This window comes from Protomyctophum parallelum (assembly GCF_964188405.1).
Source record: "Protomyctophum parallelum genome assembly, chromosome: 2".
Lineage (NCBI taxonomy): Eukaryota > Metazoa > Chordata > Actinopteri > Myctophiformes > Myctophidae > Protomyctophum > Protomyctophum parallelum.
Genome location: NC_139699.1, coordinates 33,630,289 through 33,702,377, shown reverse-complemented (window position 1 = coordinate 33,702,377; position 72,089 = coordinate 33,630,289). Strand labels below are relative to the sequence as shown.

Genomic DNA, 72,089 nt, shown 5'->3' with positions numbered 1-72,089 from the left:
AGATATCAGGGCTCTATCCCACCGATACAGAAGGCTTACAGACATGCCCATATAATAGAAGATATCAGGGCTCTATCCCACCGATACAGAAGGCTTACAGACATGCCCATATAATAGAAGATATCAGGGCTCTCCATATGGTCATAAAAAGGACGCAGGCAGACAGACATAGAGATCTCCTTATACTGTAGCTTATTGGCATAAAAGGGACATGGGGACAAAGAGATGGATAAAAAGGATCTCTGACAATAGATACAACGGCTAGGCCTACTGCACAACTGTGGGTCATGCATTTCCAACTTGCATCGTTCCTGAGTAGGCCAGTGACCGCCTTGTTATAGTAATTTTTGAGTGGTGCAACCACTCCTACAATCAGCAATGTCCGTGTTGGTCATGCACCACCTATGTGACATTAATGAGCACCAGTATGTACCATGTGGGGGCCAGTAGGGGTGCTGTAGTACTGCACTGTTGCCTGCTAATGAGAGAGAGAGGGGGGGGGGGGGGGGAGGGGGAGAGGGGGGTTGCACCACTCGGTTCACACGGGTGTGATTTTTTTAAATTCCTTCACTATAATAATGCATTATACACAGGGCTGCACACAATTATTCTGGCCTAGTTCTCAAAGGAGCACGTGGACATGCAAGTTGGTGTGCACACAGTGGGGGGGGGGGGGGGTGGGGTTACGGACGTTTCTACACTAGCACAATGTTATGCTGCCCACACGGTGACTTAACATCACATTTGAGTTCCTTTTGAATGCCATATCAGATTCTATACAGTACATAACTGTCTCAGCTGTTGGTACGCACATGCGCCTCACATGCCTTTGATCTACCGCGCAGAAAACATTTTGACGACGCATGCGCACTGGCGCACCTGCTGTGTGCAGGCCTGATTATACAGTAGTATGATTATTTAAGTACAATTTACAATTTAGGCATTTAGCAGACGCTCTTAATCCAGAGCGATTTACATTAAGCAAGAACAAAAAAAACAGTAATGACATTCCTGGAATTGTAGGCAGAAACATTTGGTATGTGTAAATTGTTCTGACTTATAGATATAATGAATAATAACATTTATGGCTACCGTACTCTTTTACAGACATGTGACAGGTCAGCAGCTGTTCTAAGTCATGAAATGAATATTCATCAGTTCCCAGATATGTCCACCGTGTCAGCGGTGTCGTCCCTGCTCTCCTAACCCAGGTAGGCTCATCTTGCGGTTGACCGTCACGCCTCAGCGCTCCGGCCCTCACAGCACATATCATTACTGAGACCCGCGGGTCAGGAACACAGCAGCATTCTGACCTGAGATCAGATTCTAAAAATGTCTTCTACATCCTGAGAGTTTCCTGAAAAAGCTACGTTTCTATGTCAGTGGTTCTTCGATTTTTCAAAAATAGCAGACCTACAAGCTATGAGCTTGTAGAAAATTGTATAAGTACAGTACTTTACACCATGCGTGCGTGTGTGCATTTGTGTGCGAGTACACTGCAGCAGCAGAGTTCTCACAACAGCCAGTGCCACAAGGGACTGTCATAAAACTTAACAGCCCTTTTCGAAAACACCATGCTCCCCCGGCCTAAGACTGCTGGAGGATGGCAGAGGAGGCGGGAGGTTAAGTAGCCTTGGAAGTAAGACTGTTATTGGAACAAATTGACCCGATAGCCTCGCAGTGGCTATAGACCGATTCACAGAGGGTTTCCTGGGTGCGGCCATTACTGAGGTGTACCATTGAGTGCAGCAGCACTGATTAGCTACACCTGGCCTACGGAGCACCTGCTCCATGGATTACACCTCAGTAATGGCCGCGCCCAGGGCACCCCTCTGTGAATCGGTCTATACAAAAGCACAGACATTTTTGCTACAATTTATATTTCAGAGATTTTGCTAACGCTCTTATCCAGAGTAAACAAGTGGGGACGAATGTTTCTTCTAAGCTGAAAAGTGAACATAGATGACCACAACATAATACAAATGTGGCCAGGGTGGGTCACATCCAATGCATGAGAACAGGTGAGATTGATTGTGGAACCTTTACACTGAAAAGGTTCCACAATCAATCTCACAGATTGAGTCTTTGAATCTCTTGGCCCACCGTACCGAACATATAAACACTGCAGCTTGTTACATAGGCCCTGTAACTAATCTCCCACCAGTTTTAAATATGCATATGTGACATTTTCTACAGGTTAGAGTTGTTAAAAGCAATTTGCTCATGATTTTTTATAAAGAAGCGATAAAGTCAAAGGGAGCTGAAAGGTCAGGGAAGATACTCTGGCCTGTCCTGTATCTTACTTTCTTGACTTTCAGATGGGCAGAAAAAGCCTCAGGCCTACTGTTCTCTTGAGAGAGGTACACGGTGTAGCTCATTATTGCCGTTAGCCTCATTACAGTTCACTCCTGGGTGCAGTAAACGCAGAGAGGACAATTAGTTTGGTGTTGAGGGCTCATTGTTTGAGTTCTCTCTGTTTATCTGTGTCTGTATCCACAGTCATTACTAGTACCATCACCCTGACCTGTTCTCTCAGCAGCCCAGGGATTTGTCACGGAACAAAATTGTAGAAACTAGACAAAATGTTCATCAGGTCGTCCTCTGAGGCTTGTCCTGGATAGACAGCATCACACACACAAAGTGAATGAATCCTTAAGCCTGACTTCTCTTAAGCAGTGTCACTTGTATAAATCTAGATCTGCAATTTTCGGCAAACACTTTTGTATGACAGAGTATAAAGGCATCAACATATGCTGTCTGAACCAGTGTTGTTTACGTCGACTAAAACTAAGACGAAAAATGTTCGTCGACTACCTTTTTTCACTAACGAAAACTAAATGGAAACTAAATTAAACTGAGCTATGATGACCAAAACTAAGACTAAATATACTGACAATTTCGTCAACAAATAAAAACTAGACTAAAATGTTAGGAAGGGACTCGTGGACAAGAGATCCAGTGTAAGTAATTTTACACTTGGCAGTAAAATCTGCCATTACGACGGCATCAAGGCCCGCCAAAAAGCATTTAAAAAAATCTCATGACATTTAGTCGACTGAAACTAGACTAACACTAAGACATTCCGGGTGACTAAAATGTGACAAAAACTAAATTAACACCCTTCCAAATACTATGACTAAAACTAAAATAGAAACTTGCTGCCAAAAACAACACTGGTATGAACAGCCGAAGTTTGTTTGGCTGGGTAGTCAATAACTATTCACAATTCACAACTTCACAGCAGGACCTCTCCAAACTTATTTTGGCTGTTCTTGCACCTCTGAGATGCTCTGCCCAACCAAAGAAAAGTCAGCCCTAGTGTGATTGGTCAGACTTTGGTCAGAAGTTCAAGGTGAGTGTGATTTATTTAGCTTTGTTTCCACTTCATTCTGCCAGCATTGAAAGTGGCATTAGTTTGGCTGAGGATGAGGTCTACTAGTCTCACGGGCCAGGAGTACAACCCTCTGTAATCCTTCCCTAGGGCCCGTGCATTAGCATTTAGCACAACCTGTCGCAAGAAATTTGCAAAACCTTCGCACCGGTTCCAATTCTGGCTAAACATATAGAGACATCTTCAGTGGCTCGAGCAACGGAGCGTGCCACGGTGTAGCTGGGCAGATAATGATTCATTGTGAGCAGATTACTGAGTGGGCGGGTTCTGGCATTCAGAACACAGGAGGTGCTCTGTGGCAGAACATCTCAAGCAACGTATATACTGTAGGATAACCGCCTCAAAGTTGCAATACTATTCATTGACAGCTCAATTCACAAAAGAGAAAAGTCCAATCTGATTGTATTAAACAATGAAAAACTCAATATTGCACCTCTAAGGACAGCTTGGGTTGTCTGTCCTCTTTTTCTGTCAAAATCCTGCATGTTTGCAAAGCCAAAACCGGTGGTACGCAGGGCGCTGACTGATTTAAAACCACTAACGCTTCCTAACTCTTTGAAAAAATAATAATTTCTACACAGAGTTTATTGACAGAACGGTGGATTTCTTTGAAAGAAAGACTTGACAAAGACAAAGAGGATCACCCAAGCTATCCATAGAGGTGCAATTGTTATGGTGCGTGTCAAAGTAGAACCCAAATGCAGGCAACACAGGCAGAGTACTTTGCAAGAGTTTTAATGAAGACCAAACTGAAGCAGGCAGGACAAAAACCATAAATCCATCCAGGCAGGTCAAAAGGTAAACAAAGAGTAAATGTATTAAAGTCCAAAAAACACGCAGAGGATCAAACCTGAGGAACACTCGGGAAAGAAGTACTGAAAAGCAGGAGTCCGGAAAACACACTAACAAATGGTTATACTCTAGCAAAGCATTAGCAGAATGAGTCCAGTCTTATGGGTGGAGCTGATAGGGGAAGTAGGCACAGGTGAGTAGTGAGAAGTGAACAAATGGGCTGATGAGGCAGTTGGAGACAGGTGTGTGTAGAAGCAAAGGGAGGGGGTAGTGGCCAAAGTGGAAAGATGGACAGGCAGGGAGCCAGACCATAACAGTACCCCCTCCTCAAGGGCGGGGGTCCAGACGTCCCACGACCTTGACCAGGAACGAGCAGGGTGGGTGGAGGATAGTCTGGAGGAGGGAGACTGTCATGGCACCAGAGCAAATGGGATCTGTGAACCTTAACCTCAGGCGGACGGCCTGGGGGGTGGACCAGGACTGAGCAGGAGACATCTGGTGGGCGGCCTGGGGGTAGAGACGAGACAGAGGAGGACAGAGGTGAGCTCCAGCGGTGACACCTCAGAGGTGAACTGCAGCGGTGAGACCTCAGAGGTGAGCTGCAGCGGTGACACCTCAGAGGAGAGCAGCAGCGGCGAAGCCCCGGAGGAGAGCTGCAGTGTAGAATCCTCAGAGGAGGAGAGCTGCAGCGGTGAGACCTCAGGGGTGAGCTGCATCGGTGAAGACTCGGAGGCGAGCTGCCGCGGCGAAGACTCGGAGGAGAGCTGCAGCGGCGAAGACTCGGAGGCGAGCTGCCGCGGCGAAGACTCGGAGGAGAGCTGCAGCGGCGAAGACTCGGAGGAGAGCTGCAGCGGAGAGACCTCGGAGGAGGAGAACTGCAGTGTAGAATCCTGGTGGTATGGGGAGCCATGGCGACCACACCTTCTCCTGGCATGGCCACAGTTCCCCACCCTGTCAGGACAGGCTGGCTGGGCTGGCTTGGTGGCCAGGCGACCCAGGGGGGCACCTCCCCGCTTGTTGAAACTACGGGGACCCCCACCTGCCAGGCGGGTGCCATAAAAAGGATTTGGGGCATGCAGTGAATCAACAGGATTGAGGCAGGCAATAGCTTGAGATGGAGGATGGGTGCTAGCAGGTTGGTTGCTAGTCAATTGGGGGCTAGCAGGCCTGGGCTCCTGATGAACAGAAACAGGGTGAGTGCGTAGCTGCTTAGGGGGCTCATGCTGAAAGGCCACAAAACCAAGCCTAAGTAACTGCCGAGCTGGCTGGGAAGTAACATGAACAGAACTAGACTGCACAAAGTCTCTGAGCCTTCCTTTGACAATATCAAGGTGGGGAACAAAATGACTCACCCAAGGTCTTTCACTGAACCACTGCTGCTGTGTTGAAATCTCTAAATTAAGTTTTGCATAATGGTCGGGGGTAGAAGACAAGAAGCTAGCAACCGCCCGATCAAACTCTGCCACCTTCTTCTGAAAAAGCTGTCGCTCTGCTGGGTTCATTCTGGCTAGAGTATACTGTTATGGTGCGTGTCAAAGTGGAACCCAAATGCAGGCAACACAGGCAGAGTACTTTGCAAGAGTTTTAATGAAGACCAAACTGAAGCAGGCAGGATAAAAACCATAAATCCATCCAGGCAGGTCAAAAGGTAAACAAAGAGTAAATGTATTAAAGTCCAAAAAACACGCAGAGGATCAAACCTGAGGAACACTCGGGAAAGAAGTACTGAAAAGCAGGAGTCCGGAAAACACACTAACAAATGGTTATACTCTAGCAATGCTGCCTTTCCCCGTGGAGAACCTGCAGGGCAGCATGCCTTTTTACGCGCGCATCGTGCCCGGCGATCGGCGCACCACCCGTGCGCCTCGCCGGTCCGGTTCCGTGGAGGGATGGCCCGACCCTCGTCCGTGAACCCCTGGGGGACCCTTGGGGGATCACGGAGGTCCGCATAGGAGCGACGAGAGTGAGTGAGTGTGTGTGTGTGTGTGTGTGTGCTTGTGCTCCTATCCGTGTGCCTCCCCCCCCCCCCCCCACCCCATGTGGACCCTTGGGGGGGGGGGGGTCCCTTTGCACTTTGTGTAGATGCTGCGTATAGCCTCATACTGAAAAAAAGACAATTTTACGCACAGCGCAAGGCAATGTGATTACAATCGTCCTTCTGGGGGGGGGGGGGGGGTCCCTGGCCAACACAATAGATAACCTACAAGGACATATGAATTTATATACACGGCTATATTAATTTAGCCGATCATCAAAGCTCACCGCGCTCGTATAGCGCATTGACTGTCTGTCTGTCTGTCTGTGTCTCAATGACTTGCCTTAGGCGGATAACATAGACTACAAGTACTTTATTAAAGTAATCGCACTCAGACAGAGTATAGGCCTAAAAGAGTGAGTTCTCGCATTGCGTTCTGTGCGTCGTAGCGCATGCAGATAGACAGATAGGGGGGGGGGGCAGTTTGACAACAGCGGCTGACACATGTTCAGAGAGAGAGAGAGAGAGAGAGAGAGAGAGAGAGAGAGAGAGAGATAAATGCACTCCGTTCATTGGCTCTATAGGCAAGGGCAGAAGGTTCCTATAACGACAGTGGGTGCCCACCTTAGAGTAGCCTATATATTTTAAGGCACCCGCCCCGCAACGTATTATTATTGGCTTATTATTTTGCCAGCGGGTGCTTCGGCTCTTGCGCACCCGCGGAGTTGACGCCGTTGTCTATAGGCCTACGTGCCAGGATGATTTTAAATAAATATGTCTCTGTCTCTGCGTCTCTAGAGCTATAACATATATACTGTAGCACACATGTGTGACACATGTGTGCACATACACACACACACACACACACACCGAGTACTAAGTATAAGTAGCCTATAGGGTACGGCTCTAAAAACATTAAATACTGCGGGAGCATTACACTAAAAAAAGTTGGATTTGTACATTGCAGAAACGTAACATAACGTAAGTGTTCTTATTATTGTCCGTCTGGGTTTTATAATGCAGCGTGAGTCCGCGATAGCCGATCTGCAAGCTCACAGCGCGTTGCGCTGATTGACAGTGCACGTGCAGCAGCTACAGTATAAAATTATATTTAAGTAGGCTACTTTTTTTATAGTGCAGCTGTGAGTGCGTAGCTGCTGCTGGTCCGTGCACCAATAGAGCGACCGCGGCAGCGGCACGCATGCTTGAAATATTAAATAAAAATATGTCGGGCTTCCGGGCCGGGCCCGGGCCGTTTCTGGACTGTACCAACGGGCTTAGGGCCGGACGGGCCTTAACTCCACGGGCCCCGGGCCGGGCACGGGCCTATATTTTAGGCCCATGCAGGGCTCTAGTGTGTGTGTGTGTGTGTGTGTGTGCGTGTGTGTGTGTTTTAAATGTGGTCATTTAAATGTAGGCCTATTATATATATATACACGCACCATACAAGCACCTATATTATATAATGTGTTATACAAATGGGCAATCAACATATAGCAGCACCCCCCACCAGCAGATGTATATAAACATGGAATTGCGCTATGATATTAAAATGGACTGAGCTGTGATTGCGCCGTACTGCGCCGGCCGGTGGCCACTGGCCTATTATGCCTATAAATGCATATCATGCCTGTTGGTGAAATATAAACATCTAAAATGGTTCAGTAATAATTAGCATAAGTTATTAACGAAAAACATCTAATACTATTTTAAATTGGTCTAATAAAGTTAGTAACTAATCAGAAGCAGCAACCATTTTGTTTCAAACAACTGAACTAGACCAATAAAATAGTAGGCTAGTATTTATGTTTTTCGTTAATAATAATACATGCTAATTATTATTGAACGCAAGTACGCTGGTATGTACGCTATGGTACACTATAAGCTTGTATATCTGTTTATTTTAAGCATGCGTCGCATTCTGTCAGAATCTCGTGTGTGTGTGTGTGTGTGTGTGTGTGTCAGTGTGTGTGTGTGTGTGTGTGCACACATGTGTCACACACATAGACTGTAAAAAATATGGACAAAGCGTTCCCCGGGTCTAACATGAACGTAAAATGAAGCCTGAAATCCCTTGCATTCTAATGCACTGTAAATCGCCATCTTTCTAGATCCGTTTTGGACCAGCTGGCCATTGGCTGGCTCCGTTTGGGTCCAGCTGGCCATTGGCTGCCCAGACAACGAGGCGGGACTTCCCCCCTTCTTCTCCGTTGGTTTTTATTTTGACTTGAGTGGGAGGAGAAGACTCTTGAGTGGGAGGGGAATCCCGATCATAGACGGTAACGGTAGCCACGCCCCTCAGAACATACGCGACTTTATGGTCATTATTTTAATTAATGGGACCATAATTTTCCAAAAAGAATATTATGACATTAGAAATGAGACTTTAAACTAGTGACTGGAAGAAGAAAGTATTCATGACCATGTTTATTAAGGTAATACAGTCTAGGTGAAGTTGGGCCAAAATACATGGGCCTCTATGGAGCTATGGGGCTTTTTGGGTCCAGTCCAGCGCCACAACAGGCCATTATATGAACTACCGATTTCAAATGAGGCTTCACAAAATATCTGGCTGACTGCCCCCCTGGTCACACATGATGTGTGCTATATATGTTATAGCTAGAGACGCAGAGGCAGAGACATATTTATTTAAAATCATCCTGGCACGTAGGCCTATAGACAACGGCGTCAACTCCGCGGGTGCGCAAGAGCCGAAGCACCCGCTGGCAAAATAATAAGCCAATAATAATAAGTTGCGGGGCGGGTGCCTTAAAATATATAGGCTACTCTAAGGTGGGCACCCACTGTCGTTATAGGAACCTTCTGCCCTTGCCTATAGAGCCAATGAACGGAGCGCATTTCTCTCTCTCTCTCTCTCTCTCTATGCGCGCTCTCTCTCTTGCTCTCTCTCTGCGCGCGCTCTCTCTCTCTCGCGCTCTCTCGCGCTCTCTCGCTATCTGCGCTCTCTCTCGCTATCTGCTCTCTCTCTCTCTCTCTCTATGCGCGCTCTCTCTCTTGCTCTCTCTCTGCGCGCGCTCTCTCTCTCGTTCTCTCTCGCTATCTGCGCTCTCTCTCTCTCTCTCTCTCTCTCTCTCTCTCTCTCTCTCTCTCTCCCCCCCATCTGCCGTGCACATGCAAAGAGCGCATATTCCATTTATCGACGATCCAACAGCACAGTAGCATATAGGCCTATTAATCATCATCAATGAACATGTGTCAGCCGCTGTTGTCAAACTGCCCCCCCCCCCCTATCTGTCTATCTGCATGCGCTACGACGCACAGAACGCAATGCGAGAACTCACTCTTTTAGGCCTATACTCTGTCTGAGTGCGATTACTTTAATAAAGTACTTGTAGTCTATATTATCCGCCTAAGGCGAGTCATTGAGACGCAGACAGACAGACAGACAGACAGACAGACAGACAGACAGACAGACAGACAGACAGACAGACAGACAGACAGACAGACAGACAGACAGACAGACAGACAGACAGACCTGTCAATGCGCTATACGAGCGCGGTGAGCTTTGATGATCGGCTAAATTAATATAGCAGTGTATATAAATTCATATGTCCTTGTAGGTTATCTATTGAAGGACGATCGTAATCACATTGCCTTGCGCTGTGCATAAAATAGTCTTTTTTTCAGTATGAGGCTATACGCAGCACCCCCCCCAAGGGTCCACATGGGGTGGGGGGGAGGCTGGCACACGGATAGGAGCACAAGCGCTCAGACTGTATAGGTGCGAGAATATAGTTGCACACATGGCTACACACACACACACACACACACACACACACACACACACACACACACACTCTCGTCGCTCCTATGCGGACCTCCGTGACCCCCCCACCCCCCCAGGGGTTCACGGACGAGGGTCGGGCCATCCCTCCACGGAACCGGACCGGCGAGGCGCACGGGTGGTGCGCCGATCGCCGGGCACGATGCACGCGTAAAAAGGCCTGCTGCCCTGCAGGTTCTCCACGGGGAAAGGCAGCATGCACCCTTTCGACGTATTAATTAATACGGCACGACAAGTTGTAATACGCCGACGAAAAAAATACCGTCGAGGCGAATTATTATCAAACCGCTGAGACCTATAATAAAATAAGTCGCGAACGCCGACGGTTTCATATATAGCCCCGACGAAATAAAGCGCTGGGGCGAATTATTAAACCGTCGGGACGAATTAATATTTAAGCCACGACCTACTCAATAATAAGCCAACAACGGAAAATAATAGGTCGGGACTTACGTCTCCGCCCCGAAAGTATTTCGCCCCACCTGGGACAGGCAGGGAGCCAGATCATAACAGCAATATTGTCATTTAATACATTAATATAATGGGACCTTTCTGTTTCATGACTGAAGCCGTCAATGGAAGGTATTGCAAAAACGATTTGTTGGGACAACATATTTACAGTTTTGAGCAGCCAAATTATATGAAATAGGCCTATGTCAATATTATTTTTCACTTTCAGTACTATGCAATACGTTTTGCATTGGAGTTGACCTATTGCTTAGTTGTTCTTTGCTGGATTTGTACTGGAGCCTGGATTCTACATGGAACATGTCTTGAAGGTACATCAAGCAGTGATTTCATGATGACATACTGTATCGGATGTGAAATGCTAACCCATGACATCAGCAGATTGTCACAGAGGCACCTGGGCTGACGTTTGATTTGGTTGCTGTGAATGTTCAAGTGTGACGTGGTGTCAGCGAGAGAGAGAGAACGGTGAAGCAAGACAGAGAGAGAGAGAGGAAAAGGGGCCGTATGGTTCTTCTAAGGCCCCTTCACTTCCACAGGGCTGGTGCCCTTCGTGCCAAAGTCAATGTTGTCTTAACGGTCCGGGCCCAATTTCAGGAGGTGAAAAATCTATCCACGCTGAAAGGATCTGGAGGGAAAAATAGAGGGTGAAACCCAGAGCTGAAATTAAAATATCACTTGGGTAAACAGAGTGAGTTTCCTGATGTGGTTAACCAGCCTCGTCACCTCTCCTCACCCTCACCTGCCTCTCAACTTTCACCTCTCAGCCCCCCCCCTTTAACCACCACCAACTGGCTTCTTCCAGCTCAGCCGTCCATGAGCCTTAGTAAGCTTTATTACATTGCATTACAAGTGTAGACCTGAGTTAAAAACATTCGCTTTGAAAGAATATATATTCAAAGATTTGCGCCACATTTTTACGATTTTTCAAAAATGCCATGAGCTTGTAGATCTGCTATTTTTCAATAGCTAAATTATAACAATGTTTAAAACACGAAAAGGGGTTCCCGCCCAAAATGGGTTAAACACTGTTGGACCTCTGTAAAAACCTAATATTGTATTCATCTCAATTAATGTATTCGTTCGGAATGCTGAGAGCTAGACTGTGTGCATGTTGTAGCCTATGGCAGACAAGAGATGGTTCTGTGGGATTAAATCCCAGTCTATCTCTCCTAGTGCTGTTATTACTGGCTGTTTTTGCAGTGTGCGTGTGTATTCACCCTTGTAAATGTGTAATCTCTAGGTGTGTGTGGGCATACATTTTTACATATGTGCATATACTCTGTTTGTTGTTTCTTCTGTGTGTGTGTGTGTGTGTGTGTGTGTGTGTGTGTGTGTGTGTGTGTGTGTGTGTGATTGCATGCATGCGTGCGTGTGCGTGGGCTTGCAGGTGTGCTGCGTGCATGCGTGTGTGTGTGTGTGTGTGCATTACGTGTGCATGCACATGTATGTATGTATGTGTGTGCGTGGCTGCGTGTGTGCTTGAGTGCACAGTGTTTGGCCGGAGGCACTGTGTGTTGATTGACAGGGAGAGCAGCTGAGTCCCAGAGGTAGCGGGGTCTCTACTGGGGGCTGACGTGCCTGCTTCGACTCCCCCATCCTCACGCAGCTCCTTTTCCACCAGGGTTGAACCGCTTCCGTTCTTTTTACTAATATTGAACCAGTTCAGAGTGTTTCCACTGAAAATGAATTGGTTCAGAACCAAAGGGTTGGTTTAGAACTGGAACCAAAAAATGGCCACCGGTTCCAATAATCTAGAATGGAAACAGTTCTAGAACCAAAGTTATTTTGAAAAGGGGCCACAGTGTTCCAACTCACCATCATCAACCAGCTCTGCTTGAAATGTACTGTAATTCTGCAAACTGTTAATAAATATTTCAATCAATCAATCAAAGCTCTCACAGTGTTCCAACTCCACCATCATCAACCAGCTCTCACAGTGTTCCAACTCCCCATCATCAACCAGCTCACACAGTGTTCCAACTCCCCCATCATCAACCAGCTCTCACAGTGTTCCAACTCCCCCATCATCAACCAGCTCTCACAGTGTTCCAACTCCCCATCATCAACCAGCTCTCACAGTGTTCCAACTCCACCATCATCAACCAGCTCTCACAGTGTTCCAACTCCACCATCATCAACCAGCTCTCACAGTGTTCCAACTCCACCATCATCAACCAGCTCTCACAGTGTTCCAACTCCACCATCATCAACCAGCTCTCACAGTGTTCCAACTCCCCATCATCAACCAGCTCTCACAGTGTTCCAACTCCCCCATCATCAACCAGCTCTCACAGTGTTCCAACTCCCCATCATCAACCAGCTCTCACAGTGTTCCAACTCCACCATCATCAACCAGCTCTCACAGTGTTCCAACTCCCCCATCATCAACCAGCTCTCACAGTGTTCCGACTCCACCATCATCAACCAGCTCTCACAGTGTTCCAACTCCCCCATCATCAACCAGCTCTCACAGTGTTCCAACTCCCCATCATCAACCAGCTCTCACAGTGTTCCAACTCCACCATCATCAACCAGCTCTCACAGTGTTCCAACTCCCCCATCATCAACCAGCTCTCACAGTGTTCCAACTTCCAACTCCACCATCATCAATCAGCTCTCACAGTGTTCCAACTCACCATCATCAACCAGCTCTCACAGTGTTCCAACTCCACCATCATCAACCAGCTCCACAGTGTTCCAACTCCACCATCATCAACCAGCTCTCACAGTGTTCCAACTCCACCATCATCAACCAGCTCTCACAGTGTTCCAACTCCCCATCATCAACCAGCTCTCACAGTGTTCCAACTCCCCATCATCAACCAGCTCTCACAGTGTTCCAACTCCCCATCATCAACCAGCTCTCACAGTGTTCCAACTCCACCATCATCAACCAGCTCTCACAGTGTTCCAACTCCCCCCATCATCAACCAGCTCTCACAGTGTTCCAACTCCACCATCATCAACCAGCTCTCACAGTGTTCCAACTCCCCCATCATCAACCAGCTCTCACAGTGTTCCAACTCCCCATCATCAACCAGCTCTCACAGTGTTCCAACTCCACCATCATCAACCAGCTCTCACAGTGTTCCAACTCCCCCATCATCAACCAGCTCTCACAGTGTTCCAACTCCACCATCATCAATCAGCTCTCACAGTGTTCCAACTCCACCATCATCAACCAGCTCTCACAGTGTTCCAACTCCACCATCATCAACCAGCTCTCACAGTGTTCCAACTCCACCATCATCAACCAGCTCTCACAGTGTTCCAACTCCACCATCATCAACCAGCTCTCACAGTGTTCCAACTCCCCATCATCAACCAGCTCTCACAGTGTTCCAACTCCCCCATCATCAACCAGCTCTCACAGTGTTCCAACTCCCCATCATCAACCAGCTCTCACAGTGTTCCAACTCCACCATCATCAACCAGCTCTCACAGTGTTCCAACTCCCCATCATCAACCAGCTCTCACAGTGTTCCAACTCCACCATCATCAACCAGCTCTCACAGTGTTCCAACTCCCCCATCATCAACCAGCTCTCACAGTGTTCCAACTCCCCATCATCAACCAGCTCTCACAGTGTTCCAACTCCACCATCATCAACCAGCTCTCACAGTGTTCCAACTCCCCCATCATCAACCAGCTCTCACAGTGTTCCAACTCCACCATCATCAATCAGCTCTCACAGTGTTCCAACTCCACCATCATCAACCAGCTCTCACAGTGTTCCAACTCAACCATCATCAACCAGCTCTCACAGTGTTCCAACTCCCCATCATCAACCAGCTCTCACAGTGTTCCAACTCCCCATCATCAACCAGCTCTCACAGTGTTCCAACTCCCCCATCATCAACCAGCTCTCACAGTGCTCATCTCTGCACAGCCATGGACCTCTCAAACACATCTCTGTTTGCTCTCTTTTCATTAAAGGGATAGTTCAGATTTTTTAAACTTAAGCTGTATGAAATACTTGCCATTAATATAGTGGTTGCAACTGTATTAATAGATTGCCCGAGTCCCGTGGTGGGAGTTCTGCTCTGGTTTGAGTCAATATTAAGTAGTTCCGGTCATTTTGTGGGGGGGGGGGGGGGGGGGGGGGGGCACGCAGTAAAAGTAAATCCACAAAACGAACGTAATTTGTATTGTTAACATATTTCTAAAATATTAGCGCGACTTTCGTTCAACTTTGACCCCTCCATCACATGGAACAATTTTTTGGGCGTAGTGATATGGACACAAAAAACATAGTTCTGTGTGATAGAGGCTCTGAGATGTAGTGTAGTAGAAGTAAAATTATTGGAAATTTGAAAGTATTTTAAATAGACAGAAAAAGATCAATAGAGGGCACGTATACCAAATTGGCACAGTGACTGAACAACTATTTCCCCTTGAGCAGTGGTTCAGACAAGCTGCAGACAAAGTTAAATACTATTTTTATTTTTAAATAGCAAAAATATTTGATCTATACAAGGTCACAACGTGCCACATTGCAACAAGGCTATCTTTCCTACAAGGAGCAAGGCGATTCAAAGTGTGTGCAACTCATGCAGACATGCAATCGCTGTATGAGTGTGCCTGTGGCTGTGCACATGAGTGAGTCAGTCCTTGTGTGTGTTTCTGTTTCTGAGTATGTACGCACGTGCGTGTATGCGCACCGTATGTGCAGTTTCCGGCAGCAACGATATCATATATTTATTGAGAGTATTGCTGTGAATACCATACAAGAAACAAGTATCATCACCTGTCTGATCCGCCCTGTCTCTCTAGGCCCTCTGGGCATTTAACCTGTACTTGCTCTGAGCAACAGTGTGAATACTGCAACAGATGTTCATTGATTTTTCTGACACTTTATGTGGAAAACAAAATACCATGTTTCTTTTTCTCACCTGTTTGAGACAGAAACCCAGAAACACCCAGGTTCTCCAGCGGAGAAGTTTCCAATCCTTCCACTCTCAACCACGGAGGAAAGGAATGCCTGGGAATACAATGAGATTTATTGTCTTCAATAACTTTGCGGCCGGAGCTTGGCGAACCTTTACATTTCAGAGTAGGGAGGAGGAGAGAGAGACTGATGGCTGATGGACTATGCCGGGGCTTCACCACATCAAATTAAGATGACTCCTCTCTCCTGATATCTGGAGTCTGGAAGCAATGGCCATCACTCAGTGTTAACCAGTTGCCATGTCCTGTCTTATTGCCAGAGACATGAACGAACACAGATGGAGCATGATTCCTCACGGTACTAACGGAGATATCATCGCAGAGTGACAGAAACGGAGGACGGGAGAGAACAAAAGAGAAATGCACACATGCACGCCGCTTGTGTGCGATCCTCAAACACAGTTGTGCATGCACGCACGCACGCACGCACACGCACACACACACACACACACACACACACACACACACACACACACACACACACACACAAATAAAATGCAACAACCACAAAAAAGATGAACAGTCACCCTGACCAGATAATTGAAAGATGAGTATGAAAGAGAGAAAACTAGAAAAAGTGCCCTTCCGGGCACAGGTCTCCACCAGGTTATCCACAGATCCGTGCAGTTAGAGGTAAAAACACTTTTCGGCCAGTTATAGCGCCACCTTGAGGCTGAGTTGAAATTGTTCATGTGGCATTTCGTCCTCGGGCTAGTGGGAATGTGGGTGCACAATTTCACGGAAATCACGCGATGTGTTCATGATTTGCAGCATTTTGTTTGAAACTGAGCACTCCTGTGAACTTTGGAAGCCAATCTTAACCAATCAGGATGGAGTCTGATAAATCTGAAAGACCCGTTTCGTTGAATGGCTCTAGAGAGACTGTGTACCAATTTGCGTGATGTTTGGACAAAATCTGTAGGTGTACTGTGCAAAAACTTGTTTTGCACAAAGCGGCCTCCTGGTGGCGCTATAACAGGCCGTTCTGGAAAGTTTGGGGCAGAGGTTCATGGTTGGCATCCAGGGAGTGTGTGTGCAAAATATGGCATCGAAAAACTTGTTTTGCACAAAGCGGCCTCCTGGTGGCGCTATAACAGGCCGTTCTGGAAAGTTTGGGGCAGAGGTTCATGGTTGGCATCCAGGGAGTGTGTGTGCAAAATATGGCATCGACCGGGTTAACGGTGGCCGAGATTAGCTGTTCACGGACACACGGACACACGGACGGACGGACGGACGGACGGACGGAGTGCAAAACATACTCTCCCCACATGCCTTCGGCCTGGTGGAGACAATGAGGGAGAGCCAGAGAGTTGGAAAGCAGGTGTAGCTAGGCGAGATCATTTGTTCAGGTCTGACAGTGGAATCCAGGCGCTGTGTGTGTGTGTGTACGGTGCAGGTGTTGCTACGTCAGGTTTGGAACATGAAGAGAACAGAATATGCTGCATTCCTCAGTTCCTCCCTTGTTAGAGGGAGGGGAACTCTGGCTACATGGATTTTAAAGCTCGATTCATCCAAGCAAAGGTCACTGAACACATTGTTAGTTACAGCACAACCCCACCAGTACACAAGAAAATACAACAGGTAGATACAGACACGGATCGTGACAATAAAAACTACATTGGATCCACTGGTTTTTTCTATTTGCTAAAAAGTAACGCATTTGGACATACAGTATACTGTACATACTGTACCTAGAGTAGATCATTCTGCCACAGTTTCCCAGCACTAAGCAGGGCTGAATGGCACAATGGCAGGGCCCGGGGTTACATGAGGAAAGGGATTGTTGATACTCGTGTTGCTTTCCTCGACACATAATGCCTCCACAGTCTGGGGATTCAAGGTAGAGACTTTACTGTCACAAGGATTCACCCTCACAGGTCTGCTCTGCCACTTCTTTTTTTGAGTGGTGCAACCACTCCTACAACCAGCAATGTCTGTGTACATGTGTTCACCTATGTGTCTATGAGCATCATATAATGAGTACCAGTAGGGGCGCTGTTGTGCCATGCAGAAACAGATAGAGAGAGACAGTGCTGACAGACTGTTGCCTGCTAATGAGAGAGAGAGAGAGAGAGAGAGAGAGAGAGAGAGAGAGAGGAGGGAGGGGGGGGGGGGGAGAGGGGAGTTGCACCACTCGGTTCACACAGGTGTGATTTTTAAAGCACCACCTGGTTTCAGAAAACGGTCACGGTCACTCAGAAATCAGAGAAGGCCTTATTGTCAAGCATTAGAGAACAATGATTCCCGAGTATTCATTTAAAGGCTGACAATGTACTGGTCCATTTAGTTTACTGAATACAGTAACAGTACAGGACACACATCAGTGCAAACATTGAGAACATACATTCAGACAGTAGACTAAACTAGGCTGCAGATGTAACACTCGAAGCTATGTATTAGGTGAACTTATTAGAATAACGCCCCCATGCCTCCACCTCTCTCTCTCTGAGCTCACCATCTTTCATCTCTTACCGTAACAAATCACCTTGACCATATCCGCATGTATGCAAATCCATCCTGCATGGGATGGTTTATGTGTGTTTCTGGTTTAGCTCTCACACACAAACACACACACACACACACACACACACACACACACACACACACACACACACACACACACACACACACACACACACACACACACACACACACCTTTTGTTTGAACTCCAGGACATATCACTCACGTGCAAATGCAATCACATACAGAACTTTACTCTTACACACACACACACACACACACACACACACACACACACACATGAACACAGATAAACTTATCGGAGAGATGTCATATGATCTCTGCATGCATACACATGCGAATGCATGCACGCATGCATGCATCACACACACGCAGACATGTGGATGACAGACAGACAGACAGACATGTGGGCATACTGAGCGTATGGTCTTGCTCTGGGAGGTGGAAGGTGAATGAAGGGGATGAGAGTTAATCATGGGGTTTATTCTCCCTGGGGTGTAGCAGCAGTCTAATGGCAGCTTTTACAACGGAACCCGAGGACTCCAATAAGAACGGCGGGGCCCCTAGAAGGCAGACGCCACGATGACATCATGGAGTTCAAGAGGACGCCAGAGCTAAAAACGGACGAGGGGCCTTTGAAGAACAACGGACTGTGCTAAAGATGATTACCTCCCTGTCACTGGTGATTTAGAGTCCAGCTTTCTCCGTCCCGATGACTCATGGTAGGAGAGCAGCAGAAGTGGAACAAGAAGGACAGCAGACAGACAGAGGCTCCTCGTGGATTTCAAGTTGTCTTCACGGCAGGTGGTCAGAATCTGGAATACAAATCCAAATCCAAAAATCACTTTAAAGGATGCATGCGAGGAATGTGCTTTATTCTACAACAGGTCGTTCCAAGGATGCAATCTGATTGGTTGAAACGGTTTCTATAGCCGTGGATCAAACCAGCACTGTTCACCACCTAATCAAAACAAAGAATTCAGCCGCTCTGTTTTCCTAGCAAACTCGGTGGCTAGGCTAGCTAGTTTCTTGGGACATTTGTGGTCGTAGTGACTACATCTGTCATCAAATAAATATATTTTTTCAGCGATTTTCTTAGTTTTAAGGGTAACTGTTATATACTGGTAATATTACACTCTAGTGATTTATATTGCAACTTCAGTGATGCTTGCGGAACTCGACTTCGTCTCATTCCTTACCGCATCACTGTCGTGGCAATAATCACGTTAAACAACACCCTCTCGTGTAATATTGCTTAAGTACAACATCCAGGGTCAAGACCTACACAAGAGTCAGAGGCCAACACACACACACACACACACACACACACACAAGCTCCCTTTGGAGATTTGCCAGCATGTTGTCAAGCCAAGATTGGGTAGGCTTTCTCCTCCTTCCTTCAGGAGTTTTAAAACATTGCTGACATACAGTACACCGTATGACTTGTACGTGTTGTTGCACAATGTGACAGGTAGAAGGTTGTATCGTGTGGGAGATATATGAGATGGCCAAAACCTTGCAGTGCGCAGCCAGACTCCAGTGTGGCTGTACCAAAACCAAATAATCGTATAACCGTGTTATTATTAACGCAGCAGGAGCTTGGGTCCACATGGTCTGCATTTCAGACAAGCCATATACATTATTGACATATTTTTGACGTGGATAAGCATAACATCCTGACAGGTTTAGGCAACAGAGCCGTGTGCTCTGCCAGTGACCAGGATATGTCTTTGAGAATCAAATATCATGGATGTCCACACAGACAGTGGACTGAACTGCTGTCCACAGACAGTGGACTGGACTGCTGTCCACAGACAGTGGACTGGACTGCTGTCCACAGACAGTGGACTGGACTGCTGTCCACACACAGTGGACTGGACTGCTGTCCACAGACAGTGGACTGGACTGCTGTCCACAGACAGTGGACTGGACTGCTGTCCACAGACAGTGGACTGGACTGCTGTCCACAGACAGTGGACTGGACTGCTGTCCACAGACAGTGGACTGGACTGCTGTCCACAGACAGTGGACTGACCCGGCATGCAGTGGTGGAAAGTAACTAAATATTTTTTTTACTGTACTTAAGTACAACTGTGAGGTATTTGTACTTTACTTGAGTATTTCCAATTTCCAATACTTTTACTTATTCTCCATTACATGTGTCGTGTATGTGTATGTGTCGCGACTCGCGTACCATGTATGATTTTTATAGATTTGAAAACTTGAAATGAGAGTACTTTTTCTTTTTTGGGATAGCAATACTTTTGTACTTTTACTCTACTTGGTACATTTTGAATTCCGGACGTTTACTTTGTAACAGAGTATTTCTATATATATATTGCAGTATACTTTTGATACTTTTACGTAAGTAAAGAAATCACACCCGTGTAAAGTGAGAGGAGCTCTTATCATCGTACATCATCATTTGCTCCTTCACATACACTAATAGCTGAATATAGGAGGGGCTATAGCGCCAGTGACGGATCAACCCCTCCAAGGGCCGTGGCGCTACACCAAACCAAAAGGCCCCATACGTGTGATTCGCACACGCGTTCACTCGCCCAGTGAATGAATGTGCGTGTGTTCAGCGCACTGCCAGCACTGTCGCCGCTGCTCCCATAGACTTATATAAGGCTGCTCCCATAGAGGCTGCTCCCATAGAGTTATATAAGGCTGCTCCCATAGACTTATATAAGGCAGCTCCCCGACTGGATCTGCTATTGTCGAGTCTCCTCCCATGGCCACTCAGAATAGCCAAATGGCATTGATAACGCCTCCAGGTCTTAAGTTAAGTAATAAGACCTGGTACTTAAGACACACAAAATACAGCCTTAACTGTCAGTACATAATTCATTGTCCGGTGCTCTTGGTGTTCCTCTGTACCTGGAAATCCTCGTTCTCATTCCGTAAGGTTTTGCATTTTCTGGACTTCCTATGTTTTGCCTGGTGCTTTGTTTAGGTTTGGATTTTGTTTTGGATTTTGGATTTGTACTTTTGAAATGTTTGGCCTTTTTGGGCTTCCCTGAGTTTATGCTTGTAAACTAAGCTGCCATTCTGCCTAAATAAACCAGTTTTTGAAACTACCTTGCTTGTAGCTCTGCATTTTGGGTTCAGTCACTCTGCTACTGTGACAGTTGCGTTACATTGAAATTGGTGACCTATATGAATACGGTTTCGACCGTATTCACAGCTGTACCTATTTGAATAGTCTCGCACAGGGCCCTGCATGCAAGGTCCGGGCCGTGGGGCTTTTAAGCGGCACTAAATTCCATTGGTAATCCGGGCCTGGCCATAGCGCCCCTCAAAAAATTTGAGTATTTCTTCCACCACTGGATGGGACGACCCAGCATAACTGCCGATGTCAGCCTGCAACCTGAAGCCCCGCAGGTCGCTGTTTTAAAGCCCCAGACATCCCAAGTGGCACTTATATGGTGGTGCCTCATCCCGTGGGACGGGAGGCAGAGAGACCCATACACTGGAGCGCAGCCCTGAGGGAGAGAGTTGCTGTATAGTCATCAAGAGGAACGCAGCAGCCCTGAGGGAAGGTTTTTGCTGTGTAGTCGTCAAGAGGAATTTATGGCGTACATGTGTTAACAGGAGTGGAACCATGGTGCGTTGTGTTGACAGCGCTCCGCAGCGGTGTTCCTGCAGTGCAGGAGGATGACCTCACCGTCTCCTCCCCTGTGTTTGTGCCTCTGATCTCCTCAATGGTTGCATTATGTGTCATGCCACCCATGCTGGGTTAGCGTAGATACTAGACTCTAGTGTGTGTGTGTGTGTGTGTGTGTGTGTGTGTGTGTGTGTGTGTGTGTGTGTGTGTGTGTGTGTGTGTGCGTGCAGTGGAGGAAAAAGTTATCACAATTGTTACTTAAAGGGACACTTCACCCTTTTTGCAAAAACATATATGTTAATGACGTTTAGAAGATGTAGAACACTTTCCTGGGGGTCTTTGTGTGTAATATGTGGTTTTAGATATTTTAGATTTTAGCAGTGAGCCCAGTGTCTCTGATGTCATCGACACTGGGCTCACTTCCTTCCTGGACTACAGTTCCCATAATGCTGTGGTGCACTGCTCCTCCTTGTGGATAGGGGGAGGGCTGTCTCACTGAGACAACATGTAGTCCAGGAAGTAAGTGAGCCCAGTGTCCATGACATCAGAGACACTGGGCTCACTTCTAAAATCTAAAATATCTAAAACCACATATTACACACATAAAACCCCCCAGGAAAGTGTTCTAAATCTTCTAAACGTCATTAACATGTATTTTTTTTGCAAAAAGGGTGAACTGTCCCTTTAAAGGTTTCATGACATTAATTTGCATTTATTTATATTTGTCGTTTTTCTTGACCTCAATTACACCCAAAAAACCTGAACTTTGAACATTTAGTGTATTTTCTGTGGTCTTCTTTCTGTGACTGTGAAGCCTTTTTGAGCTGCAATGAAAATAGGCAAAACAGTGAAAACAGTGACATCTGCTGGCAAATCGCATTCTCATAATATGGGATTTGCAGGCTGTGACATCACAGTCAGCAGGAATTCAAGAGCACTTGTTTGAGCCAGAAAACCCCAGACCAAAATCTACTGGATGTTAAAAGTTCAGGTTTTTGAGTGCAAATGAGCTCAGAAAACCTAAAACAATGAATAATGTCACAATGCCTTAAAAGTATCAAGACTGCAATCTATAAATACTCTGTTACAAGTACAATTATGGAATTCAAAACTTACTTGAGTAAAAGTTCTAAACTAGTATTGGTATAAAAATGTACTTAAAGTACCAAAAGTAAGTATTAATGTATGTTTTGTGTTCATAATCGGAAAATAACTACAGTAGTTACTAAAGTTATCAATTAATTTACTCAAGTACAAATACCTTTTTACTCAAGTACAATACTTAAGTAAATGCATTTAGTTACTTTCCACCACTGGCTAACGCGTGTCCTCAGAGATCTCACATCACAGCAGTGGATCAGTTCCTCCCTGGCTTCTGGCTATTGGCTGGTTTTGATCAGACTGGTGGGGGAGAGGAGAGGCCTTCCTTCTCATCATCCAACCCAGACATGAGGCCATGATGAGGGGGCCATCATGGCTGCATGGGGGCCTGGAGGTGAGAGGCCTTCCTTCTCATCATCCAACCCAGACAAGAGGCCATGATGAGGGGGCCATCATGGCTGCATGGGGGCCTGGAGGTGAGCGGGAGGCCATTGAAAGTAGCATTATCTTGATTGGAACAGCCTTGATGCTAGCATGATAAGGAGAGAAACATGCCAACGCGCACGCACTGTCGCGCGCACACACACACACACACACACACACACACACACACACACACACACACACACACACACACACACACACACACACACACACACACACACACACACACACACACACACACACACACACAACTGATTAGCTTCATATAAACACTGTGATAATGAGACAGGACAAGAGTAGAATTAGACTAGAAAATTCGCAATTTTAAAAAATTGCAGAGTGTGGTTGCCGCAGTGGCTTACATATGCCCCTCCCACTAGTATTGCCAGCCAATTACAATTTCAAGTCACGCCTTAGATCATGCGTAAGTAATTCGGAGGGGATTTAACCCCCGAAATTCATGTTTTTGCGACAAACGGTTAAATTTCTCGCATTTGCGGCGCCCCCTATGGATGAAAATTGAATTGCTTGGTGTTACTTGGTTGATTGAACCACCCCGGACATGTGATTGAAATTTGGGATGGATTGGACATTCCGTTCGTGATTTATGGCATTTTTTGTGATATAGGCCCCTCCTACTAACTTCGGAAGACGATTACGGCCGAACGATACGCACTTTCAAAATTCTGCGGTTCAGTTTTAATTGGATGGGTCCAGAGATCACGTGTGCCGATTTCTGTGAGATTTGGACAAAATCTGTAGGAGGAAAAGCAAAAAGTGTGTTTTGGACAAAATTCAAAATGGCGGAAAATCTATCATGGCGGAAATGGGCGTGGCCTATATGGGGAGATGCGTCATGACCCAAGGAATCCAGGGAAAACATTTTTTTGATTTTACGACCTACGGTTCAAGAGTTATAAGCCAAAAGGTAAAGTGGGCTGTTATAGCGCCACCATGAGGCCGACCGATAAAATTTTAGTGTTAAATAATTTTAGGGATAATGTTGAATTATCCCTAAAAGTTTTGTAACTATAGTGATTACAGTCTCCGAGGAACAAATACTTGAATGTGAATTTTTGCCTTTTCCCATTCATGTCAATGGGGAAATTTAATTCACTAATAAATTCATATCAATTAAACTATACAACATTTCTCTTAACAAAATACAAGCACACGATTCCCGATTTTTCCGGTCAATTTGACATATGGCTCAAGTGCGTACAGCGTACAGTGTGGGAGGTATAAAGCGTCAAAATAAAGACTACTAATAAAGACCACACTAACAAATAACACTAGAAAATTCGCAATTTAAAAAAATTGCAGAGTGTGGTTGCCGCAGTGGCTTACATATGCCCCTCCCACTAGTATTGCCAGCCAATTACAATTTCAAGTCACGCCTTAGATCATGCGTAAGTAATTCGGAGGGGATTTAACCCCCGAAATTCATGTTTTTGCGACAAACGGTTACATTTCTCGCATTTGCGGCGCCCCCTATGGATGAAAATGGAATTGCTTTTAGAACTTGGTTGATTGAACCACCCCGGACATGTGATTGAAATGTGGGATGGATTGGACATTCCGTTCGTGATTTATGGCATTTTTTGTGATATAGGCCCCTCCTACTAACTTCGGAAGACGATTACGGCCGAACGATACGCACTTTCAAAATTCTGCAGTTCAGTTTTAATTGGATGGGTCCAGAGATCACGTGTGCCGATTTCTGTGTGATTTGGACAAAATCTGTAGGAGGAAAAGCAAAAAGTGTGTTTTGGACAAAATTCAAAATGGAGGAAAATCTATCATGGCGGAAATGGGCGTGGCCTATATGGGGAGATGCGTCATGACCCAAGGAATCCAGGGAAAAAATATTTTTTATTTTACGACCTACGGTTCAAGAGTTATAAGCCAAAAGGTAAAGTGGGCTGTTATAGCGCCACCATGAGGCCGACCGATAAAATTTTAAGGTTAAATAATTTTAGGGATAATGTTGAATTATCCCTAAAAGTTTTGTAACTATAGTGATTACAGTCTCCGAGGAACAAATACTTGAATGTGAATTTTTGCCTTTTCCCATTCATGTCAATGGGGAAATTTAATTCACTAATAAATTCATATCAATTAAACTATACAACATTTCTCTTAACAAAATACAAGCACACGATTCCCGATTTTTCCGGTCAATTTGACATATGGCTCAAGTGCGTACAGCGTACAGTGTGGGAGGTATAAAGCGTCAAAATAAAGACTACTAATAAAGACCACACTAACAAATAACACTAGAAAATTCGCAATTTTAAAAAATTGCAGAGTGTGGTTGCCGCAGTGGGCTTACATATGCCCCTCCCACTAGTATTGCCAGCCAATTACAATTTCAAGTCACGCCTTAGATCATGCGTAAGTAATTCGGAGGGGATTTAACCCCCGAAATTCATGTTTTTGCGACAAACGGTTACATTTCTCGCATTTGCGGCGCCCCCTATGGATGAAAATGGAATTGCTATTAGAACTTGGTTGATTGAACCACCCCGGACATGTGATTGAAATTTGGGATGGATTGGACATTCCGTTCGTGATTTATGGCATATTTTGTGATATAGGCCCCTCCTACTAACTTCGGAAGACGATTGCGGCCGAACGATACGCACTTTCAAAATTCTGCGGCTCAGTTTTAATTGGATGGGTCCAGAGATCACGTGTGCCGATTTCTGTGAGATTTGGACAAAATCTGTAGGAGGAAAAGCAAAAAGTGTGTTTTGGACAAAATTCAAAATGGCGGAAAATCTATCATGGCGGAAATGGGCGTGGCCTATATGGGGAGATGCGTCATGACCCAAGGAATCCAGGGAAAAAATAATTTTGATTTTACGACCTACGGTTCAAGAGTTATAAGCCAAAAGGTAAAGTGGGCTGTTATAGCGCCACCATGAGGCCGACCGATAAATTTTTAGGGTTAAATAATTTTAGGGATAATGTTGAATTATCCCTAAAGGTTTTGTAACTATAGTGATTACAGTCTCCGAGGAACAAATACTTTTATGTGAATTTTTGCCTTTTCCCATTCATGTCAATGGGGAAATTTAATTCACTAATAAATTCATATCAATTAAACTATACAACATTTCTCTTAACAAAATACAAGCACACGATTCCCGATTTTTCCGGTCAATTTGACATATGGCTCAAGTGCGTACAGCGTACAGTGTGGGAGGTATAAAGCGTCAAAATAAAGACTACTCCAGTGAGAAAATAATAATAAAGTGTCACAGTTACAAGAGTCTGGTTGCCCATTCGGGCAACCACACTAATTAGCCACAGATTGTCTAGGAGACAAGAGACAGAAGAATGAGTTGCTTAACCACTGGCACCCCAGCATCGATATTCCGGGGGAACATAGACCCAAAAATAGCACAAGCTACTTTTGGCCAATTAAGAGGTTTGTGTGGTGTAGATGGAAAAAAGCGGTCAAAGTACAGATGCAATCAGGTCCAGCTATATGTATTACAGGGTTTAAGTGGTTTAAGTGGTTCAAAAAGCAGACCATCTGCTTTTCTTAAAGCAAAACTTGATGGACAAAACCTGTCCATCAAGAAAGTGATTGATTGGCCTTGAAAAAGACTGTCATTTTCAGATTACTTTCAGATTTCAGATCCGATTATTCGATAATCCCATTCCATGTCATCCTTTTTTTGTAGCTATACTCATTATGTATAATTGCAACCTTCCCGTGCTCCCCGGGAACTGGCGATCCCCCCACCCCCGAAACCTGAAGCGAACTGGCGTAAACAGCCAGTGAGTGACCTGTTCAGTGTTATACGTACCGGCCACACTGGCCACTGATCAATATTTTTAATGTAACCCCATCGAGTGTTATGAAAGCTAAAGCGCAGCTCCACAGAGACTGGGAATGGGAATAGGGTGTTCAAGAAGACTTTTATACTTATTACTTACAGACTAGTACAAGAAAATGTAGATGAGAGGAAAAAGAATGAAGTTGGGGAAAATGTTGGAAAACAAATGATTGTGCGTTGGACCAAAACCCTGTCCCGCTGCGCTCATTTACAGCCAATCTACACCATAAAAAACCAGACTCGCGCATTGTTTCATTTTTTATTTGGAAACTCCACAGGCTGTTCTTTGAAAGTATATAGGTCTCACCTCGGCTGGTTCTGGCAGCGGTCGGAATCAGTTCTGGATCAGAACCCCGGCCCGCGGATCATATAAAAGAAGCGAATAAAGAGTTCAGAGATGGCAGTGAAAAAACACTCAATGGGTTTTATGGCCCGCACAAAACGCAACGCATGAGGTGTCTGGGTGAGGAAGACATAGAACAGAGACAGACAGGCGAAGGCAAAGACAGGTGATAGATACAAAGTTGCTGATTTATTAGCTTTAACCCATTTAGACCTGGGAACGATTCTAAAAAATGTCTTCTAATCTACATCATGACAGTTTTCTGAAAAACCTCATGTTTCTGTGTCGGTGACCCCAAACATTATATGTAATATGCCACCGACCCCCATCTGAAAATATGTTGTTCCAGTGAACCCCCAGAATCAAATATTTGAGTTAAAACGTTCACTCTGAAATATATATTCAATGATTTGCGCCACATTTTAACGATTTTTCAAAAATAGCAGATCTACAAGCTCATAGCGCGCCACTTGGTGGCGCGCTATGAGCTTGTAGATCTGCTATTTTTCAATAGCTTAAAACACCAAAAGGGGTTCCCGCCCAAAATCGGTTAAGAGTCTCTCTGGACCCTTTTTCCACCGGTTGGTTCCCAATGGCAACCGGTTAAATTCTTTGTGGTTCTTAGTTATGAGCCAGAGCTCCAAAATTGGAACATTAATTATGAATTGTGCAAAACCATACCTATATTAGATTGTTTTCACCATGACACTTCCCCAGTTGATTTACTTACACAAAGACAATAGTTTATTGTATTATAAATTCTACATTTTTGAAATATGCAAATGAGGCATTATGTAGGAAAATATGCTAAGTAATCGAAAATATGAAAAAGCTACTACTGTGGAAGGGTTATCATGTATGTACTTGTATTGATCCTTTAAACAATTTAATATAGGTCTAGTTTTTCCCACCAACTTTGGAGCTCTGGCTCATGTACTAAGAACCACAAAGAACTGAACCGGTTCCCATTGGGAACCAACTGGTGGAAAGGAGGTCACAGGGTCATAAAACAAAGAAGTTTCAACCTTATGACAGCCTGACATGACTTGAATCCACAGCCACGATGACACAAACAATGACACAAAATTGTTAAAAAATGAAAGCAATTATTGATCGATAAAGATTGATAAAGCGACCTCTGATCACACCCTGTTTCAACTTCATACCGTGTTGGTTATTCACAGGTGTTGCGCAAAGGGGTCATCGCCATGCAGGCTTGTGTGGACATTTTTGTCAAAATTCTATTTTTGCCATGGACATACAAAACTAGAAAAAGTGCCCCTCGGGGCACAGGTCTCCACCAAGCCAGGTCAGGTTGTGGCCTCCTGGTGGCGCTATAATAGGCCAATGTGAAAAGGGTGCCATTTCTTCATACGCCTTTGATGGCAAGTGGATGATTTAAGGCATTTTGCATTTTGTTCCAAAATTTTGTTTGGCAAAAATCCACCTGTTGGTGGCGCTATAACAGGCCAATGTGAAAAGGGTGGGATATATTCCTCAGCCTAGTAAGAAAATGTGTGAAAGATTTCACGTAAATTGCACGCTGCGTTCATGATTTGAGGCTTTTGTTCAAAACGGGGCAATCTTGCAAACTTTGAAAGCCAATTATAGCCAATTAGGATGGAATATGAAATATCAGACAGATCCGACTTGAGCACATGACTAGAGATACTGTGTAACGATTTGTGAGATTTTTGGACAGAATCTGGAGGGGTAATATAAAAAAAAAAATCTTTTACAAAAGTCGGCCTCCTGGTTGCGCTATAAAAGGCAGATGCGGAAAATGCAGGTCAAAGGTTTGTCCTTGGCCTCTAGGTAGTGTGCATGCAACGTTTCACGCAGATCGGTGCAGTTTTAGGTACAAAATGTGAAAAGCTGCCTCATGGTGGCGCTATAACAGGCCGTTCTGGAAAATGTGGGGCAGAGGTTCATCGTTGGCATCCAGGGAGTGTGTGTGCAACGTTTGGCATCGACCGGGTTAACGGTGCCGGAGATTAGCTGGTAACAGACGGACGGAAGGACGGACGGACAAACACACACGGACGGAATGCAAAACATACTCTCTCCCCATGCCTTCGGCCTGGTGGATAATATTATCATTACCAGAAACAGATACGGAGCTATAGCTTAAATGGCCTTTACAGGTTTGTAACTCTGGAGAGTGCACAAATGGAACCAAATGGACTCATACTGTAGGGTTCATTTGGTTCAATTCATGTAGTTATGGTGAGTTAGGGGGAGTCCACTAGGACTAGGACCACTGTCCTAGTCCTAGTGGACTTCTATGTGTCATATAGAGTCATGGTAAATCAGTGTCATATTCTGAGGAAAACCTGGAATGAATTGGGTCAAAGTAGAGTAGAGTAGAGTAGAGTAGAGTAGAGTAGAGTAAAATATGGACAAGGCAAAGTCGACACATTGCTGACCCAGTAAAAGCAGTCTTCTACTTCTGGCCACAGAGGGCTGTTCTTTACTACCACAGGCCTCTGCTGTTGGCAACAGGGAACTGCTCAGTGAAATCACAATCTTCAACGGTCTCCCACTGGGAGCTGCCCAGTATAACCACAGTCTCCTACTGCTGTCCACTGAGCAGCGTCACAGCAATTGTGGTTAGATGCCTTGCTTAAGGGAATCCCAGTTGAGTGACATGGAAACAATAAATAAATACATAATGAGAAAGTGAGAAGTGAGAGATGAAGATGATGGGTTTCAAGAGACAAACTAGAAAAAATTGCTCCTGTTTGTCTCCGCTTGGCCAGGCAGTAGAAGTCAATCTTAGCCAATCAGGATGAAATGTAAAAAAAAAACGGACAGGACCGTTGTAGTACTATAGCTGTTCCCTCCGTGGTTGACAGGGATTCAAGGCTGAGACGTTGATTATAAATCCAGGGTCTTTGTTGTGTTTGTGTTTATGTGCGTACTGCGTGCATCTTAGTAGTGAATATGTTCCACATGCATGATGTATAGAACACAATGCCACACATTTTCAGGATGACACATATGTGGAGCATGAGGAATTACACACACATTTGCTTGAGTGCTTGATTGTGTGCATGGACACACACAAAAAACTATCACTCTCTCCTGCTGCTGTGACTGCCTACGACTTACAACCAATCAAGCACAATAGAGGTCCTCTTTTCTGTGTTATGAAGACAACAATTGCTTCGATAGAGGGAGAGAGTGGCTGAGAGACCCAGTATTGATTTTAGGTTTCCAAAAGAGAGGGAAAGAGATGTGTGTGTGTGTGGGGGGGGTGCTTTGAGGTAGAAAATACGCACGCACGCACGCGCACACACACGCGCACACACACACACACACACACACACACACACACACACACACAGAGTGTTATATTCAACGAGACCTCTCGGTGTAGGCCATTCCTATAAACGGTGCTATTTGTCATAATAGTTTGTCAGTATGGTGGGGAGTTGAGATTTTCAATCATTACACACCAGCAGCAGGCCCTTATCCTTAACATGGCCACTTTCCAATAAGACCACCCGCAGTTAACCACCAACAGCTGAGCTAAACTGATCAATAATGGACAGTAAAGCAATATAAAGGAACATCGTCCACTCCGAAACAGAACCCACAAGGCTCTATGTGTCTGATAATTTGAATGTTGGTCTGTCTTCTCAAAAGCAGACCAATCACAGCTCATGCTGCTATATGCACGAGGTCATAAAACATCCACATCCAGTTGTTAAGTGAAACCCATGAACAATGTGAAGGATGGGTCCTATACTTAGTTGAAAAGCTTACCTTTAGGTGACCACATACTGTCAACATCGTAGCATAAACGTGGCAATTTTTGTTGTTGTACGTAAGTCGCCTATACAGTATGAACTGAGCCACGGTCGTAGGCTATGATGGTGTTTCAGGCCATGTTCAGCATATACAGTGTGGCTTGTGCTACGTCGATTGTCAACATGCAACCGTTAGATCAGCTACTGTACCAACATGTCAAAATAAATAGTAGGTCATTGTTTGTGTTGGAAACTGCTACATTTACAGGATAACGACTGCAGCAATTTTACCGGTTCAATAAATCACTATCTGTTAGCTGCTAGTCTATGTGCATACAGTGCACGATGATTTATAAAAAAATCATGCAGTGTACGTACAAGCACCTTTAGGTAGACCAACATTGTTCTTGTTTCAAGGGAGCAGATGGGAACTGCCTTGTTCCCAACCAAAGACATCAGGCAGATCTTGTGGGCTTGCGTATTCTCCTCCAACACTCAAACAAGCTTTAGCCAACACATTGAACAAGCACCACTTTACCACTCTGCTGCAGGTGGCCATGGTAATTTATTTCACTAGCCTCAATATTCGTCCCCGGTTTGTTTGGTCTCTGGGTTATAATTGATTTAAAAATGTTTTTATCCGTTTTTATTTCTAGTCGTATTTATGTTTTACAACACACTTAAACATGTAACTTTATTGCTGGATTGTGGTTCACAGACAGCTGTTCCTGGCTTGGCTTTGGATTTGTTTGTAGCCTGGAGGCTAAGCTAGCCGGCTGTGATTTCAGATGGCTGTGTGGGATTTCATTCTCTCAGCGGCAGCTAAAAATGACATCTGCCGCTTGCAAGAGGAACTCAAAGAACTCAAGGACATATTTTAAGTTCCACGTATTGCCTCCGTCCAGGCCAAACACATATCGTTCTTAGGTGTGTCGAGTATCTTTGTCAACTTCTGATACCACCCTCCCATCTATCGCCCTGATGATTTTGTTATGAAAAACTGTCCCCAACCCAAATCTCAAGATTGTTCTACCCCAGAGACAATTGGACCATTGTCAAGTTACCCCTATGTCTCTGTCGAAATAAATGCAAACTTTTGGAATCACTGGAGGACTGCATCTCCGGTGCACTGAGTGTGAAATCATCACAGCCCCATCTTATGGGGGGGGGGGGGGGACGACGACACTCACAATCACTATCTATCTATTGGTGCTGTGCCCCTCTCTGTATTCGTTGTGGTCTCATCCATGGTCTACGTGGATGAACAGAGAAGATGACCTCTACAATCTACATTTATTAACAATGTCCTGTACTACTTAAAGGCAAAATATGAATTATCACAGGTCCCTTCCCATCTCCCTACTACTGGGACGTGGTGTTCAGCCAAATCTGTAACCTCCTCATTTGGCATAGAGGTTATTGTTGCACTCAGTCTCAAGGCATTCATTTAGTTGACAACTCTAGGACAGGAACGACCTCCTTGCACTGGACAGCCTACATCCAAACAGGATGGTATATCTCTCTCTCTTTGTCTCAAGGAAACATGGATCTTGCCCTGAAGTCATAGCAAAGTTACTGTGATTGCCAATATTACCGTCATCAGATGTATTGCAGATCTCCCTTGTCAGAAAGCTATACCAAAAGGGTATTATAACATACTGGTCTCGATCTCAGTGAGATTAACCTGTATAAATATATATAAAGAAACATAGAGCGGCTGTGCAAAAAAGAAAGTAAGGGTGTAATAACAGTGTGCCATAATAGTGTAAGAACAGTACAGCCTGGATAATGTCACAGCATCCACAAAACTAGCCTTCTGTTTCCTGCTAATGATGCAGGACAAGTTTGATGACATCACATACTAGTGCCGTGGCATACACTCCGTTTAAGTTTTGGTAAATAGTTTCTCGTACACATCTGGATATAAGTAAACTAAACAAACTCTCTAGGAGGGATTACTCAAATACAGTATATCTACAGTAAGAGTGATACATGTATCTGTCTGTGTATGTCTGTACTTGCGTTGAGTCCCTCACACACCCTGCTGCACAAACACTGCTTTGTCCTTGCCAATAGTGGTTAATGAGTCTTATAATATGAGCATGTGGGATGCGGTATGACACATTATAAATCTGATTAATTATTTCATTACATAATGGCTTTCCAGCCCGAGAGGTCGACCACTTGAATTGTGGGGGCTGACAAAAACTCTACTCCTCATTGCTTTGGGTGAGATATAGGTTAACCGTCTACATTTAGTATGTTGTTCATCATAGTGTAACGATTGGCCCATAAGAATACGTTATAGTATGGTCAGGTCTACACATGGGGTTTTCAACTGGTGGCTCGTGGACCACTGGTGACCGGTGGAGGTATTGCATGTGGTCCCTGGTCATGCATTCAGTATTGTAGGAAAGTGAAGATTTTAGAGAGCTTATATTATGCTTCATTTCCAAAAGTGTTTCAAGCATTGCAAGCGACTACAAAGAGGGTCAGCATATTGCCATGTCCACAGACAGATATATTGGAATGATATTTATACTATTTTGTAGGCTTTTTAGACCTACTGCTCGTACAGTATTAGTTTCTCGCTAATGTTGATCTATCGAATAATTTAATTTAAAATCACTTCATGAGCCGTCAACAACTATAGAGCACCCATTGTTTTCAGCAGCGTTGAAAAGTAAATAAAAACATTATAAAGTTGACTCCATAACCGTTAATTAAAATATATAGCCTATATTTGGTCCCTCATCATTAGCTATGAGGCTTGAGATATTCAAACCTCTTTTCATGATTAAAGTAAAAAGGGATTACATCTACGCGCACTTGCCAACCCTAGGGCGGAATACTGGATCTTTTTGCCGTTCTTAATCCATTCTGTACGGGAACCCCTTTTGGTGTTTTAACTAAGCATTATGTTATACTTTAGCTATTGAAAAATAGCAGATCTACATTAGCGCGCCACCGAGTGGCGCGCTACGAGCTTGTAGGTCTGCTATTTTTGAAAAATCGTAAAAATGCGGCACAAATCTTTGAATATATATTCTTTCAGAGCGAACGTCAAAATGGGTTAATTGTTGCCATAAACGGCTCCACTCCTAATGTCCTGATGTCAGGGAAAATGTGAATATTGCAATGACACCATTGTTGTGGTTCGGGACACATCAATCATCAGAGAGGATGCGAGGGTGGGCATGAGGGAAGAGATTGTCTTTTCATTTCTGTCGTCCCCTCTCCACAATCCTCCCCTCTCCCCTCCTCTCTTTTGTCTCTCTCTCTCTCACTCTCCGTTCGTTCGTCTTCTTCCTGCAAATGTCTCACTGTTTCTACGAACCCCCTCGTTTTTTTCTATTTCTCCCCATGTCTCCTCCACATTCCTCCCTCCCTCCCTTTGGCTTCTTGTCTGTCTCCACTCTCCACAATAGCAGCGCTGTGCAATGGGACACATCATTATCTCCCATCAGACCTGGTGGGATGAAAAGACAGGAGGGGGGGGGGGGGTAGACAGATACAGACAGGTAGGGAAACGCGGTAAAGAGAAGAGAAGAGAAAAAAAAGGTGACAGTGAATGAGAAATTGTTGTTATAGTATGTAGGCCAATAGCCTGAGCGCATGTAGGCAGAAGCCACACCAGCTCTAAATCCATAGCCTATATACAGTAGAACTGTTCCCAAAACAGTTTAGTTGGGTATTGAATATCCTCTTTTGTTTTGCGCGATTGCCCTCCCTGCACCGCCCCGCCGTGCGGTTTGGATTATTAATCCATAATGCCTTGCAGATGTGTCCTGTTTTGTTTAAGTCCTCAAGTCTTGTGTTACACAGAATTTGGCACAATGCTGTTTGTGCATAAACAGGCACGCACAGGCCCGAGCTGGCACGCACACGCACACCGCACGTGCACACGCACGCATGCACACACGCGCACACACACTTCACTGATTCATCCTAGTAATAAAGCAAGATTTTAAACAATGTAAAAGACGAATGAAAGGAGGTAAGGTGAGGAAAAAAGGAGAAGGCAAACGAGGCGGGGGAAGATAAGGAGGAAGGGGTGGGCACGAGGAAGAGAGTTGGCGGTGAATTATCTCATGACGAGGTGTCATTATGCTGTGTGTGTCATTATATCACAAGGCCTCTCATTATCCGCTGGTATATTCTCTCTAACTTCGGTCTCTCTTTTTTGTGTCTTGCTGTTTGTTGCCTTTTATTTTCATGGCAATAAAATACAAGAAATCAACAGTAGGCCTAGTTATCCTCATTTAAACTCTCTCTCATGCTTGCGTGCGCACGCATGCATGCACGCACACACGCACGCACGCGCGCGCACACACACACACACACACACACACACACACACACACACACACAGCCTATTGCTGAGCAAACACAGATTTACATTTTCTGCTCCTACCTTGCAGCTCGAGGAGTGCTTTTGTCAATTGAAAAGGAAAAGGGGAAGACTGAACCAAGTGCAGGTCTTTAACGTCTGTCAGGTGTGCTTTTTTTGTGATGCACCAACTGGAGCTGAGGCAAACACTCGTGCTGCATTTCCTGATGGCTAGCAGACATAGGCCCTCTTTTATCAATCGGGTGTATACAGGGCATACACGCGTTGATAAATAAGGGCCTATGTCTTTACTAGGCTGCTTTACCGTTCAATAGCTGTTTTTTTGTCCACAGAATACTACGGCCTCCCAAAGCTACGAATGCAAAAACAACCAAGGCTTGCCGAGAACTTTGTTTGTTAGACCTTATTTCACAGTTGTGTGAGAATGTAATGAACCAAAACATTTCACAATTGTCATCATCCATGTCCTCGATTAGCTCATCCACCGACTCTGCCCTAATCTTCACAGGGGTTGTGTTTTTAAGAGAAGCTATACAATTATTAATTACCCTTTTTTATTATTATAAGATTGAGACTGAAGATATGTTTGCATAGTTGGGATCATGACATGAAGTGGTGGACTTGGACATACCTAAATAAGAGTGAGAGCAAATGTGTGTGATATAGAGAATCAAAGCTTATACTAATTAAGGCCTATACCCGAAACCCCGTTGACCTCAGGATACATCACTGAGGATACATCCCAGGTGCATCCATGCAATGTATTTTTAGTTATAGTTATTCTATTTATAGTGACTCATCGGAATAGACTATGTGACAACCGGGTATAGTCTGGTGACCACCGGAGAGACGGGTGACAGCCGGAATGTAGACGGCACCCGGGTGAGCAGTATGGGTTAGCGCCCCAGCCTGTGTCCTCCGTGAGGAGGAAGCCCAAAAACCTTCGATGAGGCCTTTAGGAAGGCCATTAGAATCCACCACTCCTGAATTAAGTGCCTGGTGATGGGAGTCTGGTGCAACGCACAGGTCCTGGGCCTGGTGAGAGCAGGAGTGGACCTGGTGAGACGTAGGAGGGGCCCGGACAGGAGTCAACCCACAGAACCTAGTCCTTCCATGCACCAGAATTTGGTTCTCCCAGTCCCAGCAGAGTAGTTCCGGAGCAACGGCCTTGTGTGGCCTTGCTCATTCCCTGATGGGCTGATGGAGGGTATAGCTACTGGGACGTAAGTCGGGATTTGATCAACCCCGGCTGGGTCGCCTGAGTGAGGGGTATGATGTTGGTAGACCCGAAACCCCGTTGACCTCAGGATACATCACTGAGGATACGTCCCAGGTGCATCCATGACCTCTGGATACATCACTGAGGATACGTCCCAGGTGCATCCATGCGATGTATTTTTAGTTACAGTTTTAGATGGTCACTGTATGAGGTGACGACCTTTGCAGTGGTCACCTCATACCTCAACTGGAGTATGAATAGGCCTTTACTAATCACAGTTTATGTTCACTAGACCGCACCGGCATACTCAGGAATGATGCAGTGTCAGTGTTGGGAAAGTTATTTGAAATTAGTAACTATACTAACTAGGTATATATATACTATAGTTGCTTTCAAAATGTAACTTAGTTATTACATTATAAAAGTAACTAGTTTACTAGCATCACCTTTATTTATTTATTTAACTTAAATTAATTCATACATTTGAATGTTGCTGCAGGCAGCACAAGACGACAACATTAATCTATTGTAGCTCACTATGATGAAAACTAGTTGATATACAGTAGGAATCGTGCCTTTACTCTTCAAGCTCAGAGGCTACATCACTCCAAGGAAATTGAGCCATATAGGCCTATATATTGCTTTTTTTATCAAAGTTTTTTTTTCAAGTCACATATGAAAATAGCATACAAAAATGTTCAAACTTTATTTTTTCCCCCCTCCCTCCTCCCAGAGTTCCCGCTCTGAAAGAGCCACAACCCCGGTATATAGGCCTATCTTTAAGGGCAGCTTCACCCCTTTTCCAACCAGATCTTATTTTAATGATGTTTGGGAGACAAGAAACACTTTCCTGGGGGGTTTTATGTGGGAAATTTGTGTTTTTAGACATTTCAGTATTTCAAAGTGTCCATGAGCTCCATGTCATGGACACTCGGCTCACTTACTTCCTGGTCTCAGTCAAGGACTATTTAAAGAGGACAGGCAGCGAAGACCGTACGGTGGACTCCATGCTCCCTGGAAGGAAAGAAACATGCGCAATGGGCTATATGCAGCCAACACTTCTGCGTTCAGCTTCCTTGGTCTCAACTGTGCATGTTTCTTTCCTTCCAGGGAGCAAGATGGAGTCCACCGTACGGTCTTCGCTTCCCGTCCTCTTTAAATAGTCCTTGGTCTCAGTAAGACAGCCCTATCCACAAGGAGGAGCAGTACACCAAATCATTATGGGTATTGTAGTCCAGGAAGGAAGTGAGCCCAGTGTCCATGACATAATGGAGCTCATGGACACTTTTAAATACTGAAATATCTAAAAATTTGATATTTGTGGGGATAGAAAACACATAGGGGAGCACAAAAAACATTGTGAATTTCATGTTGCAGGACCTTTACGTGTATTGATGATAATTGAATTGTGACTAAACTGGGAAATAGAACAGGGAAGACTGGAAGTAACCCGAGATGTCATAGATGTTGAGATACACGACGTGGCTGCATCATTATAAGTGTATAAGTGAAGAAACAAGCATATAAGTGATAGAAACAAGGATTTGGAAGTGCTAAGCCACCCTGTAGTAAGCCTCTGTGGTCATTCTTTACATACTCTAGGCCAGGGCTCTTGGTCAACTTTCCATATAAATGAAGCTTTATCAATAGATTTGAAGAAAGATTTGGGGAGAAAGTGGTACAGTACATTGAAATAGAGATTAATTGGGGGAGTACATTAATTTCCATACATTTCCTGCCAAGAACAAGTTAAGATCCATTTCTTTGACTTTCTCAAATAGAGGAGAAAGGATTTCCTGATAAAGGCTCTGCATACGTGTGTGTTGTGATATTAACTTACAGTAGCATACTTAGTTGACATTTGTTATTAAAACATACAAAATCCCATTCAACCCTAAAGTTTTCTCCACTCTCTGTATGGAGGAGAGTGAATAATGTACTGTAAAAGGAAATGGGTTTGATCAACAGAGATCATGCGTTGTGGTTTCTAGGTGTACGGCAAGAGGGAGGCAAGACCAAAATCACACTTTAAACTTAGCCCCATATTTCGGCCTTCTGTTTCATTATAATTAGCATATATAGATTTGGTTTCTTAAAGTCAAAGTGATGTCATGAAGTCAGCACCAACAAAGAGGTATAGGAGCGCACACCAATAGTGGGAGGTGCTGACCAAGGGAGACAAAACTTTCTTGTGTGTCCAAGAAATTGGACACACACTGGACATGCGCGCGTGCGCGTGTACATGCATGCATGCATGAGAGAGAGAGAGAAAGAGAGAGAGTTTAAATTTAGAATTTAAAATGTAGGCATTTAGCAGACGCTCTTAATCCAGAGCGACTTAAATGAGGATAACTAGACCTACTGTTGATTTCTTGATGGGAGGAGAGGTCAGCACTGAGAGGTCAGCACTGAGCACATGCATAATTGAGAAATTGCAGATCTAAATCCGGCGTCCACCTCTCTGCCCTCAGTTCCCTGCCTCTCTACCATCAAAAATAAGATAAAATATAATTGCATGTCCCATTCTCAACTAATTACACCCTTCCTATTTTTCTTCCAAATCTCTTCCAAAAATACCAGATCTACAAGCTCAAGATCAGTGATGTATAGATCTCATATTTTCACTGAATGTTCGCCACAGAATAGGGACGCTTGGGTTAATGTGGTCAATCTTCGAGAGTTACAGGTGCACAGTACTGTTGAATAGTGATGAGCATATGAGACTGTGTGCCAACCTGTGTGCGTGTGCGTGCGTGTGTGTACACTCGTTTGCACTCGCCTGCAGATAAGTGTCTATGCGTGCGTGTCTGTTAGTGAATGCAACACAGCTGTAGGTTGATGCGAGGCCTGTGTTTCCTTCTTCCCCATGGGAGGACGCATTCCTATTCTGTCAACACCATCCAGCGCTCGCCGACTTCACCGCAGCCTCCTCGGCCCACGATGGCCTATGGAGAGATCCTCCTCACTGACACGGACGCAGACAGGAGGAAAGACGAGACACTGAGCGAATGACAAAGGGTGACAAAGTGATCCACTCATCAGACGCAGAAAAAGATGAGCAGAGAGAGAGATCCAGATCTAATGAATTGGATATAGAGCCTGATGGAGCGGAGGACAGTTCGGTGAGATGGAAATATACGGAAATAATTTTTATACCTCTCGCCCCCTCTGCAGTGAGACGCTGCATTCTTTTTAGCAACCCTGGTGACCTATTTTCTGCACACTGCTTCAGTTTGCTGCTGTTGCAGTGCTTGGTAAACACTGTCAGAGCAGAATTCCACTAGTAAACAGAATCGCCATCATGTTCTCTTTTGGTCCAAACACTCAGGTTTTTGGGATAACACTGCCTTATAAAGTCTTGTCAGTGTGCCGCCGGCGGTCTGATCCCTCAAGTACTGTTAGCAATTATTTTGTCTGAGTGGCAAGTACGTTTATGACAGCATGAGCCCACCTGGGAGTCCACTCAACGGAGAATCAATTACACTGAAAATGAGAGAGAGAATGTACGCGTGCGTGCGTGCGTGCGTGCGTGCGTGCGTATTCCGTGTATATCATGTCAGGGCATCCACGCTCCCCTGCATGAAGCATAATTTCACGACGGTGCCCAAACAGTACTGGGCACATTAAGGCCCAATGCAACTATCGACATTGATTTAAATCAAGGCCCCAATATCATAATATAAAAGGAGACGTTTTTACGTCAACAATACATGCATTAGGTAAGTGTGTGGGGCCAGGCATGATCTTTCCCATGACCTTTTATTTATTTAATCATGTCTTCCTGATAGTCTATAATATATATCTATGGATGTGTTGAACATCTAGCTGGGTTTCTTTAGGCAACCTCCAGACAAAGAGTTCAATTCTATGTTAGAACTTACTGGTCCTCTACCATATGCACAGAAAATTTATGCTTTGAGTTAAACTTCATAGAAATGTGTTCTTGACTATAATTTTGTAAGAAGGCAGAGGCATACTCATAAATGTGATGGTCAAACAAATTAATGATGGCATGTTTAAACCATTCAAACGACCACATTAGCATATGTCAGGCTACAGCATTATAGTACAGTATAGAATAGCATAATATATTTATAGACTAGTGGTATTGTGACAGAATCACAACTGTTACCAATGGCAGTCTTAAAACAAATCAGACACAATACAAACACTGTGAAATGACCACTCTCTGAGAGCTGCATACGAAACTCTGTGTCCATTAAGCTAAAGATTCGACGTGAGTAACTCTGGTCCAAAGATAATTGCACTGTTTGGCTCAATAGGACTTGTCGAATCTTTGTGGAAAATTCCATGGCTTGGTGGTCTTCACTGTTCCACATATTTTATTTATTTATTTTGACTTGACTGCGGTCGACTTAACAAAGAATGGCATAGAGCGAACGCGAACAGCCACCCGCGTTCACTCGGTAAGACAGAGACATGCTTGCAGTAGAAGAGACAGCTTCAGACCACTAAATGGCTACTCACTGGGGCTGCCAGGTTCTTACTGCTGTAGCAGGACAGCTCTTTCATACCCAGTGCTGGACACGAGATGGGGATAGCTTCTGCTGAGGTGGCAACCAAAGAATTAGGATGTGGTATAGGGCATTTACAGGATGCCTCCTATATCAATCTTCTGCTACACATATATGTACTAGTAGTGAGGACAAATCAAATGTCATCATGATATCTGTGGATGTGTTTTGTATTTTCTTTTTTTTAGGGGGTGGATTTGACTCAGTGCTTTAGGCTACACAGTAGGTGACTCACACTACTTACCATGGCAGACTGTCCCCCTCGAAGTCGAAGCAGATTCTCCCATCATGTCTATGCTTGACGAGAGGCTCCCAAAGGGGCAGTTATTAAGAGGCCATATGCCCTCAAGTTCAAAGCCTATTGTAAGCCTTATTTCTCTGTTCTCTTACTCGCACTTTGACCTGTTCTCTATCGCTTACTCTCACTCCCTTTCTCTCTACCTCCTTGTCTTTCACACTTTCTCCCGAGCCGCCTCTTCTCCCACTGCACTCTGCACACCTCCCACTGCTTTCTCTACTTAGCACACTATCTACTGAGTTTTAGAGGCACGTTGACAGCAAACGCAGCCCCCTTTCCTTTCAAAAATTAAGCATCCTAATTAGCGCCTTTGACGCGCAGAGCCATATGTGGAACTGAATATTCATGCCGTCCGCAAGGCCTGGCTGTCCCTAGACCAGCCCTTAAACATCGCCTTTCCCTGTGCCCTCATTATTCTGATGTGCTGACAAAGAGCAACAAGGCAAAGCAACAAGAGGACGAGAGCAAAGTCAACGCTCGGACAAAGTTACTCCAACTCCATGAGACAAGACAGACACAAAGCAGCGGACAAAATGGAGAGCAAATTGAGAACTCTATAATCCTACATACTCCGTTGACCGGAGTCTGCCAGTTGTCTGTACTCCTTTTATCTCTCTACACCAAATCTCTTTGCCGAAAAGAGCAAATCTAACAAGCTTGTGAGCTGGCAGATCTACTATTTTCCCTGAATGTTCGCCCACAGGACGCTAGCGTTCATGTTGTTAAACGCACAAAGCAAAGTAATGCAAAAAAAAATACTACTACTATAGTTTGTGAATAATCCAGGCAGGGACAAACTGGTCGCTATAGAAAATACTATTGCAGGAATTGAATGAAAGCCGGCGAGTTCAGGTAATTGAGGAGCAATGCGACGGGAAGAACAATGGTAACCAAAATAAACAGAGCAAAAAGTGTTGACAGGGCAGGCCGTCCTTCAAGATACTTTGCTCTGAAGCTTCAACACCTCTGGCAGGCAGCATGACACTTGGACAACATCCAGACTCTGCCAAGGTCAGCAGAACACTGCCACTCACCACAGGTGTGTGTGTGTGTGTGTGTGTGTGTGTGTGTGTGTGTGTGTCTGTGCGAATATGTAATCATGTATACAGTAAGACTCAAAGACCGTAAGTGTGTTTGCAGGCATGTGTGTATTATGTATATATAGCCAACTATATTTGTTTGTGTAGGTGTCTGTCTGTGTGTCTATATGCCTGCACCTGCATGCATTTATGTGCACAAACACGTGCATGCTTCCAAGCGTGTGCATATTTATATGTCGGTTTCCATGGCACCACGCAGCAACATACAGTCACTGACAGAGGAACAGACTGTGTCTGTTCCTCTGTCAGCGCTGTTAAAATGTACGTAATAATATTAAAGTCCTCCACTCAGAGCTCTAGTTTTGACAGGACCCCGGAGCCTAAGGATCTGACGCCATTCTTTCTGTCGCGGCTGCAACACCAACACCACAAAACGTGTCGCAATGCGACAGGTTTTGAGCTATTTTTTGCTATATTTGAATTGAAAACCTGAATGATGTTTTGCTATTTGTTTATTGGAATCCTGAAAAGTAACCTTTTTATTGAATTTCAAATGCATTTAGTTATTGTTATGTTTATTTTATGAACTGTTGACATACAGTAACTACATTGGACACAAAAAGACAATAATATTTTAATACTATAGTCATTAAGTACTAGTCATTTAATACTAGTCATGAAGTAATTAAAGCGGGTTTGGAATTGTATAACAGCTGAAATTAATACTATATCAGTATTCTGATATTAACCTGCGGGCCGCATTAAGTGAAGGTGGGGAGTGAATGTGGCCCACGGGCCACCAGTTGACCACCCCTGCTATAGGACCTATAGCATTGCCCAATCTTTGCCGAAAATAGCCAGTGTGACACATTGTGAGCTTGTAGATCTGCTATTTGGGAGAATGTTCTTATGTCATGCCCCCAGGGTGCATGAGCTTATCATCTATTTTGTTATAACGGCATTCCAGTTCTCCAAAACATCAGAATCGGTATATCGGACTTGAAAGTAATTTGATAATCACATAATAGAATAACAGGGCTAAGCACTCAAGGTGTTTTAGTGGCTGGTACACGCATGCCATTAATGTCACATGCTTAATGTCACATGCTACTGTATAAGCTGTGTCTGTGAGTCTTATGTGTGCTGTCTAGTTTAATAATGTCGGATTGCATATGTGGATTAGAACCTGGGTCTCCCCTGTGGGAAACCATGAAAGGCTTAATACTCATCAAAAGGGGAGTCTCCGTGACCAAAGGGAGATATTAGGTTTCTGGACAAGGACCCCTTAATTGGTTTCAAACCTGGGTCGGCCTTGTGGGAAACCAAACATCTACCTGGGATTCTGCTATGATGCACATTATTCTCATATGACCCATTGTGAACCCGGCGTATCCATGTACTCTATCTATGTCTTAACCAGAATTCTGACAGAATTCTCTGTCATTAAAAAATCCAACCCTTGTATGCTTCTGACGGAACACTCATTTAATGTTCTTTATCGATATGAAACGGTTATGAAACGTCTTTGTCACTCCCAGCACAAGGACGAGTGCGTGCGCACGCCATATAGCGACCCATATAAAGTAGAATCTTTGTTGGCTGTTCTCTCTAAAAAATGTGATCCATCCGAGGTTCGGATGTGATTTGTGATTTCTGATCGCATCGCTCCCGAAATGGCAATATCCTAAACAGCGAGACATGGAATGCGTGGAGTGGTGAGCAGAGAGTATTAAGAGGGGCAGGGGCTAAAATCCCGTAAGAGGGCACTTTTGGACAAAAAAAAATATATATAGCAGATCTACAAGCTCACAACGCGTCGCAGCGTGACGCGCTGAGAGCTTGTAGATAAACAATTTTTGGGGCGCAACCCAGCACTCTTTAGCTATAGAGATGCGGTGTATACGACATGGATTTCTAACCAAATTTGTTCAACGCAAAATACTGTGTTCAAGTTTGGGAGACATCGGAAAAAAAGCAATTCTCCTGAAGGCTGCCTTCCGACATCGCATGGAAAGGAGAGGAGGGCAATTGCATTTCTTTCACCATAGTAAATGCTGCATTCGTGGTCTGGAAAGGGCAGTTGTTTTACAGACGGGTAAAAGGGCAGGGGCTGAAGCCCCTTTGATGTCTATGTGTGCACGTCCCTGAGCAGAGGTCACAGTCGACATGCCGCCATGTTTAAGTGATATGGCGAAGAAAATAATTTGTGTGCGGGCGGACAAATTATTCAGTGGCAGGATGTTCAAATGATACTAATAAAAACACAAGGAATAATCTGGGAGAGAGCAGAGATAATTATAGTCCTAAAGTCTTTCCTTTTGTTGTTGTCATGCTTCCAGCATACTGACGTGTCCCTCTCAACCACTGGCAAGAACTGTCCAAATACTCCCTGACAGGCCTCTATTAAAGAAGTGAATTTTTGAACGCTTGTTTTGGCCGCATGAGCTCTGTATTGTGGCCATAAAAATGATTCCACTGACCTTATTTTTTTTTCTTTTTTACATTTGAGCTTGAGCTACAGTATTAGGTAAACCATAATAGAAATCTGTTTTAGGTATCCTCCACAGTGGTTCCCAAAGCAGGGTCCAGGGACCGCAGGAGACGTTTAGAGGACGTTTGCCGAGGTCCCGGTTAAAGCGTGGAGCAGTTTAATATCAGTGTATTGTATGCCAGACGAGACACAATACGGCGGCAACTGCTCTTGACATCAATGGAGAGTAGTTTGCCGCTTTGCAGACTTAGTTGTTACACTCTGGGGTGACGGTGAGCGCAGTGGCATTCTGCCAGGTTTCCTCTGCTCAATGTTTAACTAAATTAAACTTTGACACGTACCTCCGCCGAACTTTCAATGTGCAGTAATTTGCATGCCAGAAAGGCTCCAAAACTGTGGAATGCACTTCCCATTGCAGTCAGAACGGCAGCATCACTCCCAATCTTCCGCCGTAGTCTGAAAACCCACCTTTTCAGACTCCATCATGGCCCATAGCACTTACCCTACCCCCTTAGATAGCATTTCTGTAGACTTAGATAGCATTTGATACAGACTTATAGCATGTTATGTAGACAGCACTATAATTGCATTGTATGTAGTCATAGCACGTCATAGTACATAGCATAGTATCTAATTTAACAATTGTGAAGTTGTCACGTGGCGCAAAAGATGAAACTAGCACTAGCCAATGAAAAGATGTGCCCATAAAAGATGTGCCCCCCATACCAACATCTGCGCAGCCGTCACTAGCTCTCAGCCCCCCCCTCCCTCTTTGGCTGCTGTAATGTGATCTCCCCTATGGATCTCCCTCTCCGCAGAGAAACCTTACCTCACGGAAGGGGGAATAGTCGCCTCAACCATTTCGCTTATTCCTTCTAAATCTCTGTATTTAAAATATAGCTTGCTCAGCGAATGTCTTAGTTACATCAACATTGTTCTTACACAGTACTTGGTTTGTGCCTAACTACTACGATTAGACAGATCGCGTTTGTTATTTCGCTACTGCCAGTACTTCTGATTACGCACACACACGCACACACACACACACACACACACACACACACACATTTATATGTATAGTTTCATTAGATATTCCACTGTTACATTCCTAGCTTACGCACGTTTCATGATAAATGCTTTTTATGTGATGTATTCCCATGCTTTTTTGTTCTTGCTTAATGTAAGTCGCTCTGGATTAAGAGCGTCTGCTAAATGCCTAAATTGTAAATTGGATTGAACGGCGGACATCCAGACAGTCTGTCACATACAGAATGAACTGTGTGTGTGTGTGTGTGTGTGTGTGTGTGTGTGTGTGTGTGTGTGTGTGTGTGTGTGTGTGTGTGAGGGTGTGTGTGTGTGTGTGAGGGTGTGTGTGTGTGTGTGTGTGACCACAGAGCTGTACCAGTCAGTCGGTACATCCGGAGTCGTGTGTAACATGATTTATATTGGTTGAGTAAAAATTTACATGCGGCGAAACATCAATTTCAATTAGGGCTACAGGTTTGTAACAAATAAGCACTAATACATTGATATCTATAGCTACATTTGCCTGGCAGCTTTATAGCTCACTATGTTTGGTATGATGTAACGTCTCGGGTGGTTGAGTATACAGTATAGAGTGGAGGAGAATCACATTTTTTGTACTTTTGCTTTCCACAGCGGCAAGCAATGCGGCAAGTTACCGCCGTACCGCATCCAGTGTGAGTTATTATTAAGAGTTATTATCAGATGGGATGCATTCTTCATGCCATCCATTCCCCTGCAACTATCCTCGCTTCACTTCTCTTCCTGTCGAAAGTATAGGAGATGGGAGGTGAGGAAGAGCGTGGGTTGGGAAGGAAATAAGAATGAAATAAATTCTCCTCCAGTGACCCCGTTTCTCTCAGGTATATATATACCGTATGACTTTGCTTAACAGACCCTGTATGAGGTTAAGTACTCCCCCCCCCTCTCTCTCTCTTGGTTTCTCACTTTCCCCTGACTTATTTTCTTTTTTCATTCAACAGCACACCCTCTCCTCTCCCTCTCCTCCTCCTGACTCCGTCTCTTTTTCTCCTCCGTTTTTTAATTGCCACTCATCCCTCCTTCGCTCCGCTGCACTAAGTGCCACAAGCCGGTCGTTCAGCTGAATGGGGCAGAATTTAGTCAGAGGTTTGTTGTTGTATGCCAGTGTGTGTGCGTGCGTGTGTGTGCGTGTGTGTGTGTGTGTGTGTGTGTGTGTGTGTGCATGTGTGTAGTCGGGTCTTTGTGTGCTGAAGTGTGTGCGCTTGTCTGTGTTGTGTACATGCATCTTAAGTCTTAATTTGTGCCTGTCCATTGCTTTATTGTGTGCATTTTTGTATGTGTGTGTCTTCCTATTAACCATGTACTATAGGGGTGTAACGATACATTTTAACAGCGACGATACGTATCACGATATATTATTTGATGATACGATACATGGACGATATTGGTTAATTCATGGCGATACGATAAGATTCAATGATTTTAAATCGATACAGTAAGTGTTTAGCAAAGAAATGTATTATTACGGATATAAAGTAAACACAGTGATGGACATTATATTTGACCACCTTGACATGAACACATACAGAGAATACACACATTTATCGATAGACGCCACTATATATGGCCGTCAGTCCGTCACGCCTCGTGACACGTCACACCACCATATGGTCGTCCGTCCGTCACGCCTTGTGACACGCTCCATATATGGCCGTCTCCATATATGAATAGCCGTACATGGAGAAGACTGGCTTATCACCTAGATGTTCATATATGGAGCCGGCCAGCAACTCTACATCTGACCTCAAACCCTTAGATCTCCATGTATGGAGCTGACCTGTTCTGACATTCCATATGTTTATCCTTCCCCACCCGTCTTTCCTCTTCGATATCTCCCTTTTGACTGATACCTGTCCATTCAAACTATAGACGGGCCTGCCCCAAAGTTATTAGTGCAGCCGCGCCTCGAAAACTAGAGTTCTCAACATGCCCGAAAATGAAGGCCCAGCTCTTCCTGGGCCCTCATCAAACCCTGTACACTCAAGACACGCTGCATATATTGCCAGACCTCATCAAACCCTGTATACTCAAGACACTGCCCCCGCTGCCACCCTTAGATCTCAATATATGGAGCTGACCTGTTCTGACAAGCCATATGTTGATCTAACCTCATCAAACCCTGTACACTCAAGACACTGCCCCCGCTGCCACCCTTAGATCTCCATATATGGAGCTGACCTGTTCTGACAAGCCATATGTTGATCTAACCTCATCACACCCTGTACACTCAAGACACGCTCCATATATGGCCAGACCTCATCAAACCCTGTACACTCAAGACACGCTCCATATATGGCCAGACCTCATCAAACCCTGTACACTCAAGACACGCTCCATATATGGCCAGACCTCATCAAACCCTGTACACTCAAGACACTGCCCCCGCTGCCACCCTTAGATCTCCATATATGGATGTTTGGTCAAGACGTTATCAAACCCTGTACACTCAAGACACGCTCCATATACTATATGCATTGGCCAGTACAGAATTCATTCCATATGTTGATCTGACCCCACATGCCAAAGCGCCAGCGCTCGCACAGCAGTCTGCCGTCACCCTGGCGGATGCATGCACGCGACCAGGGCGTCTTACTGGTATACTACATTACCTCAGGTATACTCTGACTATCTTTTTTTAATCTCTGTATGTGTCTGTGAATATCTGCGTCTGTGTCTCTATATGCTCGGAAAGTATATGCATGTGAGCATGTTATAGGTATGTGAGTGTGTGCATGTCCATGTCCACTTCCAGCTCCTCGTATTGTTCTTCATCACCTGATTCTCGGGGACAGCGCTAACAGCCCGAGCACAGCCTCGAGCTGAGCTCGGCACTGGCTGGGCCCCCTGAAAACAATGATATCCTATTCCGCATGTCCCTCACTGCATCCCCTGCTTGTCAACACGTCAGCCAGTGGTGAGATTTAATAAATAAAATGCGGGGGCGTGCACTGTGCCGTGGGCTGAAATGTTCAGTCTGGGGCCCCTGAAAGAGCCTCAGGGGCCTGAAGGAGTAAGCTATGCCTGCTCTGTGGACTTCCCCTTAATCAGCCTCTGTCCATCACAACGTATCCCTCCCCTCCTCCACGATCTGCTCCACTGAGAGGGCCCTTCCAGAGAACAGCTACCGTCTACTAGCAGCGGTGGCGGTAGGCAAACCTGCTGCCTTCCGAAATAGGCACAAATTAGCCGCGTGGCTGAGACATGCTCCGGGGCATTATTTAATTGGCAGTCACTCTGTGTGACACCTTCCCATCACTCCGATCGCGAGGGGAATCGACGCGGGATATTTTTGGGAGTTGGTGTGCACCACTACTACTATGCAATCCTGGTTCGCCCCGCGTTCTACGCACCGCGCACACGCATGCGTACAGTGCCTTTACAACCCATAATTACCTACAGCTACAGCTAGAGTGTAACCAACTGTCAGGCCTGGATGAACTAATTAAGAGATGGTTATTTAATTGTAGGAACCACAGACTGCAGAGGGGGCCAGACGTGGGGAGTGTTGAGAGCGCTCCACCATTAGGCATTACGGGGTTCACGCTTTGCTGACTCAACACAATGAGAATGAGAAGAAGCCGTCCTTACACGGGCGAGGACAACAGACGTTAATGCAAGCAAAGGATTTTCACTATGTCCCTCCATTCCTCTATTTCTCTCGTTTCTTCCATTTGTTTGACATGCTCTTCAGAAGAAACAATAAGGTGACCCCTTCCCCTGTAACCCTGAGGTGCCTTCTTGGGGGGGGGGGGACTCTGAAATAGAGTGAAGTGTATGTAGCACATTGTGTGCGGGTGCATTAGTGTGTGCGTACGTGCGTGTGTGTAATTAAGTGTGTCATTTTGCTCCTGTGTGTATCTGGCTGTGGCTGTGCTTGTATGAGGTTGCACGTGCCCCGTGCTCACATGTGTGCATGCACGCATGTATGTGATTGCGTGAGTAGACGCGATCACAAGTGTTGAGTGCTCGGTGTGATCTCTTTCCAATTAGCTCTTCTGTGTCCTGCGGTAGCCTCGAGGCATGACTAATGTCTTGGTGGGGCCGTGTATTCTGGGCTCCAGCTGATTTCCCTGAAAGGCCCCCCATCTGCTGTGAGCAGACACAAAGAGGAGCTGGCCGGTCCCAGACGGACTGCCACCACAGAAGACAACATCCTGGGAACGACTGCTGTAGGGAATAAACTATTAGGGACAAATTGCTATCGGGGGCCAACATTACATGCTGGTATAAAGAACGCCGATGTCGCTCTCCAGCACGCAACCTTCGAGCACATGTGTGTGTATGCATGAACGTGCACCCATGCATGCACATCATGTCTAATCTAGAGACAAGCCCCAACTTCCAACAGAAAGCCTGAGATACACTCTAATTCCAGCTATACATAAGGCCTCTACTACTATCGCACGCACACACACACACACACACACACACTAAAGCCTGAGTATAACTGTGTGCTTGTGTCGCACACCTAAAATAGACGATCTACAAGCTCAAAATGTTTCGAGCAGGGGTGCAGTGGGGAGACGGGTCGCAGGGGAATGCCATCCCCCCACTTCTCTCACACCTAAAATAATCTTTGGGCAAAATATGATTTTGGACTTGTCATAATTGACTTTTATGGATACTATTAAGCATTGTGAACCCTGTTTTAAATAGGCTATACACGTCTGCATGTTCTGCACGCCCCCACTTCTAAAAGTAGCACTACAACACTGGTGGCAAGACGTGTTGTAAGCTTGTAAGATCGGTTATTTTGGGTGTGTGACAGGCAGCATTGTACAACACAACATATGAATCGAGCCTAAATCTAACATTTTAAACAACAATTTGTCTTGTGAGGACCTCACAAATGATCCTCATAAGTTATTTCTCAGATTCTATTATAGTATATAAACACACACACAGGGCTGGACTGGGACAAAAATCCGGTCCGGTCATTTTCGCTGACGAGGCACACACAAACAAGCAAGCCAACAGACAACTACACAACCCTTTGTTGCTCTCACAAGAATGATGCTGGCAAAAGCATTCAAGATAGAAGAGGGTTTATTTGTCACTCACTGATGCAGGTACAGTGAAATATCATGATGGCAGAATGGCAGCACGCCCGGACCTTTCCTGGTCCTGCCTGCCTTTTTCTTTTAATATCATGGCGGGAAGATGCCCTGTCCTGCACGCGCGCGCGCACACACACACACACACAGACACACACACAGACACACACACACACACACACACACACACACACACACACACACACACACACACACACACACACACACACACACACACACACACACACACACACACACACACACACACACAAAGAGAATATACTTCCTAGAACCTGGACACAATAAGGCAGTGGCTTAGCTCAAGAACCTAAAGAGAAATTAGACGTTTGCCAGGGACCCAAAGTAGTAAAAATAGCAGATCTACAAGCTCACAACGTGTGTGTGCTTCGTGGAATACATTGATTCCAATGTATTTCACCAAACGTCCGGTTCCAGTTTTGCCTTCCATGCGTGTCAATGGTGCCTGCCCCGTATCGCTTCCGTCAAGAACATCAAACGCGTGCGCATATTGGTCTCTGTGTGACATACACCTATAGCTGGGGTATTTCATATTGGTCTCTGTGTGACATACACCTATAGCTAGGGTATTTCATATTGGTCTCTGTGTGACATACACCTATAGCTAGGGTATTTCATATTGGTCTCTGTGTGACATACACCTATAGCTGGGGTATTTCATATTGGTCTCTGTGTGACATACACCTATAGCTAGGGTATTTCCACAGTCTCACACAATTTTCTGCTCTCGCGCACCGTGACAGCATTTTCTACGTGCGATGAATTTGTCTATGGATCTGCCATTTGAATGGTTTTGATGTCAGCACGCTGGTTTTAAGGTCATACGGCACGGTGCATCTGTTTCCATAACAGCCCGTTACCAAGCAACTACGTAATTACTGTAGCATCAAGGATAAGCTTCCCCTGCAGTTTTGACACACATTCTCTTCTCTCCCTTTCCATCTTAGTCCCATCTCTCTCTCTCTCCAAATCACCCCATGTTTTATCCGGATGTATATTACCAAGGCTGTTTCTGTGATTTTGAGCCACCCTGCTCTGATTTCTTGGGCTGTGCAGATTAAAGTGGATTTTGTTTGATTACTCTGATAAAACAATGGATCAGCTGTCTGTCACACTAGGCCTGTTTCACTTTGGAACTGCCGACAGTCTAACCGCACACACACACACACATCTACTGTACGCGCACACACACACACACGCATGCACGCACGCATGCACACACACACGTGCATAGACGGTATACATATAGATACACCTCTGAGCATGCATACACACGTGCGCTCGCACATACGCACTCACGTAGGCACGTATGCACGCACACGTGAAAATACACAATTCAATGATTTACTTTCATAAACACTACACACTGCACACAAACCTATACGCACATACACACACTATACAGGAACGAATCCAATTCAATTCAATCCAATCCAATTCAAAAGGGATTTAAAACATACGTTAACATTGCCAAAGCAAAGGTGTGTGACAATACAATCAAAAAAAATAATGTATGTATACAATTGAAAGGGAATTGGAGAAAGTATGTGCACACAGAGCTGTTACATTGCAACTGAGGGAAAACTAACTTACAAAACCATGAGAATGGTGCATTTGCTGTCAGAAATAGTTGGTCACGCTATTAGTCACACTGTCTCTACGCACACACACACTTTGGGGTGGAGGATGTGTTCACAGGGGAGATGAGGTAGGTAGGCTGAAGACTTGGATGGAGCTGAAAGCTATACATAACTCCAAAAACAACATGACGCATTCGTGGATAGGGTCTTTCTGTTGCTAACCCAGAAGAGAGGTGGTTCGATAGATGGGATGGATACAGGGGAAGGTTGGTGTTGTGGGTAGGCAGCCAGGGGGCAGTATGGGGCAGTACAGGTAGGATAGCCTGGGCAGCCAGGGGGAGCTGGTCAGTATGGGGCAGTACAGGTAGGGTAGCCTGGGCAGCCAGGGGGAGCTGGGCAGTATGGGGCAGTACAGGTAGGGTAGCCTGGGCAGCCAGGGGGAGCTGGTCAGTATGGGGCAGTACAGGTAGGATAGCCTGGGCAGCCAGGGGGAGCTGGTCAGTATGGGGCAGTACAGGTAGGGTAGCCTGGGCAGCCAGGGGGAGCTGGGCAGTATGGGGGAGCTGGGCAGTATGAGCTGGGCAGTATGCGGCAGTACAGGTAGGGTAGCCTGGGCAGCCAGGGGGAGCTGGTCAGTATGGGGCAGTACAGGTAGGGTAGCCTGGGCAGCCAGGGGGAGCTGGGCAGTATGGGGGAGCTGGGCAGTATGAGCTGGGCAGTATGCGGCAGTACAGGTAGGATAGCCTGGGCAGCCAGGGGGAGCTGGTCAGTATGGGGCAGTACAGGTAGGGTAGCCTGGGCAGCCAGGGGGAGCTGGTCAGTATGGGGCAGTACAGGTAGGGTAGCCTGGGCAGCCAGGGGGAGCTGGTCAGTATGGGGCAGTACAGGTAGGGTAGCCTGGGCAGCCAGGGGGAGCTGGGCAGTATGGGGGAGCTGGGCAGTATGAGCTGGGCAGTATGCGGCAGTACAGGTAGGGTAGCCTGGGCACCATTCCATTTCGGGTTTATGATCCGGTCGGGAGCGGATGATATCGCTATACGTCATGTTGTAGTATTGTTTTGTAGTCAGCAGGCAGTCAATCAAACGGAACTTCCTTTTCCCTCAATCCGATTTTTCTCAATAAAAGCACTAGGCTACGAGAGCCTTTATTGTTATTCTTCCGGTTTGAGGAAAAAGTAAGTTCCGTTTGATTGTTCCTGCCTGATGACTACAAAACAATACTATACAACATGAAGTAGCAATATCATCTGTTCCAGACCGGTTCACATGGCACTTTTGTAACAGAGACCAGGCTTTCCTCCGAGGTGGAAAGCCTGGTGAGGCGAGGTTACAGGTAGGAGGTTAACATAGCCTACAGCACACACACACACACACACACACAGCTACAGTAGTTGAGTCTCTAGGGCGGGTATAACTCCATCCTTACTGGCCTACCGGCATGCCTCTACAATTGATCCAAAATGCCGCAGCTCGCCTGGTTGAGTCAATGCACCTCTGCAGTTACAGCTCCTTCATTCTTGCAACTACTTACACAGGTGTGGAATTTGGAATTTTGTGTCAAAACTCAAGCCAAATAACACACAACTCACTAGTAAATGTCAGCCGTGGGGGCCAGCCACGTGTATAGGCTCTTTCACAGCCAATAGAATTGCAGACAAATTCCACATTACTTCCACATCGAGGCGAGCACACATCACTCCAACATCATGTGTCATCAGAAGGTGGTAGTAACTGTGTTGTAATGACAGATCCATGAGGCCTCATTAGTATACTGTTACTATCCCTAGCTGTCACGCGCCTGCCAGCCACGTACACAGCCAATAGAATTGCAGTAAATTGTCCCTGCACAAGGCCCTGTAGTATCAGTGTCTTGCTACCTTGAGGCGACATACTGTTGTACAGTAATACCACATCAAGGTGAGCGTACATCACTCCAATATAATCTCTTGTCAGAAGGTGGTAGGATTGCACAGTAACAACAGATCGATGCAGCCGCATTAGTATACTGTTACTACTATCCCCACTGTTACTGTTACTACTATCCCTAGCTGCCACACGGCACAGATATAGATATAGAGCCGGCTCCATATATGCAAATCTAGGTGATGATCCAGTCTTCTCCATACCATACCATCTTTACTTCTATATCACATTTAAATAACAACAAGTTGTACCAAAGTGCTTTACAATAATAAAAATCACAGCTTCATTTAAAAAAACGAACAACATACAGTACACAGTGTCACTTTCAACATCAGAAACAGCTCATACTATGCTTGGAAAAGCCAAAGAATAAAGATACGTCTTGAGGCGTGATTTAAACACCTGAAGGGTGTGGGGGCTTGTCTTATGTGCAGAGGCAGCTCATTCCAGAGCTTGGGAGCTGCCACTGCAAAAGCCTGGCGGTTCCCTCTGAGCTTCAGCCTTGATTTAGGCTGCAACACCAGGAGAAGCTGGTCAGAGGACCTGAGGGTCCGTGTGGGAACATAAGGTTTCAGCAATTCAGAGGGATAAATGTGTGCCAAACCATTTAAATATTTAAAAACAAAAAGCAAGACTTTGAAATCAATCCTGTATCGCACAGGAAGCCAATGGAGGGAGGCTAGTACAGGACTAATATGGTCGCGCTTACGTGTACCTGTAAGCAACCGTGCTGCGGCATTCTGGACTAACTGTAAGCGATATAGATATAGAGCCAGCTCCTATGCAAATCTAGGTGATGATCCAGTCTTCTCCAGGGTTAGTTGAGGTCAGTGTCGTGATATTCCTATATATGGAGATGGCCATATATGGTGGCGTGACATGTCACGAGGCAGGGTGTCGGACGGGGGATGCACGTTTAAAAAAAATCAAATAACGACTTTCTCAGGCTTTTATTATCCTTGGTGTCCCGCTTCTTACATGACCAATGTTGAGACCACCCACACACTCACTGCATGTCTATGCACACATTAATCAACTACTGTATACCATGGAGGCCCGCCATGGTCTAAATTGTCCCACCATATATACAGTAGTCTCACAATGAACAGATTTCATCATATACCATAGTTCCAGAAAGTCCTGTGGGAAACACTCTACGTTAATTTGTCCCTGTGTGTATTTGCTTTTGTTGCATGTTTTTATTAATTAACATCTTGTATGTTTTTTGTATTGGGATGTTTATCTTTCATGGTTGACGCACGCGCACACACACACACACACACACACACACACACACACACACACACACACACACACACACACACACACACACACACACACACACACACACACACACACACACACACACACACACACACACACACACACACACACACACGCGCACACACACACACACACACACACACACACACACACACACAAACACACACCATTGTCTTGGTTGGGAGAAACTGGGCTAGAGTGAATTACAGGGGGTATTTATAGTTTAAAGACAGTTGGGTCATTGTACAGAGCCGATAGTCTATAGACTTTGTTTCCTGACCACAGTGGCACAAACAGACCATGTGGATCCTTCAAAATCTTTTCATCTCTGCTCAGTGGTGTTGTGACGTTCACAAGCGAGTCAATCAAGTGATTCATTGTTTTGGGTGAACAGGAACAAACTCGGTCATTACCTCAAAAGTAATCGTTCCTCGAGTCGTTTCCTCCGTGTGGAAAGACATGTTGAGGCAAGACTCAGATTTTGACTGGCTGACGAGAGACGTGCCTCATTCGTCAACGTGGAACGGTGAACATCAGTCAACTCCCATCACTAAAACTCAGACACCTCTTGGAATTGAAGTCTGACAGGGAGGGCAGTGAAGTTATTACCCTCTGCAGGGGTCCAGGCCAGGGAGCGATATTCCTGTACCAAACAGTAATAATCACCATCTGAATTATGAGAAGGATTTCAGGACCTTCTCTGAGACTTTGAATTTCCTCAGCTGTCGAGGTGGTACAGGTACGCACTGCCTACCATTCCTGGCCACAGTACAGGGTCTGTGTGCATAGTCCATGACAAGTCCAAGTAACCAAACAATGATCATTGTCAGAGAGGAGAGAGAGAGAGAAACCAAAAGAAAAGAGACATGCAGCTTTTAAAGAGCATTTGAATCCATAGCCACTGGTAATAGCAAAGAAGTGAAGGGATTTGCAGGTGAATAGTTGTTGCTGTGGTGGTGGAGGGTATGGAGTGAAGGGGAGAGATAAAACGAAGGAGGAAGAAGAGTAGAAGAATGATAATAAAACCGGTTGGACCATAGAGACACAGGTCTCTCTCTCTAAAGAGAGTGAGAGAGAGAGAGAGAGAGAGAGAGAGAGAGAGAGAGAGAGAAAAGCGAGGGAAGCATTTGAGTTTAAATAACACAACACCTTTGGCAAATGTCCTTCTTTGTCCTTGTGGTTCACATGGGGATGAAAGAGAGAGGAGAGAGAGAGAGAGAGAGAGAGAGAGAGAGAGAGAGAGAGTTTGCTTTCATTAGCTACTGCTTTGGCGGCTGTGGGTGACCTTGGGACTGAATTCTGAAACCACTGGAAGTAGAACATACAGTTTACTGCTTTCAGTTTTGTTGTTCAAATTAATCCTAAGACTTTAAGCTCCCCCTCCCCAGGATGCTCTCAGATCTGTTGAACCTCATTCTGTCTTTAAAATGTGCTCATTAAAATCATCCCACAACAGCATTTACTTAGATTTTACTTCTAACTGCACTTAGGGGCTAAATGGCCAATGTATTAACCAATGTAGTAGCCACTAGCCAGATATATTTAAACTACCAACCATGTCATAACACTGAAGCCTAAAGGAAGCTGAGATGTTGTACATGCTATAATATGGAGAATATAGAAGCCATGTAGAAAGTATCTTCAAGCACGTCAATGTGCACTTTGCTATGATTAATGCACAAACTTTGTTATGTTTCGTTACTTTCTACGTATATTTAGGAAGAAATACCAATCTACATTTTTCATATCGGCCTCATGGTGGCGTTATAACAGGCTGATTCGCGTTTTGGCCTATAACTGTATAGGCCAAATACACTGTAATAATTTCTACCTGAATTCCTTGGATCATTACGCAGCACTCCAAATGGGTCAGGCCCATTTCCACCTGACAATATTAACGCCATTTTGAGTTTTCTTTGCTAAACACATGTTTTTTACTACTCCTATAGACGAATTCAGAAATGGGTCTCATGGTCGCAGCAAACGTATTTCCTGTAGGCGGAGACGACATATCTGCGGTGTAAACTCGCAGGTCTTCTACTACATTGAATGGTAGAGTGACTGATGTTAGTCTGCTCAAACGTTACTTTTTTACCTGCTTTTTACTAACACTAACTTTACAAAGATGCCCAGAACATAGAGATGAAACTGTGTAGTTTATGGCTGCTCCAACAGTAGTGGCAACATTCTACTTTGGAGGGAAAAAAACGGAATGTCAAAAAATACACCGCGGTGGCTGAGACCAGAGCCATAGAGTAATGGTTGAGACGAAGCAGTGAAAGGTCCTGAAAGATACATAACATCAGTCCTACCCAATACCCAATCTTTCTGTTGTATGAACACAAGGCTGCTGTACTTTATACCTCATACTAAGCATTATAAGTACAGCAGCCTTGTGTTCATACGAAATGGGAATGATACTTCTGTGTCAAATGTGTTTCCATGCAATTTTAGAACTTTGCTGTCAGGATTATGTAGTGCTACTCAATGTCTGTGCTGCCATTCCTATCTAGATATTTCCCATGTCCTCAAGCGCTGTGGCCTTGACATGTCACTATTATCCCGTCAATATATAATCAATTCTTTGTCTCTCTAGACAATCACTCCATTGTTCATCTCTATCTAAATGTGTTATGCTATTGAACCATAAACTCGTTATGGTCAATATGAATAGACCTTGGCTGTAAAATGTACTAAGAGCACATTGTGTGCATAAAAAGAATAGAATGGCTCCATTATCTTTACATCGAGGTCACGTCAAGTTCCGCAACTTTCAGCAACAAAAACTACTTTGTGCTTTACTTCTCGATGAGTTCAGTTCACGCACACTAACTGGAGAAAGATGTCAGGGCCACACAGAGAGAGCAGAAGTGAGAAATGACTCAAAGAAAGAGAGAGCAGCAGAAGATGAAACGAGGAAATGGTGGGAGAGAAACAGATGAGAAAGAGAATGTGAGGGTAGAGAGGTGACAAGGTGAGATTAACCACTTAACCCATTAAGACCTGAGGCTGATTCTATAGCCTCACGTATAGTCAGCTTTCATCTGCCTTTGCAATGCATATTGACCCAGGTGGATTAAGTCTGGCCACTCTCAATTGTGGGAGGACTTCACAGCCGAAGTGGTGACGAGCCAACAAGATTCGTCTGGAACCAGGCTGACCAACCAGAGCCCAGTATGCAAATATGGGGCAGGACATTGCAGAAACGAATCTAACACTGAGAGGGACGAGACTAATAACCACACAGTGATATAAGTATCGCTACGAGAGGCTAGGGTGATTCTAGAAATCAGCTTTTCCATGCCAAGGACCACCAAATTTGACCACGGACCCACCATCTGAAAATGTTTTGTGCCAAGGGGTGATCGTGCCTTTGCGGCTGCGGGCCCCAAACTCTGGAACATGCTGTCCCTCCATATTAGATCTGCCGAGTCAATTGGGGCTTTTAAATCCCTCCTCAAAACTCATCTGTTCTCCCTCTCCTTTAACTGCACTTGATTTACCCGTTTATTGATTTCCTGCTCTGTGCTATTTATGCTCCGTTTTATATTTTATTGTCTCTTTTCATTGTCTCCACCAGGCCGAAGGCATGGGGGGAGAGTATGTTTTGCACTCCGTCCGTCCGTCCGTCCGTCCGTCCGTCCGTGTGTGTGTGTCCGTCCGTCCGTGTGTCCGTGAGCAGCTAATCTCCCGCACCGTTAACCCGGTCGATGCCAAATTTTGCACACACACTCCCTGGATGCCAACGATGAACCTCTGCCCCAAAATTTCCACAACGGCCTGTTATAGCGCCACCAGGAGGCCGCTTTGTGCAAAACAAGTTTTTGCACAGTACACCTACAGATTTTGTCCAAACATCACGCAAATTGGTACACAGTCTAGTCTCTCTAGAGCCATTCAACGAAACGGGTCTTTCAGATTTCTCAGACTCCATCCTGATTGGTTAAGATTGGCTTCCAAAGTTCACAGGAGTGCTCAGTTTCAAACAAAATGCTGCAAATCATGAACACATCGTGTGATTTCCGTGAAATTGTGCACGCACATTCCCACTAGGCCGAGGAAGAAATGCCACATGAACAATTTCAACTCAGCCTCAAGGTGGCGCTATAACTAGCCGAAAAGTGTTTTTACCTCTAACTGCACGGATCTGTGGATAATTTACTTTTGTTATCCAACCACCAGATGAAGGCAAGCTGCAATGTCCTACATTCCTATCCTGGTGGAGACCTGTGCCCAGAAGGGCACTTTTTCTAGTTGTTTTATATTGCTATGCTCTACTGTCTTGTTTTTACTCTGTTCAGCATTTTGGTCGGCTTTGGCTGTTTGAAGGTGCTATACAAATAGTTTGATTTGAAGGACCACCCAGAAGAGAAAAAAGATAATCACACCCCTGTGAAGCTAATATATTAAAGTCTAACTCATGTTGATTAGGTGATTTAAAACAAACGGTGCCAACACAAACATTAAACGCCATTAACAATAAAGAGACAATATGACGTAATGAGGCACATTATGACGTAAATGTTCCCTTCATTCAGTTCATTGTCAATGGCGTTTACAAAACAAACATTGAACTAAAGACAAACATTAAACCTGTATATAGGAGGGGCTAGCGCCCCACAAAAAGCATACACTTTCAAGATCTTTCTAATATTTAGAAATAGAAGATGTGCAAGCTCATACAAGTTTGCTGAGTTTGTAGATCTGCTATTTTTGAATAGCCAACATCTATCATCTGTCTCTTCCTGGAGAGTAGCTGTGGGAGCACCACAGGTGTCTAAACTGATGCATTATACGTACAGTTATACGTACAGTACATAAGTTTGATCTTTTCTTGTACAGAATGTCCTTTTTAGTATTTGTTTGTTTAGTTTGTTTATGCCTAAGCTTTTTTATACCTTTATTAATTTGCACTACAGATACTATGTTTCATCAGTCATCATTGCCATCATGCCTTAAACCATCTGCAAAGCCTGAATAAACTGCTGTGACACTGAATACTGTCTGGTCCTCATGCTCTAATAGGCATGCTGGTGTAGGGGTGTATACATATAGCCAGCAGACTTCAAAGAAGCCAAAGAATTTCTTTCATGGTATAGTGTATTATGTAATGACACAGATATGCTTTCCCGGTGTTAATGGGTTAGTATGCATATGACAAATAGTGAACATAACCGATCTACAAGTTACAAGGAGATTTTTCGTTGAGGGAGCACTCCTTCTGCAGAGACAGCGTGTGAGTTAAATGAACACTCTGGATTACTCTGTGCACCCTCGGTCTTCACACACAACACACGTAACATGTTTCCAAAAGCATAAAACACTGTGTGAAAGACACCACAAATACTTTCACACATAAGGGCATATGAAGACAAAGTGGTGGAAGTGGCCTTTGCTATGTTTGTGAGGGACAGGGTCTTTGTGTTTTGGAGTGTGTTACTTTGCTGCTCCCCCAGGGCTCGACTTTTTGGCCTCTACATCAAACCCCTTCACTGAAGATAGGTAATTCACCCCAGAATAGGGATGCTAGGGTTCATGTGGTTAAACTTCTCGTAAAGTAAGTTCCAGGGAACAGATCAGATACTGTACCAGCACAGACAACCTGGTAATCCTGATTCATCACTGCAGAAGCATAGGCCAATTATTGGGGACCCCTGCTGGGTCACAAGCTTTTGAAGGAGTGTCTGGGATTGACAAGACACTGTGTGTGTGTGATCAAGCATTGGCACTTGCCTTCTGCTTCTGTTAACTTTTGAATCTGCAAATTCCTTCCCCAAACCATGTACAGTTGCTGCAGTGCTTGAGTAGGGACAGCCTTGACCTACAACTGTGAAAAACAAGGACAATAAATTCCACCCAGAATGCCAGCTGTTTGGTTTTTCGGTCATGCATTATGGATGTCCCTGCCACATTCCTGCTGGCGGCCTTCTGTACTTCAAGTAAGATGTCTCCACCACTGGGCATCATTTTTCATCCTTCAGAGCCTCAGTCATACTCTAATGCTGGCCATACACCAAATAACTTTTCAACGATTTCCCATATTTTCAACATATTTCCCAATGTCATCTCGATCGTTTGTCATCTCCTATTTTACCGCTGTAGTGCCGAAATGATTTCGGCTCGTCAGAAATTGGAAGTCTGAGCTGTCTTAGGTCAGTCCGTCCGTTTCTCTGCCTGACGGTTCCAATCAAATCAAACATGTGAACTTGAATGGCGTGATTCTTGTCAAGAAACAATATAAATATATATTAATTTATTCAGTTTCAAAAATCAATAAATCATCTAGAATGGTAAATGGTGCATTTATATAGCGCCTTTATCCAAGGCGCTTTACAGAGATTGTGCATTACATTCACCCATTCATACACCGATGGCAGCGGAAACCATACAAGGCACCAACTAGCACATCGGGAGCAATTAGGGGTTCAGTGTCTTGCTCAAGGACACTTCGAAAGTAACTCTGGGGGAGCCCGGGTTCGAACTGGCAACCTACTACTGCAGTACTGCAACAGGACGGACACACACACACACACACACACACACACACACCCTCTGTCTAGACACCGTTAACGTCACCATCATCGACACGATAAGATGAAAATATAATGATGTCCAAGGGGACATTTGATACCTTAGCAGACCTTAGCAGACCTTGATACCTTAGCAGACCTTAGCAATGGAAAGATGGATTGGAAACAATGTTCAGAACCCCCGCAGAAACTCCCCAAAATAAATATCGGACTCGCAATACAAAATGTGCTGTCCATGAGCTGGTGGAAAGAGTATTTTACCATGTTTTCTTTGTAGTGAGGGACGGGTGCATGTGTCCATGTCACATGTGCACATTACAGACGCACATGCACATGCACACTGATGAACACACTGTCAATCTGTGTGTGTTAATATTGAGGTAGAGTATACACACTACACACGCATGCACACACACACGGCATGTATATGCAGCTCTCTAAACACAGATGTATTAAGTATGGTAAGCAGAGTGTGAGGTCATAGGCAGATCAAACCATATTCTCTGTGTTTTTCTGTTCTCAGGGATAACTGTATATATATATATATATATATATATATATATATATATGAAATATACAAAAAGAGGAATGATTGCGCATCTACTACTATATATTACAATTACAATTTGTGTGAATATGTTTCTGTGTGCAATTGTGTACGTATGCGCTGATTGTATGTGTGTGTATTTGCACTTGTGTATGGAGGGGTCGGGCGGCAGTGGCTGATCAGGAGGTACAGTGGCCGTCTTGGAATCCGAAGGTTCCAGGTTCGTATGCGTATGATCATAATGTAGTTAGTAGATTATGTGTGTGTGTGTGTGTGTGTGTGTGTGTGTGTGTGTGTGTGTGTGTGTGTGTGTGTGTGTGTGTGTGTGTGTGTGTGTGTGCGTGCGCGTGCAATGCATGTCCACTAAAGACAGTTCCTGAAGAAAATGGTGCATGTGCTTCTTGTGCACAATGTGTGTCTGTGGACGGACACAGAACATGCTATAGCTACTGGGGACAGGCCCAGGCTTTGTGGGCTTTATGGAGTGAATGCATGCCAATGGAATATTGTCCCAAGTACAGTACAGTAAAGTAAGTACACAGTGTGTGACGCTCTGTGACGCTCTGGATGCGTCTCCGGGGCCAGTGGTTTGTGGACTTTGCAGCTGTGGCCTTTTGAAGACCGACTAAACTCTATAAATATGAAGCTTTACATAAGCGTGGTTGTCATTAATGTGGCCGGCCCTCAGGGGCCACACCCCCCCCTCCCCCCCAGGCTCTGCTTACTAACACACACAAATAGCTACACCAGTATTTCCCAAACTGTGGGTCAGGACCCATTTTTATATAGGTTGGGAATAGATATAACTATGATTAGTTTTTTGTATGCTACATTTAGTTTTTTTTTAATTATTAGCCTATTCTTTTTAAAACATTTTCAAAAATGCCCCCCTCCACCAAAAATGAAATAAAATCACACCTGTGTGAAGTGAGGGGCACTCTTATCATCATTCAATCATCATCTCATTCCGGCCAATCTCTCCTAAGTACTGAGTAATGTCTGACATCTCTCTACCAGCAACATCCCCCCCCCCCCCCCCCCCCGGCACAATCGTTATGGGATGCTCAAACAATGACCAATCTCCAATCTTCTCTTTCCGGCTAATTAGAATTGGCTCCTCATCTTCGTCTTGAACGTTTGTGTTTGCACAAACACTCAAAGCTACCTATTCATTGTCAATGTCATTCAATGTTTGTGTTAGGACAATGTTTGTGTTTACACAAACCTTCAAAGCTGGACATAGGACGGGCTCGTCCCCCTCGAAGATAATACAATAAATTCCATAAATTAATAAAAAACAACTTTTTGAAACATTGGCCCTTACGGGTACAGTTGGGTGCATTTATCATGATGGAATTCTACTGTACAGCATGCTATTATTATATTGCATTGTCTGCTGTAGAAATATTAACATGCAATATAAACATGCAATGTATATATTGGTGAGTGTGCGTGCGTAGGAGTGTAGTGTGGTTTTTTTACGACAGGTTCTCCATTTACAGCTAAAGATACCGTTCCCATGAATTTTAATGTATTGTTGTGGGTTTGTGATCCATATTGCCAAAGTGAACCGAAAAAAAAGTGAGAAAGGCAAAGAGGGGACGCACTGTGTAGAGGAGAGACATCAAACGAAGGAGAGGACATGATGGAGCAGGCCCAAGGGAAAAGCAATCAAACACCTCTATGCCACACACACACACACACACACACACACAAGTCATAATGTCAGAGGCAGGGCAAACCCCTGCTGGAGATTAATTACTCAGTGCCATTCACAGGGGGGGAATTTGGGGATTTTCTTCTTCTTATTTTTTGCTCCCGCGTACCATTTTACAGGACACACACCTCTGGCCTGAGGCCGCTTCTGCGGCACTCTAATTCCAATACCCAATATCTCGGCCACTCGCTCACTCACACTCGCTCACTCCAGCATGGCAAATTACGGTGAAATTGGTGACCTGCCAAATGTGTGACCATCTTGTTCACACAACTATTACATGGAAGTCTTTAAATACATGGCCTAAATACAGTTAGGTTGAACTCTGCTAATGAACAAACTGCAACAAATTACATTAGGACACATTTAGATTATGTGATTGTCTACACGGTTGTCACATATTTCAGCAGGTCACCAATTCCACCATAACACCACCTTGCTGGAGTGACTGAGTGCGAGTGAGCGAGTAGCCGAGATTTTGGGTATTGGAATTTGGCTTGTGGGCTCGCTCATCCTGCTCAGAAGTTACCTCCAACCTCCTGTTCACACAGACAGAGGGGCCAAGCTTCTCCAGCACCCCGTTTAACAGTGTTAACGGGCAAATAACAGGTTGTGCTCTGTTGGTGCTCCTCCCACTGGGGGTTGAACTCTGTAGTCATGACCTTGACTACAGAGGAAAAAATACTTCTCCTTGTTAATTGCAGGGATGTGTGGAGGAGGGCTCTGATGACAAAGGCTTGACTGTGCATGCATGCATACCGTGCGCTGTCAATGCATGAGCGCTCCCTGCTGTTTGGTCATGGTAATGGTTCTGCTGGAAGACAAGGAGGCATGCAGGGAGATAGTACCAAGGAGCATATTGCCCTGCCTTGCATGCACTTTATGTATATATTTAGCTTTGCTCATATTAGTTATGTTAGACAAATCTAATCGATTGCCCTTGTTTCTTTCAATTCTTTAAAATGAAAACGACAGGCAAGCGTTAAATATTAATGCTAAATATTAACGCTTGCCAGTTTAACTTTTTTGAAATTTTAATCAAACCTGTGATGTGACAAAGCAAAATATGCTGGACAGGCTGTTGGAACCCAAACGTTGGTCAATGAACAATGTCTTATTTCATATAATGGGGTCAGAAATTCACTCCACTCACTATGTGCATGCAGGATAGAGCTATTAAAACCACTCCAGTTTCCATTCCTGTGTGTTCACATTTTCAACATCCGTTATTGTGACAGAAATAGGAGACAAGCAGATGGATTTACAGGTCCTCAGATATTTCAAACCTTTTTTCCACCACCACGGCCAACGAACAATGGTGGACACGTGCATACTCAGACGTTAAAACCTCTGTTCTCGAAGGCCTTTGAAGATATTCAATGCTGCGGCTGGTTATGGAAAGATCAGACAGGTGTGAAGGCTTAACAGGTGTGGGGGTGCTGTGAAAACAGTAGTGTGCCATACACACGTGCAAGTGTATGCTACACGCACAGTTGCATGCACACATGCACGCCACGCACGCATGAACACACGCACACGCATACAATGCACATCTTGTCTTTTACAAGCGTAGGTCGCTTCAGATAACAGTGCGGTAGTGTAATGCTCCACTCTTCCGAAGTTCTTGTCATCTCTACCCTTTGCCCCTCCCCTACACTCTACCGTACACATTCATTTACAGGTAGTGTTAAAACTGTCAGCCCATAACTCTGCACAAGGGAAATGGCTCAAGGCCAAATGTGTGAGTTTGCGGGAGAGTGCGAGTATGTGCGTGACAGAGAGAAAGCTATAGCATGAGAGAATATCGCTATGTGGGCACACGTGCGTTTCTATTAGGATGTGTATATGTACAGTGTGGGTGCATGGGACAGAGCCGTTGTCGCTGAATGTTTGTGTCTCTGACTAGCAACGAATGGGTGTGGGTGTGTGGGTGTGTGTGTGTGTGTTAACTTATAGGTAGCTGGCTTGCAGTGAGGATATGAGTCACAGACACACTGGAATACAAAGGTGCTTTGTGAGCGTGTCAGTCAGGAATGCGTATGATGGGCAGAATGAGCCATCTCATAGATACCTCTGTGGCGGTGAGGTGGACCAGCATATTCTTCACAACTCTAATTCATACACCTGATTTTCTCTCCCTCTCTCTCATAGGGAAGTGAGTCTATTCACACATCCTTGGCCATTACCACCAAGGAATGCGAGAGTGAGAGCAGAAGTGATACATGGGAGTATGAGGTTACGCGGTTGACACGGATCCCCTGACAAGGGCACCAGAAGGTGGGAGGCTGTGTATTGTCCACAGACCCTATCAAAGCCACACTCGTCAACGTCAAAGAGTGGTTTGAGAGCTAACTCGGCCAGTAAAACCCACCTCTGAAACCTCGAAGATCTGCCCACCGATCCGCAGAACAAAGGCCCTGTTCTTTTTTTTTTTCTTTTTTACATGTTACTTATTAAAGAAAGAAGAGGAAAATGAATCAACAAGGAAGATAATACTCAAGAATGTCCTTTGAGCTTGGGTTGGGTTTCTGCTGGCCCCTGGCAGGCCTTTGGACGTCATTGTGTTGGGGGGGGGGGACAGAACTCAGCGGCGACGAATATTGCGAAGAGATCCGATAGATATTTAACACTATAAAACTAATTGGGTCTTCCTTTCGAAAATACGGGGTATGTTTACACGGTGCACATAAGACGTGATTGCGTTTTGTGTGCGAGTGCGGGTAATACAAGATGAGGAGGGATTAGACAGACCACTGTCACCACCATAGCTTCAGGATGCCGTGGCCCCAAATTTGAAGCAGGCCTTAGGCTACAATTGAACAACATAATCTACAGGTATAAATTAGTATAGCCTGTTCTGAAATACTGCATTGATTTAAGAGACTGGAGAACTTTACCCTGCTTACATTTGACATTGTCATTGTCATTTTTGTCACTGGCAACCTACAGAACTATACCATGATGGCATATAATGTTACTCATTCAGCAAGGTTCATTACACAGTGAGTGCTTCTCACAGCCAGAGTCTACCTTTGAATGGGTTTGAGCTCAGGTATCATAATGAAGGCTAGCGGTTAACCAGTGTGAAGGAATAGCCGTAAGTGCTTTCACTAGAGCAACCTTAGTGCTCAGAAGTAGTGCCCTCTCCCATGCTGTGGGAAGCAGAACACCCAGGCCTGCCAGCGCTTTAAGTAGTTTCGGTTCAAACCTATTGACACAGAAAGAGATGCCATTTTTGTTGTTTGGACAGCCAAGCCTTATGTACAGATGTACACATGTTGAAAAATTAGTTAGTACAAGAACAAGCCTGGCAAATACACAAATGTTTGCAGAGTAAAACCAGATTTATACTACGTCATATGACAGTGTACATTCAGAAGTTATGTACGCATGCACATTAGTAAGTTGCATCATGAGGAAATGAGCACTTCTTGACAGAATGTGCTCAACAACCTTGCCACTAAAATATTTCAAACACGTTTGCAAAAGGCATACCATGTTTACAGCACAAGAGTTCCTCTGGGCGGGAACCCCTATTTGTATCTTACCCCCTCAGGCCGGGAACCCATATTTGGGTTCTGTACAGTATGTACAGTATTCAAAAATGTAAAATTTTTGATTCTGCTATATCAATTTTTGAAGTTTTTCAGAAACCTTAGGTCAGGATTTAGAGGCGTTTTTAGAATCGGCCTTAGGCCTGAATGGGTTAAAGGTTCAATACCTTTGAGTACAGATCAATGTGGAAGGAGGTAAGAAGGTGGCGAACTTTAAAGAACAGCTCTGTGCAGTTTAGGTAGAACAATCCTTTATTTCAACTTGTTTCGGCCTGCAACTCAGAAACGCATTGGTCGTTTTTTTAACCCTTGTTTGCACAGAGCTGCCTTGGATCCTCTTTAAAGTTCGCCACCTTCTTCTTACCTCCTTCCACATTGATCTTAAGGTATCAAACTTTTAAAGAACTCTTGTGCTGTATTATTGAAACCCTCTCCAAAGAGAACCTGTCTGCATGAGGACCCACGAAGCACTTATTTTCTTTTTTTCCCCATTCCCAGGCATACCATGTTTATTTGTGGCTATCAAAATAATGAATAATAACCACCTGGGGTCACGCACTTGTGGTGGAGCCGGATTTGAGATTTCACATATTTATTTTCTTTAGGCACCCCCAAAGTTAGATTCCTCCACGTTTTGTATTTGTCTCTAAATGTTTTGATGAATTGAACATGGTGGAACCTCTTGTAAACAAGTGTAATGCTTAATTGTGTCGTCCGCTCACAGTTAACAGTCTTTGTATTGAGTTTGTGCTTGAAATGTACTGTAATTCTGCAAACTGTTAATAAATATTTCAATCAATCAATCAAACAAACCACCGAGCACCATACACACTACCAAGTTAGAAATCTCATCCAACCAGATCTTTATCACTATGATTTAAAAATATATATAATCTGACAGCCTGTATCACTGACTGCATCTTGTTAATGCAAGAACCACACACACTGCATGTTTCTCTGTAGAGCCAGTAGCGTCAAAAGACAGTGAGCCCGACAGCCTATCTTGCCTGCTATCATGTCAGAAGGGGGGGTTAAATAAAGCTAAAAAATGTTGTGAGAAGACGATCTATGTTACAATTTGTGCAAGGTAGCGCATGGTAAAATGTTGCGCCTTGGGGCGGTAGTCCAACTCCAATTGTAAAGGCGGATAATGCCAGCATAAATTAAAGTGCAAAGCGCAAAGGGTTGTTATCTAATCAATCTGTGAATTACTAATGGATGGGCATAAGATAAATAGTCCTATCAAGGAGTGTCATCTCCCAGTGCCTTTAAGAGCTACGTACAGTACGTGCCCCTGCACCATGAAGCATTGTTATTTAAATGACGGATTGGGCAAGTTGGAGAAGACACAAATTATTTTTTTGCTGAGGAAACGGACGTGCCTGTGTGTGAAGTGAAACCATTCAATCTACAAGAGTATCATTCATAATGTCATATAGGGAACAACATCTCTTTGCTTACCAAAACATCAAATGGACACCTATTCTCTCTCTTTCTTTCTTGTGAAGTGTGTGTATGTACGTGCGCAGAGCCTTTCAGTGGTTATGAGACCATAAAATACATCTACTATGTGAGGGGTCAAGGTTGAATTAAGCTCCACATTAAGTACAGTATGTGGTTTGGCTTTAAAAACCACTTGTGGAACAGCTTGCCGCACGCACGCACACATGCACACGCACACACACACACTTGTGGAATTTACAAGAGAACTCTGTAACTAATCGGGTATAAGATTTCTTCAGGAACCCACTGAAAGAGACAGCAGGTATCGCTTTCACTACAGCTATGCACCTTATTACATGCTTGTAATGACCTCTGTATCTCCATGCAATACAGTGTACTTGCTATAGTTGTTTATGCTATCTGTTGTCTTTACTCAATTGTTTTAGGGCATTGCTCTGCAGGTGTCTAGCCATCCATATTGGGTCGGTCTCTCTGTCCAGAGCTACTCTTATTACTTGCGCAAGCAGAGCGTGCAAGTAATGTTTTTTGTCAGCTGCTACGATGCGTATGTCCCGTAGCAGCATATGACGTGATGAAGATATGTACCAATGCCAGGGTATAATTGGCTGGTGACGTAATGATGATATGTTTCAGTGTTGGGTGGATTAAAGGTAATGCCCCTATGTATACATGTATGTAATCTGGCACCACTGTCATATCAAGCACTGTCACATACGCATCAAACGAACCAAGTAACCACAGTAATTTCTTTCCCTAGGTTCCTTCCTGACGCAACTCCCCATGAAGGCCATGCCCATTTCTTTACGGAAATCAGTAGGCTACACATTGTCTCTGTGGTCACACACTCAAAGAGTGCCATCATTCACATTTTCAAAGTTTCTGGGAAGGGCCCGTTTTGCACAAAATGCCACAACTCATGAATGTGTCCAATTACTGTGAAACTTTGCACGCACACTTCCAGTAGGCCATAGGAGTATTTTTCGAATCGGCCCCATGGTGGCTCTATAATAGCCCACTTCACATTTTGGCCTATATTTTGGGCTATATTTCCCAGGATTCCTTTGATCATGACGCAACTCTGCATATAGAGCCCTCGTCATTTGTGCAATACTAGATTTTCTTCAAAACACACTTTTTGCTACTACACAGATTTTGCCCAAACTTCACTCAAATCGGCAGTGCAGTCGGCACACATTATCTCTGGGGTCATGTGAAAAAGAGATTTTTCAGGTTTTATTCCAGTTAGTTTGGAGGCATTGGGTAGGCAACCCAACACATGTATATGGTGATGTATGCTGTGCACGTTTTAGAAATAAAAACTTAAAATCAATCAATCAATGCATTTGATTTAGCTGATTCTCTATTCTACCAGTTTGCACTCACCTTCAGACCCAGGTTTAACCCATTTTGGGGCGGGAACCCCTTTTGGTGTTAGCATTATATGCTTTAGCTATTGAAAAATAGCAGATCTACAAGCTCATAGGTCTGCTATTTTTTTTAAATCGAATAACGACTGACATAGAAACATAGCATTTTCAGAAAACTGTCAGGATGTAGAAGACATTTTTTGAATCTGATCTCAGGTCAAAATGGGTTAAATAGTGCCTGATTTACACTGCGGGAACGGCAGGGACACCAGTGTTATAGGACAAAAAAAAAGAACAGGCAACACCAGGGTTTCCCTGAGGACCTGCATTGGAAATCGCTGATATTGCATAAACAGAGCTGTGTTTGTTTAGTTCAGCCACATGCATGACTTCACTACAGCCATCAATGGGTAATGCCATTGCATTCCAATGAGTATGGCAGCTTGGGAGGCTTTCCAAACAGAAGAGAGGCAATTATGTATACGTGACTTACCAGGGCAGGGGACCAGGAAGGTGACATCACTTGCTCCATGTTGTGATGACGTAGAAAAGCAAACACACCTGCTTTAGATGCCAGAGCCATGGACTGAGTGTTGGACAGGAGAGAGGAGACAGGTATAGTGCACCTAGAATATGATGGGATAGGATGAGGCATAAGGATAATCCTGTGAGGTTATGAATTTGGCTTATTAAAAAACAACAACATAATAACAACAACTTGAAGTGAGCAGAGTAGAACTGTACACAGAACTGTGCTGCATTGAAGTGAACTGGAAAGGAATGGATCTGACTTTCAAAACAGAACAGTACATTCAAGACATGCAGTGCTGCCGCATGCAGATCAACCTTGGACACTAAACACGCTTGTGAATATGTGTGTTTAGACTTTTAAGTCTTGATTTAGAAATGGAGATGGATGATGCTCCAGAGCCTCTGTGCGCTGACCTCACACACTTAAACATGGACTTGGAGACTGCAGAAAAGCCACAAGTGATGATGGGATCAGCCCATTATTACCTTTAAAAGGGGCAACAGTGACACCTACTGATAAAAGTTTCACCTGCAATAT

General features: G+C 44.6%; 1 long non-coding RNA gene across 1 annotated transcript; it reads left to right on the top strand.

The window, feature by feature from the left end:
* Window positions 1-34,406: 34,406 nt before the first annotated feature.
* LOC310854747 lies at window positions 34,407-66,824 on the top strand. Its single transcript, XR_014568925.1, has 3 exons — window positions 34,407-34,483; window positions 46,556-46,596; window positions 66,787-66,824. It is a non-coding gene; the product is annotated as an uncharacterized lncRNA (long non-coding RNA).
* The last annotated feature ends 5,265 nt before the right edge of the window (window positions 66,825-72,089 follow it).